The sequence below is a fragment of the Arachis hypogaea genome, chromosome 19, assembly GCF_003086295.3.
Source record: "Arachis hypogaea cultivar Tifrunner chromosome 19, arahy.Tifrunner.gnm2.J5K5, whole genome shotgun sequence".
Classification (NCBI taxonomy): Eukaryota; Viridiplantae; Streptophyta; class Magnoliopsida; order Fabales; family Fabaceae; genus Arachis; species Arachis hypogaea.
This window is the reverse complement of record NC_092054.1, coordinates 128,998,296-129,070,384: the sequence shown is the minus strand read 5'-3', so window position 1 is coordinate 129,070,384 and position 72,089 is coordinate 128,998,296. Positions and strand designations below refer to the sequence as shown.

General features: G+C 31.9%; 4 protein-coding genes and 1 long non-coding RNA gene across 6 annotated transcripts; 3 read left to right on the top strand and 2 right to left on the bottom strand.

The window, feature by feature from the left end:
* The first annotated feature begins 18,658 nt into the window (after window positions 1–18,658).
* Window positions 18,659–24,352, top strand: LOC112777687 (WAT1-related protein At5g07050). Of its 2 annotated transcripts, none has more exons than XM_025822081.3 (7): window positions 18,659–19,112; window positions 19,285–19,347; window positions 19,434–19,550; window positions 19,992–20,229; window positions 22,802–22,963; window positions 23,209–23,338; window positions 23,999–24,352. In XM_025822081.3, the coding sequence occupies exons 1-7, from the start codon at window positions 18,907–18,909 to the stop codon at window positions 24,004–24,006; spliced, it is 924 nt and encodes a 307-aa protein (XP_025677866.1). In that variant the 5' UTR covers window positions 18,659–18,906; the 3' UTR covers window positions 24,007–24,352. The 2 variants fall into 2 exon arrangements, with proteins under 2 accessions (XP_025677866.1, XP_025677865.1); XM_025822080.3 differs by having other exon boundaries at window positions 18,663–19,112; window positions 23,209–23,360.
* A 2,438-nt stretch (window positions 24,353–26,790) lies between these two features.
* LOC112778735 (uncharacterized) lies at window positions 26,791–29,494 on the top strand. Its single transcript, XM_072228515.1, has 5 exons — window positions 26,791–26,936; window positions 27,018–27,085; window positions 27,620–28,013; window positions 28,665–28,714; window positions 29,071–29,494. The coding sequence occupies exons 1-5, from the start codon at window positions 26,791–26,793 to the stop codon at window positions 29,196–29,198; spliced, it is 786 nt and encodes a 261-aa protein (XP_072084616.1). The 3' UTR covers window positions 29,199–29,494.
* An 11,084-nt stretch (window positions 29,495–40,578) lies between these two features.
* Window positions 40,579–44,321, top strand: LOC112775905 (uncharacterized). Its single transcript, XR_003815890.2, has 5 exons — window positions 40,579–40,789; window positions 41,264–41,408; window positions 42,843–43,017; window positions 43,263–43,499; window positions 44,034–44,321. It is a non-coding gene; the product is annotated as an uncharacterized lncRNA (long non-coding RNA).
* Window positions 44,322–44,470: 149 nt separating this feature from the next.
* Window positions 44,471–47,055, bottom strand: LOC112775904 (transcription factor bHLH104). Its single transcript, XM_025819805.3, has 5 exons — window positions 46,774–47,055; window positions 46,287–46,364; window positions 45,761–45,838; window positions 45,106–45,268; window positions 44,471–44,919 (listed from the first exon to the last, which is right to left on the bottom strand). The coding sequence occupies exons 1-5, from the start codon at window positions 46,866–46,868 to the stop codon at window positions 44,671–44,673; spliced, it is 663 nt and encodes a 220-aa protein (XP_025675590.1). The 5' UTR covers window positions 46,869–47,055; the 3' UTR covers window positions 44,471–44,670.
* Window positions 47,056–48,434: 1,379 nt separating this feature from the next.
* Window positions 48,435–52,339, bottom strand: LOC112777153 (electron transfer flavoprotein subunit beta, mitochondrial). The gene is made up of 5 exons (XM_025821448.2): window positions 52,088–52,339; window positions 51,700–51,984; window positions 50,602–50,682; window positions 49,312–49,406; window positions 48,435–48,780 (listed from the first exon to the last, which is right to left on the bottom strand). The coding sequence occupies exons 1-5, from the start codon at window positions 52,154–52,156 to the stop codon at window positions 48,555–48,557; spliced, it is 756 nt and encodes a 251-aa protein (XP_025677233.1). The 5' UTR covers window positions 52,157–52,339; the 3' UTR covers window positions 48,435–48,554.
* Window positions 52,340–72,089: the final 19,750 nt, after the last annotated feature.

Genomic DNA, 72,089 nt, shown 5'->3' with positions numbered 1-72,089 from the left:
TGTTGATGTTGATGTTGATGATGACCACTACTAGAACATGCACTATCACTACTAGAATATAAACTCATGAACATTGGCTTAGAAAAAAGATTGATTTTTTTAGTAAATAAAAAGCACCTTGGGTATCTGCAAGATCATTATATATTGCTTGGTCCTATTGTTAAGATCGCAATAAATAAAAATCAACTTTAAGCTTAATGAATGACGAATTGAGTTGTGACGGCTTGTGTGGAGAGAGAGAGAGAGAGAGAACAGGTAAATATTTTTCTCACCTTTCAAGTGTGCTAAACATGCATCCTTCAACTGCAGGATATCCTTAAACATGCTGGCTGTTTATAGATTTAGTAGTTGTATAGTTGTATTGTTTCTAGGAAATATAATAAAGCGGCCAATTTTCTAGATCAACAATATAATAAGCATAAAAGTATATCAAGCAATTAACCCTGCAAGAGAATCCAAGCATGCAGCTGTTACAAGGCACCCTTCAAAGTTTAGTAAGGAAAGCTTTCGCAATCCTTAAATGAACTAGGACGTCATCGAAAATTAATGAAGCATAGATAATTATAAGTCAGTGTTTTGTGATTAAAAAGATTACTGTAGAAGAAAAAAGTCAGTGAAAAGACACATGGAGAAAGTTGTAAGTCTCCATTTTTGACTTTGTAAAAGAATATCTTGTTATATCATACTTTATTGTACTAAATTTGTTTAGAATAAATTAAACAATAATGCGTATAGTTTGGCCTAAAGTATGGGAGCAAGCATTTTGTATTCTCATTGCCCCCACATCATAAATAATATAAATTAAAATGTAGGAGTTATATTATATATAATATAATATTGCTTGTAGGAATTGTTGACTTTGATTTCAATTGTAAATTTTAATCAATCATGCATGATAAATAATTAAGACCGGCATTCAGATATTGGTGCTCACCTTTAAGACCAAGTCGTAAACCATTTAGCCTTCTCCTCAAGCATTGCTTCGTCAGGCTGAGGCATCGTAAAAGCTGGGATTTGATCCTGCAGTGAGAAAAATAGAAAATATAGATTATAATTGATGGATTTAGAAAGAAATGACAGACAGAGAATTCAAAAGGCATTCATATTCAAAACTAAGAGAAAAATTACCCAAGAACATAGATATTAGCGAGTGGAGAGGTGTGAAGCCAATCTTCAAGGTTCAAATAACTTGGAGGTGACTTCCCTACTACATTCCAAGTGGTAACAAAGATTCTGCATGCAGAAGGAATAAAGAACTCAATAAAACAGAAGATCCTTAGTTGTTGTTGTTAGAAGAAGATAGTTTAGTACAACACAGAGCTACATCAACCATACCTATAATTATACACATCTGTAATCTGAGCTTGATCAAGGTCATTCTTACCTCCATGAATTCTGTCTGAGAATCTTCTGCTTGGTCTATCTGAATTTCAAATGAAGATCAACAAATGAGATTAGTAGGAGACATAGCAGCAAAAAAGTCAACAACAGTGACGGCAACAAAGTCATTGAATCACAGCTATATATTGCATACATCGTTAACTGTATGTATTTTTAAATTAATAAAAGAGGAATATATTATATATTTTCAAAGTCTTCATAGAATATCTTATTCACTACAGTATATATACTTTAAAGCCTTCAAAGCCTTCCAATTCTTTCAACTGAATAAGCCGCAAAATATTCAATTGTGAAAACTCCTCAGCATTGAAGCTCAGTTCCTGCACATTGTATGCACCTTTGCCCAATATGAGCATCTTGAGTTTAGGCAAGCACTGGAGTTTGGCAATTGACTCCTTCTGCAGGTGGGAGTTATGCAGAGTTAGTGACAAACTTATCTATACCAATACTTGCAATGTTAATAGATTAATTTAAGAGCAAAAGATAGATTCAAGTAGGGACAAACCAGCAATATTACAAGATTTTGGTACGTCAATTCGCTTGATTTCAAAAACCATAGCCCGCAAGTTTTCTAAACATGTGTATCTTTACCTTGGGAATCTATGTACACAAGATTAACATTCTTAGAAGAAACTCGAAAAACTAACTGTCAATTGTGATATCAAAAATGCTTTGCAAATCAGAATTTAACACATGCAAGAAATGAAAACAAATCTAATAAGCATCGACATTAATGAAAGACAAGAACCGATGGGAAGAGGAATCAGAAAGAACATAGCAGTAAAATCTACCTTTAACTTTGTAAGAAAGCTCTTCGGAAATGAGGGCGCCAAGTAGTGGAAACAGAGTATATCTTCTTCTTAGCCTCTTCCTCACCACATAGTTAGCATAAAACTCAAAAATCAAAATAGGAGGAAAGAAAAAAGAAGCAAATTAGGCATTGAGATTGAGAAAGAAGGACCTTCCAAGAACTTGAGTTAGTTGTTTCATATGCTATTTATATAAGTTTTCTCTTTATCCGATCTTGAATAATTCTATTAACCATATGAAATGAATAGTTTGATGAGGAAATAATTTTGCTACACTTGATCACCTTCATTTTCCCACACACCATGCCTGAAAAACAGCACATTACTGCATATGAAAATCATGTAAATATTTTAAAGCTCATACCTTCCAAGAAGAACCTCTGAATTTACAGCACCTAGAGTAAGCTGAAACAAAGAACAGAGTTTATTAACATTAACTGATATTTGCCAAAGTAATCATATTTATGAGATGGATTACGATATTGATAGGGCACAAAATTATTACTGTTAATCTCATTCTAATCAGTCACAAAGTAATTTCAATATATGTACTTAGCAGATTGCATTTCATGAACTAGTATTTATAGTTCCTTCAAATGGAAATTCAAACAACAAATCTTCTAATTCCTTTATCCAATTTAAGACTATGGTAATCTCTCCATCTTACCTCAGAAGCAGAACTGTAGAAGGCACAATACATTATCTTCAACGCAAACTTTTAGCCATAACAATTAATGAAGCTACTTTCAAAACCAAATTTGAACCTTGAAGAAGATTCAAGAACAAAAATCTAAACCATAAAACAAAAGTGGAACAGATCGAGTTTTAGATGCAACAATAACGTATGAACATTTGAATTCAACAAAAAAAATATAGATTAATAGCAATTCCAGAATCTAAAATAGATAAAGACGTACATTTAGGTTTCAGATCTGGTGACACGATGACTCGACGAGGCTGTGAACGGCGAGGATGGATGGCGCGAGACAGAGAGAGACATAAGCTGAGAGGCGGCAGAGGGAGCTTGTGCAACGCGAGCAGCAGAGGAGGGAGCTCATGCGAGCGAGCAGCGGCGGAGAGAGCTCGTGCAAGCGAGCAGTGACAGAGGGAGCTCGTGCGACGCGTGCGGCAACAAAGCAGAAGCGATGGAGAAGTCACACTTGCCCTATTTTCAACTCGAATCAGAGAGAGAGAGAGAGAGAGAGAGAGAGAGAGAAAGAGAGAGAGAGAGAGAGAGCTTAAAGGAAGGATCGGAGAAGATGAAGGTGATTTTGTGTTGAATGAAGTTTCATCATGGTATGTTTCATCAGCGCTTAACTTAATTCAAATTTGCGAGGGATTTATTAGATGTTACCGAAGGATTTTGTTATCAATGATAGTTTCAAATTTTAATTTCAATTTTATCAACAAAATTATCGAGGAATGTTAAAATCTGTCGGTATTTTCGATAGTAAAATTCTGTCGGAAAAATCTATCTAATAGTGTTTTTTAATATTTATATATTTTATAAAAAACAATAAAAAGTTGGTTCCTTTAAATTTTTTAAGTGGGGCTATTTTAGTTCCACATTTTTTTTATTAATCCTTGTTAGTCCTTAAACTTGTAAAATGTGGAATTTTAGTCTTTATGTTAAGCCACTAAAACCTGTAAAAGACAACTAATTTTCTTACAATTTAAACATTTAGAAACTAGAATTGAAAAAAAATATTCTATTAAGAATAAAAGTAAAGTGGCCATTAAAAAAATTTAAAGACCAATTTAAAATTTTTGTATATTTCACCTCTTGAAATAATTATCCAGTAGAATCGTAGGATGAGCTATGTGAACATTATTTGTTGCTGTAGAATTCTTTTCTATAGCAAATCAAAATATTTTTCTCATTTCCAAATTAAATCCACTAGTAGAAGAATAATCAATCGGGGCAACATGAGGGTAGGGTAAAAGATTATTATTCGTGGATTATCCATAGATTTCAGCCATTATCGTTGAGTATATGTTTTAGGTCTTTATGGCATGTGTACCTACATGGCTACATATGCATACTATTATGATTTCTATAGCATGAGCTTCTGTATATGTTGAATATTTGAGTACAGATGATTGTTATGGTAGTTAAGAGTGTTTGCTTAATTTATTAAAAAGTTAAAAATTAATATTTAATTTTAAAATTATAAAAATAAATAATTATTAAATATTTAAAATTTATCATAAAAAATAAGTTAAACAAAAAATATGTACTAAATTATAGACATTATAGAATTCACTTTGAGTATACATTTATTTGCTTATATATTATAGTAATTTTTTTTTTTGGAAATATAAAATAGTTATAAAAAATATTAAACTTGCAGTTAAGTAAACTATTTAATAATCGTGTAATTAAATGAGACAAAAATGTTTTCATATTCTTTCAAATTTAATATCATGGTTAGATAATTTCACTTAAAAAGTATTTAATTTAATTTAAATTTTATTTAGATTATAGTTTAATAATTATATTATTGTTTTATTTAAAATATTATAATCTTACATGATACACTTTCTTTTACTTATAGTATCTATCTTTTACAAAATTTTCTTATATTGTATAGGTTATTATTAAGTTCTCCTTTTACATTATTTTGTTACGGCTTTCTTAATAATGTAATGAGTAAAAATAGGCCTGAGATTTAATCAGAATAATTTTATTAGTTAGCGTGATTATTAGAAATAGAGATAGTAGTAGGGTAATTGAAAAAAGTATGAAATTAGTATTTATATTTCTTTCTCTCATTGAAATTTTTTCTATGGAATTATTTCTCTTTTTTTCTTGATATTTTTCTAATTTTCATTCTTTCTTATTTAATTTTTAGCAGTGCTGGTACTAGGATGAAGAAGTTACAAATCCGACAAAAAAAAGTGGACAATTGCTAGGAGTGAACATGGAATGAATAATATCTATTCTATTTATCTATATTTGATTTACAATTTGCGAATATTATCCAATCAGTAGGGTATCGAATCAAATAAGATATGATCCGGATTCTAATAGGATTCGATCGCGGATATCTCAATATCCATAGATCTGATCTGCGAATTCGAAAAATAAATTAATAAATAAAAATATATATACCTATTTTAACATTTAAAAAATCTTAATTTATTTGCTCCTTTGTCTTTGTTGTTGTCACACTTTACTCACTCACTCTCCTCATTTACTACTCTCCTTACTCACATGATCTCACTCACCTCACTCCCTCACCCTTTATCCTGGATGGCTCATCTATAAATTTAGTAAAGATAATTTTATAGAAAAGTAAAAAAAAAAAAAGAAAAAAAAACTAAATAATGAAAGGAGAAAAATATTTCTTGGTAATAGCCATTAAATATGATGGTGGAGGAAAAGGAAGACTAACAACCTCATGTTACAGGTGATTTGCATAATAGAGGTTCGCTTATAAATTAAAAAAATTTTCATATTATTTTTATCAATTCAATCTATAAAAGTAATTGAAACATTTTAGTTTCTTTGAGATTTTTTCTCTTTTTTCTTTGAGAGGTATTCTCCTTTTTATTTAAAGAAGAATGTATTTTTCTTTTGTCAAGAAAGAGTGTTGTTGTAATCTCTTTGTGATAGAGAAAAGTTGTAATTCTCAAAGATAGCTATTCAATTATTTTCATATTTTATATAGATTTTTAATGTTTCATCTCTATACTTTAGTTACGTCATTTGTTTGGTACCTAATAGTGGTATCAGAGTCAAATGTTGCTGATTAATAATTTTATTTTTCTGCTTCGAGTTACTACGTATTAAAAAAATGGCAGTAAAATATGAGATTTAAAAATTTAGTGGGAGTAATTTTTTTTTGTGAAAATTGAAAATAAAAGTAATTATGAGGAAAGAAAATTACGTGGCAGCAATTGAAGATAGACCCAATGGGATTACAAATAAAAATGGAAGGAGATGGATTACAATCCTGTTGCAAACCTACATTTGGCACCAAGTGTTTCAGTTTTGTCAAGTGTAATAAAAAATAAGACAACAAAGAAAATTTGGGATGCTTTCACCAAATTATATGAAGTCAAGTCACTTCACAACAAGATATTCTTAAAAAGAAGACTTTATACTCTTCGAATGAGTGAATCTACATCGGTAACGAATCACATCAATAATCTAAATATGCTATTTTCCCAACTTTCATCATTAGATTACAACATAGAAGAAAACGAATGCACCGATCTTCTATTTCAAAGTCTACTAGATTTATATGACCATCTCATCATTAACTTAACTAATAATATTTTGACCGTTTATCTTTTCTTTGATGAAATGGTTGTTGTGATTCTTGAAGAAGAATCCAGGTGCAAGAATAAGAAAGATAGATTAGAGACCTTAAAGCAAGCAAAGACACTGTTGATGACGAGAGGGAGATTAGTAGAGTGTTGTTCCAGTGGGAGCCAAAATAGACCAAGGTCACGAAGAAAGAAGCAATTTAATGCTACAATTGTGACAAGAGAGAGCACTTGAAAAAATATTATCGGAATAAGAAAGGTATAGAGAAGGTTCTAAAAGGATCAAATTCTTAAGGATGTGTTGTGAGTACCTCTGATGATGGAAAAATCATGTATAGTGAAGCAATCTAAAGGCAGTAAACAGCTCATTGATGTTTGGATTGTTGATTCAAGAATAACCTGTCACATGAATCCTCATCGTGATTGGTTTTGTACATATGAACCTGTCATGGAAGGTTCTGTGTTCATGGGAAACGATCATGCCTTAAAAATTGTTAGAATGGGTACTGTCAAAATAAAAATATTTGATTGTTTTATTTGTTCACTTCAAGGGGTAAGACATGTAAAAGACTTGAAGAAGAATTTATTGTCAATTGGGCAATTAGATGAACTTGGTTGCAAAATCTATATTGAAGGTGAGATCTTAAAAATTGTTAAAGGTATTCTTATGGTAATAAAAGCAGAAAAGATTATAGCGAATATATACATGCTTATGGGAGATACTTTACAAGAGGCAGAGGCATCCGTTGCTTCAGCAAGTCAAGAAGAAATGATGTTGACATGGCATTATAAATTGAACCACATATCAAAACGAGGCTTAAAGATTTTTGTAGAATGTAATCTCATTCCCAGATTCAAATTAGTAAGCTTACCGTTTTGTGAGTACTACGTTACAAGCAAGCAACATAGATTAACGTTTGGTAGATCGACTGCTCGAAGCAAGCAGATACTAAAATTGATTCGTTCTGATATATGAGAGTCACCGAAGATATCCCTAGGAGGAGAAAAATATCTTGTATTATTTATTGATGATTACTCTAGGAGTTTATAGGTGTATCCGATCAAGAAGAAGTCAGACGTGTTTGCAATATTCAAAGAGTTCAAAGCAAAGTTAGAACTTGAATCTGGAAAGAAGTGTTGGGAATAAGTAGTATGACCACAATCCAATCAATCACGTGTCAAATAATTTGTTATTGTTATTATATTAAAATGTTAATATAATAACATCCTTGATTAAATTTAGAGATTTATTATTATGATAGTGATCATAATATTGAGAGATAAATCTTTTATAATTTAATCTAAATTGTTCTTGGTCATAGGATTATTAAAAAGGACATTAATAATCCAGGAAGATCAACATATATATAATGGTCTTCATTGGATGAAGATTAATAGATCTCATTTATTAAATTATATATATATATATATATGGTGCATATAGAGATATGACCATTGAACTCACTCACTTTGATAATTCCTAATGGTTATAATTACCGTATATTTGTCAATAGGATATTCTCAAGATGAACATAGTAATAGAGTTTCCTTTGACCTGCGACTATCATAGTAATTAACAATGTATTTATTATATTGATTCCGGACACCTAATACCCTAGGGTGCTAGTTGAATGGATATTGGGTATAATTTAAATACTTGTAGAATTAATGATTAGTCAATAAGAAATCCGTCAACTCTCGACAAAGGGTTTGAGCTCTATGATTATAATGACTGAGATGAATAAAACCTTGGCCAAGGGATTGAATGAATGAAGAAATGAGTTTCTTAGGTCATTCACAGTTTATTATAATAATGGTAACAAGTTAGAGTTTGACAATTAAACCATACTCTAAGGGTGTGTGTGGTTTAAGTATTACTTTGTTACAAAGATTCCATTCTCATGGGAATTAAAGATACCCAAGGAGAAGGTGGAAATTAAAATGATGGTATTTTGATTCCTTGAAATCAAACTTGCTTAGGAATAGCTTTTTAAACTTTGAACCAAACATGACAATATAATATTCCCATCTTAAAATTCCTAGGAATTATTTTATAATTCCTCAACCACACACACCCTAAGGGTTAACCAAGAGCTGGAAAGATGGAAGGAATTATACTTTGTTCTTCTAAGGTTCTTAGTAAAAATATATTACTTCATACTATCAGATCATTGAGAAGTGTTGCTAGATGCCAACCTTGATTAGTAGATTTAGTATGACTAATTTACTACCTGCTTAGTATTGAACCTACGGGGTCACACACTAACGAGTGTTCTAATCTTTGATGTAAAATTATTTAATTATTATTTTGATTTGATCAAATAAATAATTATATCAATTCAAATGAAATATTATTATATTCTTTTCTAGCACCAAGAATATAATAATAATATGATAATTGAGAAAATTAAATGAGATTTGAGAATAATTAGTTATTCTATTTCTAAATTTGAATTCTAAATTTGGATAAGATCCTCATCGATTCTGTTTCAAATCGAGTTATGATATGATTCATGAATTTGAAAGATTCAAGTTTAAAATAAAAAGATATGTTTTAAATTTGAATTGAGATTCAAATTTAAAATCATTAACAAATCTCATATATATATATATATATATATATATATATATATATATATATATATATATATATATATGTATGTATGCCAAGAGTAGAGGAAAGTGACATAGATGAGAATAAAACACAAGAGTTTTATTCCTTTATCTCTACACACATAAACGTATGTGAGCCTGATTCTTGGAGAAGAATTTTATGGCGTGCAAAGAGTTGCAAGAGGTTTCTCAATTTAGATCAGATATCCATTGGTCAAGGAGTTGATAGCAAAGGTTGGTCTCGGTGTGGATATGCATAGCGCCTTCGTACCATCGAAGGAGAAAAAGATTTTTACTAGCGCACCCAGGTATTTAGATCTGATCTACTATATATTTATTATTAGAATAAAATTTAGGCACAAAAATAGATCTTTAGGATTACCTTCTTTTCTTCCGCTGCGTGTTATGAACACATGGTAATCCTTCAAGAAGATCAAATATTTAAGGATAGATAATAGAGGACAATGTGTTGGTGGTGATTTTCTAACATTTTTCAAGTAAGCAGGTTTTCAATGACAATTCACAGTTGCATATACGCCTCAGCAAAATAAGTAGCAGAGTGAATGAATAGGACTTTCATACAAAAAGCACGAGCTATGTTACGGACTACATGTTTAGCCAAGTCACTTTTTGTTAAAACTTGTTATGTGATAAACTGATCACCATCAACCTCGATTAGGTTGAGGACACCAATAAAGATGTGGTAAGGCAAGTCACATAATTATTCTTCTTCTTTACATTTATTTAGTTGTTCTGTGTACGTGATGTATAATTTTCAGGAAAGAACAGAGCTGGACCTAAAGTCTAGAAAATGTATATTCTTGGGTTATGCTAATAGTGTTAAGGGGTATTGCGTGTGAGATCTCACTGTCCGCAAAGTAGTTATCAGCAGAGATGTGATATTTGTAGAAAATGAATTACAAAGAGAACAAGAAAATTACGGCACTATTAAAGAAATAGTTATTAGAAAATTATTAATTTTCTAATCTATTTATGGGTAATAGATATATCAATCATAATCATAGAATTAAGCTATTTAACATTAAATAACTTATATAATGGTGATCTCATTTATTGTCATAAATGATAAATTGAATAAGTCATTGTTACTTTTGATTTGGAATTAAATAAGATTAAAACCAGATATACTATTTTATTTGGACTTTATGGTTTAATGGATGCCACACTCAAACATAAATAGTAACTTTAGGATTTTGGTCTCCAGCACATCAAAGCCACCTACGTAACTCTTTTCCCAATAGAGGAGTTATCATTCAGCCCTATTAGGAATACAGAAGGCTTTGGTTGAGAAAGATCAAAGAACCAAACTCCTCTAATCATGCTTATGAATTCAGGTACGCTTCTGCTCTCAGTTATATCTTTCTCAATGATTTAACATGGATAGTCTTGGGGTTAAGAAATTCTACGCTTCTGCTCTCAGTTATATCTTTCTCAATGATTTAACATGGATAGTCTTGGGGTTAAGAAATTCTAAGAATTTTCAACAATAGTCACTGTTCAAATCGATGAGAAATGCAGAGAAGGTGATTTTCCTGAAGCAGAATCAGAACACGAAGAACAAGAACCAGAGGTCAATGACATAGAAGTTCATCGATCCACTTGACAAAGAAAAATACCATGATAGCAGTCAAATTATGTTTTGGAAACCTTGATGCATGTTGTCTTTTGATAGAAGAAGGAGAGCCAATAATTTTTATGGAAGCTATGCGCAATCGAAATGCTTCTATATGAATGACAGCAATACAAGAAGAAATCGAGGCATTACATAGGAACCATACTTGGAAACTTGTACTTTCAGCAGGTCGAAAAGCTATTGATAACAAATGGGTTTACAAGATCAAGTGATATAGTAATGATCTGGAGGAACGATATCATGCAAGATTGGTTGTCAAAGGATATGCTTAGAAGGAAGATTTTGACTTCAATGATATATTTTTTCAGTAGTGAAACTAACTACTATCAGAATAATTTTGGTTGTGTGTGCTGTATTTGTTTTACATCTAGAGCAATTAGATGTAAAAACTATTTTTCTTCATGGAAAACTTGAAGAAGAGATATATATGCTCCAATCGAAAAATTTTAAAGAACAAGAAAATGAAAATTTGATTTGCAAGTTAATTAAATCTTTGTACGGTCTAAAATAGGCTCCAAGGTGTTGCTACAAAAAATTTGATTCTTTCATTATTAGCCTTGGATATAAGAGACTTAGTTCAGATCATTTTACTTATTACAAGAGGTTTGGTTATAGTGATTTCATCATTTTGCTATTGTATGTGGATGACATATTGGTGGTAGACTCCAACAAAGATCAAATCCAATCATTGAAGACACAATTGGCTAGGGAGTTTAATATGAAGGACTTAAGACTAGCAAACAAGATTTTAGGGATGCAAATTCATCAAGAAAAAAATGATAGGAAGATTTAGCTATCTCAAAAAAATTATTTGAGGAAGATCTTGCAACACTTCAACATGCAAGAATTTAAGACAATTTCAATCCCACTTCCTATCAATTTTAAAGTATCCTCAGGTATGTCCCTTAGTAGTGAAGCAGAGAGAATGAAAATGGCTTGAGTACCGTATGCATCAACGGTGGGAAGCCTTATGTATGTCATAATCTGTACAAGGCCAGATATTGATCAAGCAGTTGCAGTGGTAAGTCAATTTATGACAAATCCCAATAAAGAGTATTGAAATATTGCTAAGAAGATCCTAAGATACATCAAATGGATCTCAAATATTGCATTATATTTTGGAAGATCAAAACTCATTGTCAATAAATATGTTGATTCAGACTTTACAGGTGATCTTGACAAACAAAAATCTACTACAGGCTATATGTTTGTACTTGCAAGAGTCGCTGTGAGTTGGCTATCTAAGTTACAAACTGTTGTAGCTCTATCTACTACAAAAGTTAAATATATAACAGCTACACAAGCATGCAAGGAAGCTATTTAGATCCAAAAGTTAATGGAAGAACTCGGGCATAAACAACAAAATATTCTTGTATATTGTGACAGTTCGAGTGCCTTGCACATTGCAAGGAATCTTGTCTTTCATTCAAGGACAAAATATATTGGAGTACAATATTACTTTGTTCGAGAAGTAGTAGAAGAAGGGAGTGTGAATATGTAAAAAATTCATACTAAAGATAACCTAGCAGATGCTATGACAAAACCAATCAACACTAATAAGTTTGAATGGTGTAGATCCTACTATGATCTACTGGATACATGAGTAATATATATAGATTTATAAAATTTACCAAAATTAACTTTAAGTGGGAGATTGTAAATTTAGTAATAATTTTATAGAAAAGCAAAAAAAAAAGGAAAGAAAACTAAATAATGAAAGGAGAAAAATACTCTTTGGTAATAAATATCAAATTTTGATGGTGGAATGAGAGAAAGACTAGCAACCTCATGTTATGGGTTATTTACGTATCATAGATTTGCTTATAAATTAAAAACTTCCTCATATTATTTTTATCAAATCCATCCGATAAGAGCAATAGAAACATCTTAGTTTCTTTGAGATTTTTCTCTTTTTTTTAAGTGATATTCTCCTATCTATTTAGAGATAAGTGTATTCTCCTTTTGTCAAGAGGGAGTGTTATTGTAATCTCTTTGTGATAAAAAGAAATTATAATTCCCAAAAATAGCTATTCAGTTATTTTCATATTTTATACAAATTTCTAATTTTTCATCTCTATACTTTAGCTGCGTCATATGTCTGGTACCTAAGATCATCTCACCTCACTTCACTCCTCCTCGTTGCACCATTGTTCTACTTCTCTCTTTCTCGGTCTATCGTCGTTCGTCATTCATTGTGCTCACCACTGCTCCTCGCTAACCGCTTCTCTTTGCTCGTTGCTACTCCTTGCCGCTTATCCCTGCTCCATGCTTACATCCTCACCGTTTTGTAGTGTCTTTCTTCTGTTTATGTTTTTCCAATACAGATTTTCTTCTGTTTCATTTCACTTTTGCGTCATTGTTTCTGTTTTTACTATTAAAAATATTTATTTTTAATTTTTGGAATGTATACTTGTGTTAGTATTGTGGTGGGTGCAATAAATATATTTTAGTATAAATATTGATGTTAAATTAGTGTTTTTATTTTGTTGTATTTTTTTATTTTGTTGATTCTCTAGCTTTTGTAATGCAGATCTATTTTTGGCTACTTTTATTTTCTTTGACTTTTTTTATTTTTTATTTTTTAACCGATATATCCAATACCTGATTCGATATGTAACCTTATGGATTGGAACTGAGCCTAAAAAATGCAGTTATTAGATTTGATCTGATCGAATAATTTTAATGTGAATCTAATCAAAATTATAGTCAAATCCGATGTGCGAAAACCCCTAACAGTGGCAGTGCAAGTTGACGGGTTCCGTTGTATTCTCTCAATCGCGGCTAGGCTACCACAGACCCCTCCTAGCGTGGTGTTCTCTTGAGACCACAAAACAAGTTCGATAATGATGCAAGATCTGAAACATTGGAAGAAACCATCGCACGCAAAGGGAGCTAATGTGACGTTGGTTGGGTGAGAATGAAATGACAAGTATGGGAGCAGAATTCAAAAGTAAGCAGAATGGAAAAGGAAGGTGTGGAGTTGGGTGACTCACCCTGGGCTTAGTTCAATCTTCAATCTGAGATTGGCACTTTAATGAGCCTTCTACATGTGCTTTAAATTTTAGATCTAATTTTTTTGTTTGATTTTGGTCTGTGGGCTTCAGTTTCATCAATGGTATTCGAGTGACAATTTTATTTTGGATAATAAACTAAGATTAAAAAAAATATTTTAGGATTAATTGTTATTTTTATTAATTATAATTAAGATTTATATTTTTTTTCATAAAAACTGTTTTACATCCAAGTCTTTTTGGCAACTAAATTCAACCAAGTTGGCGCGACCCAACAAAAAATTAATTTTATTAGTGGAGCGTGAATACATGCTCCAACTACGTAAATATTCCCGCGTTTCTCTCATCCTCCTTCTTTTTCTACTTCTTCGTGTTTCTCCTCCTCCTTCTTCATATTCCTCTTCCTTCTTCTTCGTGTTCCTCCTCCTTCTTCTTCGCGCTCCTTCTTCTTGGTTTTATTCCTCTCAAGAGAGTAAATCAAGAACAATTTTGAGAAAATGAAATAAGAAGGAGAAGATGAAGAAAAAAATATGAAAAAGAAGAAGAAAACAAAGCGAAAGATGAGGAGGAGAAATTCAAATGAAACAAAACCAAATGAACCTAAATTAAACTAAGAAATGAACCAAAATTTTTTAAGGAATAAACAATTTGGTCAATACTTAACAGCAGCATCAAGTGAACCTCAGTTAATTCACAAAAAATAAACCAAAATTAGTTCAGATTTGAACAAAAACTAACTAAACAATCACACATGAACAAGTTCAGCAAATTCAAGTGAAACAAATTAAATGAACCTAAATTAAACTAAGAAATGAACTGAAATTTATTAAGGAATAAAAAATTTGGTCAATACTTAACAGCAGCATCAAGTGAACCTCAATTAATTCACAAATGAATTAAAATTAGTTCAGATTTGAACAAGCAGTCAAAAAGACTCAATCATCAATAAAAACACATCGAATTCATTTCTGGATTCAAATGAAGCTTAATTAAACTAAGAAATAAACGAAAATTACTTAAGGAATAAAAAATCTGGTCAATACTTATCAGTAGCATCAAGTGAACCTCAATTAATACACAATTTGAACCGAAATTAGTTCAGATTTGAACAAGCAGTCAAAAATACTCAATCATCAATAAAAACACATCGAATTCATTTATGGATCCAAATGAACCTTAATTAAACTAAGAAATGAACCAAAATTACTTAAAAAATAAAAAATTTGGTCAATACTTATCAGCAGCATCAAGTAAACCTCAATTAACACACAAATAAACCAAAATATTAGTTCAGATTTAAACAAGCAGTCAAAAAGAATCAATCACTAACAAAAATACATCCAATTCATTTTTGGATCTAAATTAACCTCAAATAAACTAAGAAATGAACCAAAATTATTTAATAATGGCACCAGAGAAATTCAGAACCATTAAAGATATTAGCAAAATGTTGGTGTTGTTAGTGATGACGATAACGAAAGAGAAAAATAACAAAAAAGGAAAAGAAGAAGAAGACGACACAGCATCAGGATCCAAATGAATCTCAAATAAACTAAGAAATAAACCGAAATTATTTAATAATGTCACTAGAAAAAATCAGAACCAATAAAGATATTAGTAAAATATTAGTGTTGTTGGTGATGATGATAACGAAAGAGAAATATAATAAAGAAGGAGAAGGAGAAGCGATGGCAGTGAACATGCACACACAAATTTAAAATATTTGATTGGACTTAGTTAGGGTTATGACTTGGATGTAGATATTTATTCTTTTTCATAATTTTAAAGATAAGATTGTTGTTAAAGGAAAGACAATGTAATGAGTAAAAGTATGCTTAAAATCTAATTAACATAATTTTATTAATTAGTGTGATTAAAGAAAGATAATGTAATGAATAAAGTAGGTTTGAAATCTAATTAACATAATTTTATTAATTAGTGTGATTATTATAAATAGAGATAAACAACAACAACAAAGCTTTGTTCCACTAGGTGGGGTCAGCTATATGAATCAAATGACGTTATTGAGCTCTATCATATATCATGTTTACAGCGAAATCGTTTACATATAGATCTCGTTTGACCACTTCATGGATGGTCTTTTTAGGTCTTCCTCTACCTTTCACCCATTGTCTATCCTCCATCTCATCCACCCTCTTGACTGGGTGCTCTGTCGGTCTTCTTCTCACATGTCCGAACTACCTGAGACGCGATTCTACCATCTTTTTCACAATGTGTGCTACTCCAACTCTCTTCCTTCTATCTTCGTTCCTTATTTTATCCAATCGCGTATAACTGCTCATCCATCTCAACATCTTCATTTCTGTCATACTTAACTTATGTTCGTACTCCCCTTTGACCGTCCAACACTCTGTACCATAAAATATAACCGGTCTCATAACAGTACGATAGAACAATAGTATAATTAAAAAAAGCATGAAATTAATAATTGATATGTATCCTTCTTTAGAATTTCATTAAAGAAATTATTTTCTCCTCCTCTCTCATTTAAATTGATTCTCCCCTGACTCCCTCGTATAACCATTAATTATTACCTATTTCAGACATCCTTCCCTTTACACTTAGCTTATAGTTGAACCAAGACTTGTTGATTGTTATAATGTTGTCGTTGATAATTAAATTAAAATATTTTTTTTTTGGGATAAAAATTTGAATAGTTAAAGTTTGCTATTAATTAGACAAGTGTACATGACTAGTAGCAGCATTGATGACGAATAAGATGCTAAAAATTGAAGATTGCTAACATATGTCTGAAATGTCATAATTATAAGCAAGTTTTATTCTCATGATGAGACCACCTCATCTTTTTTTTCTTTTTTGTTGCAATGTCAATCTTACACCACTTATATGTGTAATGTGTGCAATGAAAAAAGAAAAATGTTAACGAAAAAAAGAGTTCGAGTAGTCTTCCATTTCGTATGTCATGAGAGTTTGAAAGAAAATTTATTTTAAACTTATATCGAGTTATCTATATGTGAGTAAATAAACTTGAGACAAATTAATTGGGAACTTAAATTTACGAATTTAGATTTTGTAAAACAGAGTATACTTTCAAATAAATTTGAGCAATACTAGGAATTAAAAGGGTATTAGTCAAAAATCAGTCAAATACTTTTGGTGAATCTAAAATCTCTACGAGTTAATATATATAGACGTTTTTTCTGCTAAGTATCAGAATGTTTTTTTTTATACTAAATGGATGTTCTTTTATATATTTATCGAATTTTTTTTGTATTGCAAATGTGAATGTCTCTATTTTTTTAAGAATTTTATATTTTTTTTTAAATTTTATAGATATTTAATTATTTTTGCTAAAATATAATTGGATGTTTCTTTTATTAAGTATTAGGATTTTTTTTTAAATGAATGTTTTTTTTATAACTGTAATTGTGTAGTTTGCAGTCTCTTTAATCATCAAAACAGCACCCTAATATCGCAAAACGCAGAGAGCAACATCTGCAACAAAAAAAACATGAAATAAAATTTTATTATTTTCACTTTTTTTTTTATAAAATTTAAAAATGAAAAACACTAAAAATAAAATAAAAATAAAAAAAAAAGCGCATCCTTAAATTACTATCAATTTAACTCTACAAATCAAAGTCAACATTTTTCCTGTACACTTGCTACTTGGATTGAACACAGAACACCTAATCAAGTGTTTAAAGATCAATGAAACTCAATTGTTTCATCTTTCTTCAATCTTCATTGATTCAATTGAAGCATGGCGGCAACTGTGTCGAAGGATGGTGGCTCCTCCTCAGAATCGGCATTGATATTCATGGGGACAGGCTGCTCCAGCGCCATTCCCTATCCGAGGTGCCTCATCTCTCCCTCCCATCCTCCCTGTCACATTTGCTTCCAATCGCTCTCTCTTCCTCCCAACCAAAACGTGGAGCGCGTCATCGACGCGCTGGAGCTTGCAGAGGCGCGTGATAAGGGAATCGAACGCATTCTTGCGAGTGACGCCGCGGTTGAGGGTGGATAAGGTTTGAAGGAGGTGGTTGAGGAGGGAAGAGGAGAAGGTTTCGTCGGTGACGAAGTCGAAAGTGGACTTCGTGTTGAAGCAGTTGTCTGGATGCGCTTGTTGAGGGTGTCGCGGAGAGCATGAAAGTCGCCGGCGCTTTCAGCAGCATTGGTGAGAGAGAGGTCTGTGTGTGATTGTTGGAGGTGGGTAGGTTAACGTGAGAGAGAAGAGGAAGGCTTTTATAAGTTTTAATTAGGTTTATTTAATTAATTTTAAATTTTTTAAATTCAAAAATTAATTATTAATATAAATTAATGTGATTTTGTTTAGTTTTTTGTTGATAACCTCTTGGTTCCGTATACTTTTCTAATAAATTTTAAAGAAATTTTGTATAAGAATGTTTTCGTCTACAAAAAATATTATGTTGAAGTTTTTGAATTTTATAAAAATAAGATATATAAATTTTTATTTTACACTTTTAAGAATTTATTTGTCCAAATAAAAATAACAATCTAATTAAAATAAAAATTTATATATTTTATTTTTGTAAAATTTAAAGACCTCAATATAATAAAAAAAAATTTTAAAAATTTATTTGGACATATATTTATAAAAAAAATTAGTAAAATAATAAAATGAAAGATTAAACGCCATTAAATTTATAATTTCTGTTATATATGAATCCTACTATATTAATTCAATGACGATTAAATATTTACTTTCTAACTTTATAAATTTTCACATTTAGAGAATCTTGATCCAAACTTACAGTTATTGTCACAAATGGTATATCCAGCCAATGGATTTGGCATTGTGCGTGGCTCTACCTGTAATGTCACTGTAAATTCATGACCCACACAACAAACCACTTAATTAATTAAAGAAAGAAATTGCCTTATTATAATCTTGCATTGGTTATGTCATCTAATATCATGCATATAGCAATTTTGGCAGAAAATGAGTCATACAACATAAACTTTATAGTATTCTCCACATACATGTCCTACTACTCTCAGGTCCTACTCAAGAACAGGATTTCCAAAAACATGCATTAAGAATCACATATTCACATTCAAATTCAATAATCCTCCTCCACCAAGTTCTATCAAAACTATAGTCAAGAATCAAGAGATCATATAGTAATAGGTCCCTTTTATAATGGAACAAAAGAAATCTTCTATTGTTCTTGTGTTCAGAGAATTCAAGCCACACTTTCTGATGGTGTTAGCCCAAGTTGGCTATGCATTCTTGTATTTCATCACTGAAGCTTCCTTCAATCATGGGATGAGTCCTTTCTTGTATGTAACTTACCGCCATATTGTCGCGGCGGTTGTCATGTTCCCATTTGCATTCTTTCTAGAGAGGTACTATATATACATGTATTGATGCTATGCTTGTTCAAATCATTGATTATTTTACATTATTGAATTCAATCTGTTTCAAGATTCAATGAAGCCTGTGATATGATTAATCATAGGAGAGAATCTATCATAAATTAAATCTGAAAATAACATATAAACTTTGTTATTCAAACAGAAATGAGAGACCAAAGCTCACATTTGCTCTGTTCATGGAAATTTTTGTGCTTTCCTTGGTTGGGTAAGTAGAAACAACAAAATGCATGCTTATACATTGAAACTTATTATTATGTCTAAATATAACATTTTGAATTTACAAAATTTCAGGATTTGTGTACCAATCAATATGTACTTTGCAAGCCTGCGGTACACTTCTCCAACCTTTGTTGCTTCCATTGTCAACGTCATAGCTTCCCTTACCTTCATCATTGCCGTAGTACTAAGGTTGGCCAATTAGTTTTGAGCTTCATCCTTGTATCTTCTCTTTTACAATAAGACCTAAATATTTAGATTGGGTTTTAATTTCGTTTTTAGTATTTAAAATATTTTATTTTATTTTTTATTTCAAATATCTTGTTCTATTATATTTTAGTTCTTTGGCTAAAATCAAATTTTTTTTAAGTAATGACAAAAATTATAATTATGGTAATCATACGGATTGTTATTGTGATTTAAAAACAAAAGTAACATAATAATAAAAAGATATAAAATATTTTTAGACAAAAAAATTTAATTGAGTAAAAATAAAAACAAGATAAAATAAAATATTTAGAATAAAAATATAACGTTTTATATGTTGACTAATTTAGCACTCGGTCACTAAAACAGCATTTTATTATTTTTATTTGTTATATTACAATGACTTGAAGTGAGTTAAATTATCAGGTATGAGGCTCTTGATGTTCGAGATCCCCGGGGAATAGCGAAAGTTATAGGGACAATGTTGTCCTTAAGCGGGGTAATGACAATGACACTATACAAAGGACCGACCATGAGAAATTTGTGGCGTCCCGTAATTCATATTCCAGGAAAGAGTTCTGCTGCAGCACATGAGAACTGGCTCAAGGGTTCTCTTCTTGCAGTTATAAGCTGTGTTTCATGGTCTGTCTGGTATATCATGCAGGTTTTCATTTTAATCCATAATACTAAGCGTATTAGTCTTAATCATCATACAGGTACCTGTCTCACTCACTTTCTAGTCATCACCGGGGGATGAAGGGGAGGGGAATAGACGTGTTGGTCTCCCACACATACTTTTTTATACTATTACTATCTAATATAAAGAAGAGGAATGCTTCAGGGTTTGTTTTTTTTGTTATATTTTTAATCATCGATCCAATTTTTTTAATTTAATAATATATTTTTAGTTTATATTTTTTAATATTAATAATTAAATGATGACAAAAAATAATAAATTTTATTAGTCTTTTAATATTTTTTTATACAAAAATATAACATGTCAAAATTTTGAGACAGCCAATATTTTTTTGTACTAATAGATTTAGAATTTTAAAATTTATAATTTATTATTTAGCGTTGAGTTCAGGGCTTAGAATGTATAAAAATATCTTTATTAATCAAGTAATGATAAATAAATAAATAAATAAATAAATTTTGTTGTACATGTAAACATTGTTCAAGTTCTGTATTTTGCACCCTTTAATAAGTTATGGCTTTGTCACAGTGATCAATAAAATGTAAATTAGGAAATCAATTTCTTTTAGAAGAATATTATATGTATTATTTTTGGGGCAAATCATCGAAATAAGTCAAAAGGATAAAAAAATTACACGAATAAGTCAAATCAAAAATTGGTTCATGAATTAATCAGTTCACATTTTTATATAGTTCGAATAAGCCTAATTCGAACTTCATCTACATGTAATTCGAATCATACTGATTCGAATTACCTACACACGCACACACCCACTAATTCGAATCAACCTGATTCAAATTACACCCACACTAATTCGAATCAGGTGATTCAAATTACACACAGACACGTGCACATATTAATTCGAATTGGACAGATTTGAATTACTCAATTTAAAAAAAATTAAAAATTTAAAAATATATATTTCTCGAGTAATAATTTAAAAATTAAAAAATATCTATTTTATTTCATACATTAAAAAAAGCTAACAAAATATTTAATTACGAGACTTCTTTAAAATATTAATGAGCTATCAATTCGAATTCCACACAATACTCTGTTGCCCATTTTTAATAGCTCATGAATATTTTTTAATAAAATTTTTAAATAAATTTATTTCAATTATACTACAAAAAATATTTTATTCTATGCAAAATAATTTTTAAAAAATAGCTTAAAAAATGTTAGGAGTACTATAAAAATTTGTAATGTTCTAATAACTTAGTAAATACATGTATGTACTCAAATTTTAAATAAAATACTCCACATAGTCAATAATAATTTAGAAATTAAAGAAAATATTTTATTCCATACAAAATAATTAAAAAATATTTTTTATTTCATACAAAACAATTTAAAATATATATGTTATTCCATACAAAATAATTTAAAAAAAATGGCTTAAAAAATATTGTGAGTACTATAAAAATTTGTAATATTCTAGTGATTTAGGTAAATACATGATAAAAATATATTTTCTTTAATTTTTAAATTATTATTGACTATATAGAGTATTTCTTTAATGTCCTAAGTTATTAGAATATTACAAATTTTTATAGTACTCCTAACATCTTTTAAGCCATTTTTTAATTATTTTGTATAGAATAAAATATTTTTTTGTGATATAATTTAAATAAATTTATTAAAAAATATTCATGAGCTATCAAGAATGAGCAGAAGAGTATTGTATAGAATTTAAATTGTTCATCATATAATTCGAATCGGAGTGATTCGAACTTCCCCATGCGTAATTCGAATTATATAATATCTCACCATATAATTTAAATAAATTTATTAAAAAAATATATTAAAAAATATTCATGAACTATTAAAAATGGGCAACGTAATATTGTATGAAATTCGAATTGATAGCTCATTAATATTTTAAAGAAGTCTCGTAATTAAATATTTTGTTAGCTTTTTTTAATGTATGAAATAAAAAATATATTTTTTAATTTTTAAATTATAAATTTTTTTAATAAATTTTTTTAAGTTATTACTCGAGAAATATATATTTTTAAATTTTTATAATAAATTTTTTTAAATCGAGTAATTCGAATCTCCCTAATTCGAATTACTATGTGCACGTGTCTGTGTGTAATTCGAATCACCTTGATTCGAATTAGTGTGGGTGTAATTCGAATCAGGTTGATTAGAATTAGTGTGTGCATGTGTGTAAGTAATTCGAATCAGTATGATTCGAATTACAAGTAGATGAAGTTTGAATTAGGGTGATTCAAACTATATAGAAATGTGAACTGGTTGATTCAAGAACCAATTTTTGATTTGGCTTATTCGTGTAATTTTTTGATCCCCTTGACTTAAATAAGTGATTTGCCCTTATTTTTGTGTATATTCTTTTTGGTATATCTTATCTTTTTTGAATATTAAAAATGATTGATAAAAAGTAAAAAAAATTGTCTTTTATACCATAAAAGAAATGTGTGTATAAGTTTTTCTTCGGTTATAGTTGTTTATAATCTCATTGTAATTACTAGAGTTTTTGTCAATTCTGACATGATGTAATTGATGAAATTTGAAGGCAGCCACTTTGAAAAGATATCCAGCACAGTTGTCCCTTACTACATGGATGTGCTTTGTTGGAGCAGCACAATCAGCTGTTTTCACAGTCTTAATTATAGGGCATAAACCTTCAGCTTGGACTATAGGGTTCAACATTGACCTGTGGTCCACATTATATGGTGTAAGTAAGATATAATTAGTTGTATTTTAGGAGTACAAAACCTTTGCCTTAAAAAATAAATAAATATAGAGAATAGAAAAATTCTTTGGTGCCTATGAAAGTTGTATCGAATTTGCCTAAAAGTAGACATAGAATAAGGTGGAACTCATCTTTTTAATTTTAAATTCTATAAACAAAATTTAGGTACCATAGAAGACATTCTAATAGTGTTTCTAAATTCTAACAGTATCATTCACAAATGGCAGGGAATTGTGATAGCTGGTTTGATAATATACATTCAGCTGTGGTGCACTGAGAAAAAGGGGCCAGTCTTCGTTACAATGACTACCCCCCTTTGTACCATTCTTGCTGCAATTTTAGCATACTTTGTCTTTGGTGAGAAACTTTACCTCGGCAGGTAATATAAATAAATAAATTGTAGACAAATCTAGTAAAACTAAACAAATAAAAGTATGTAATTAGTGGGTAAAAATATTCAATTTTTTAAATGAAAAATGGGTGTAATTCATTATATCTTGATTGTTCACCAAATTAGCATGATTGTTCACCAAATTAACATGCACTTCTTTGTCTTGATGGCGTTATGAAACCCATCTAATGTAGATCCCACACTTATAAAAGTGTTGTTGTTAAGAATGTAAATATAAAACATCTGTTTTCAGAACATCTTCCCTCAAAAAACTTATCTTCAAAAAAAAAAGAAAAAATGTGCAGAAGTTGGTATTATATATCTAATTATGTATTATCATGGTAACTTGCCTATTAAGTATCTTACTATCTCTTGCATAAAAAAAGGTAAAACACACTAATTTACTCTAAAATTTGCCCTTATTTACATCAAATATTCCTCTAGTTGAGCAACATACAAATATTTCCCCTAGTTTACCATTTTTATACCCTAAAATAAGTTACTAATGTGAGCATCACAACCCTTTGAAAATATAAGGATTTCTTTATAGCTTCATTTTCACACACACATATCTGTAGAATGACGGGTTATAGTTCTGAAAATTGATTACTCAATGTGTTCTGCAGCATCATAGGCGCAACTTTTGTCATCATTGGTCTATACTTGCTATTGTGGGGCAAAGAAGGTGACCAAGAGATTCATATCAACACCAAACCGTGCAGTGGTGAAGATCCAGAATGCAGACTACAATCAGTACCTTAGACTTGAAAGGGAGAAATGCAAATCCAAGTGGAAGAAAAGTAAAAGGAATAAGTCATTAAGACATTTAGTTTGTGTAATATATACAGCTTAAGATTTCCAATTTTTACTATCAATTCAGCATCAAGTTAATCTTATTATAAAATTTGTATAATATCCATTTTTACATTGTAGACAATTAAAATATGTAATATGAAGGCATCATCCTAAAATTTTGAGAATATCCTTTTCAAAATTCAAAAGGAATTTGTGACAACAAAACTAAAATAGGCAATAGGAAGGAAGAAACCAATAGGGAAATTTGACATGAACATCAATAGTTTTCATGTCATTACCATCAAAGAATACTTTTAGGTAATTTTAGTAAGTTGGCATGGTAGCTAAGGTAAATAGACAGGAAATTAGAAGCAATGACAATATCTACATGTCAATACTTCTCAAGAAAAAATTGAAGCATTCATGAATAAATGAACTTGTGTAAGACATAGTACATTGAAATATTCAAGTTATTATAAACTGTTGAAAAAATACTAACCTTAAAACATTTTATTTCTTCTAGCAATTTTTCATCATTTTGTTTGAGTTCTTCGGCTTCAGTTTTTAATTGTTTCAAAACTCTGATAGCATCATCAAATATAGTCATTTTATCGGCTTTCGCAGGTCTCCCAGGACCTAAAACAACACTCAAGTCACAAAACCTGAAATAAAGCAAAACAAGTTATTGCCCATTATCATTAGAGGACGTCGCAAAAGTAAACAAAAACACCGACCATGTGTTTGGTACATTGGTGTCCGACCAAACAAAGATTCTAATGTTCATATGTATCTTAGCTCCTCATAATTGTTAAAAAGAATTAAAAGTTGCCAAAGAAAAGATAACATTGATCATTAAGTTGATATAAAATTTTTCTCAAAGATGCTAAATTCCAGGCCTCCATGGCAGTTATGAAATATTTTACAATAAACAAATCGAGCCTAAAAAGTGTTGAAACTTATAAACCAGTGTACCAAACATAAATAGATCAATGTAAAAAACCTAATAGTTAAGTAAGTATATACAAAAACCACAGAAAGATGTGCAGAGAGGATGTTCTTTACGCAGAAGTTGAAAAACGTCAGCATAGATTACATCAGCTTGTTTAAAGACTGACTCAGACATGAAATTAACAAATTCAGTATTTAGAAGCATGCTTGCCTTTCATTGAGTCTCTCCCTCCGCAACTTTTCACGGCCAGCCTCTGTCCCTGCCTTGCAACATGAACTAGCATGTCTCCTTTACAATATTTGCAACAAATTTAGCACCCAAAATATAATGTAAAAGATTCAAATTAAGAGATCTAAGCGTAAATGGACAAAGTTGACATGATTCGTGACGAGGCAATGGCATTGTTTGGTCCATGTAGTCATCTCTACTTAGTGGGACAAAATTTTATTGTTGTTGATATTGTTCTTGTTAATAAAACAACTGGGAATTAACCTATTAGAAATAAACTGCGACCAAATCTGGTGAGAGAGTACATCACTACAAAGTTACTGTGCCCTAATCATGCATGCTTTTAAGTTCAGGGCTTTCTTGTCAATGAATTGAAATCACAGATTCTTTGATTTCTAGCTAACCAAAATCATATTTTCAACCAGTTTCAGAAAATTTATTTTAAACTTATATCGAGTTATCTATATGTGAGTAAATAAACTTGAGACAAATTAATTGGGAGTATAAAATTTACGAATTTAGATTTTGTAAAACAGAGTATATTCCAAAATAAATTCTTAAGAAATTTTGTATCAGAATATTTTCGTCTACAAAAAATATTATGTTGAAGTTTTTTAATTTTATAAAAATAAGATATATAAATTTTTATTAAAGATTTATTTGTTTAAGTAAAAACAACGGATCTAATTAAAATTGGAACTTATATATTTTATTTTTGTAAAATTTAAAGATTTTAATATAATAAAAAAATTTTAAAAATTTATTTGGGCATATACTTATAAAAAAATTTAATAAAATAATAAAGTAAAAGATTAAAGGTCATTAAATTTATAATTTCTACTATATATGAATCCTACTATATTAATTCAATGACGATAAAATATTTACTTTCTAACCTTATAAAATTCCACATTTTACAGAATCTTGATCCAAACTTACAGTTATTGTTACAAATGGTATATCCAGCCAATGGATTTGTCATTGTGCGTGGCTCTACGTGTAATGTCGCTATAAATTCATGACCCACACAACAAACCACTTAATTAATTAAAGAAAGAAATTGCCTTATTATAATTTTTTTTTTTATTAAAGATAGAAGACTCGAATCCGCAACCTATTAATTGAGTATAGAGAGACTATGCCATATGAACTATTATCTAATATCATGCATATAACAATTTTGGCAGAAAATGAGTCATACAACATAAACTTTATAGTATTCTCCTATACATGTCCTACTACTCTCAGGTCCTATTCAAGAACAGGATTTCCAAACAACATGCATTAAGAATCACATATTCACATTCAAATTCAATAATCCTCCTCCACCAAGTTCTATCAAAACTATAGTCAAGAATCAAGAGATCATATAGTAATAGGTCTATTTTATAATGGAACAAAAGAAATCTTGTTCTTGTGTTCAGAGAGTTCGAGCCACACTTTCTGATGGTGTTAGCCCAAGTTGGCTATGCATTCTTGTATTTCATCACTGAAACTTCCTTCAACCATGGGATGAGTCCTTTCTTGTATGTAACCTACCGCCATATCGTAGCGGCTGTTATCATGTTCCCATTTGCATTCTTTCTAGAGAGGTACTATATATACATGTATTGATGCTATGCTTGTTCAAATCATTGATATATTTTACATTATTGAATTCAATCTGTTTCAAGGTTCAATGAAGCCTGTAATATGATGGGAGTGGATCCTTTCCGCTGGAAAAAAAACTGGATGCTGTCAAGTATTTAATATAACCTTTCATTGGTTTTTCTCTCTTATTTAATTTTGATCCTATTTATAGAATTAAAGATGAGAGATCACACTTTATTCTCTCAAGTATTTTTTCCACTGGAGAGAATCTATTTCCTAATTTATAGGAGAGAATCTATTATAAATTAAATCTGACAATAACATATATAAACTTTGTGTTATTCAAACAGAAATGAGAGACCAAAGCTCACATTTGCTCTGTTCATGGAAATTTTTGTGCTTTCCTTGGTTGGGTAAGTACTAAGTAAAAACAAACAAAGGCGAATACTCCCATCAAGACGTCCCAAAAGTCTTTTTCTAAAAGATGCCGATGTGTCACGTATTGATTGGCCTATTTATAATATCGGTTAATTTATTTTTTAAGTTTGATTCGACCCGGCCGGTTTACATAGCCCGGACCGGGTCAATTTTTTTTCTTTTACTTTAGTAAACGACATCGTTCAAAACCCTATCCCTCACCCCTCACCATCTCCTCCCTCAACGTTATTTTCTCGCTAAAGCTGAGCTCTCTCATCTCTGTCACCGTGGTTCAGTTGCTCTCGCACAAGCTCTCTCCCTCTCTCGGCTCCGGTCTCTCTACTGTCTCAGGTATCCCACTCAAGCTCGTCGTCTCTCTTTGTGTCGTCACTCATCACCATCTCGCATCAGTCGCGCTCACGCGCCTTTCCTGCCCTCGTCGTCGTCAACAGCAGAAGCAGCAGGTCCCGGGACTGGTCGTCGTCGTCGCTCCCTATCTCGTCACCGTCTCACACTCAATCCCGCGCCTTTGTTGCCATTGTTGTGCTCGTCGCCGCGCCGGCAGAAGCAGCAGGTCCTGGGGCTGATTTTCGTTGTTGTCTTCTTGCTTCGACTTTCGCCATCAGCTTCCTTCGCACAACCAGAAGCTGGTCTCCAATTTGGTTAGTTCCAACAAATTCCCCTGTTCCTTCTTTTTCAATTTTGTTGCTGTAATTCATCACTGCACTTTGATTTTGTTGCTGAGAATATCACTGAACTAGATTTTCTATTGCTAAAAATCATCACTGAACCTTGAATAATTTGTTATTGAGCTGGAATTTTCTATTTACATTATGTTTTGATTGAATCTACTTAGTTGTGACCATATGTATACTTCAGTCTAGAAGTTGGATTAATAGTTTATTTAGATAGATATGTCTTGGGGATACTGAACAGTACTTGTAAAAGTTGTTGCTGCAAGCATAAAATTTAATATTAATTTGTTACTCGTTTATATTCTTATATAAAAAATTACAATGGTAGAATTAGTATGTGTGAGCATACTATGTATTGTGAGATATTTTGGTGATTAGCTAACATATTATTTGGAGTCTATCTAAAGGTAGACGAGGCAGGATAATTGTTTTTTGGAACTTTATCTATGATGACATTAGAGTTCTGTCCATTAAGCTCTAATGGATTTTTATTTTTAATGGTTTACTATTTTGGTATACAATTAATTTTAACATTATGTCAACATTTTCAAGAAATTAATTGCCTTTATTTTAAATAATGTGTTATGCTTTTGTTATCCTGAATACACTAAGGGACAGTACAAAGGCAACAGAGCATAGGAGTGCATTCAACAAATACAATATAAAGGGTCTGTCTCGATGCCTAAATTGGTTGAATTTGTTATTGATTATCGTCACTAAACCTTGAATTTGTTGCTGTTTTACTCAAATAATTACTTAGGTAAATCTTTTTGTTGCTGAAAGTCATCACTGAATTGAATTTGTTAGTGATTAAACTTTAAATTTGTGGTTGTTTTGCTGAATAATCACTGAGTTAATTTTTTTTGTTGTTAAAAATCATCTGAGTTGAATTTGTTATTGATTATCATGACTGGACTTTGAATTTGTTACTGTCTTTGGACAAATAATCACCTAGCTCCTTTAAATATTTACAACATGACTTTGCAGTTAATGTATTTTGTACTGTGTTCCTTCATCATTGTAGCTTGTGCCTTTGAATCAAATGAAAAGATTTGTCAACAAAATCTCCCTGCAAAAGTGAAGGTGGCAAAAGCTCCAAAGAGATTGAAGATCCCTCACGTTCATTGCTGCAACAAAGGCAAGCAGCTTTGAATAGAGTGAAAGGCTCACTTGATTGCTCTCAATTGGAGATTAACTGGTATTTAGATCCGTCGTGATTCTATCATTCAATGTATTTTAATGAATTAATAACAAAATATTGAAAAAATTGGCAAAACATAGGCCAAATATTTAATATCAACTGTACTATAGGCATTGATTCATTGTTGTAGTAGAAGTTACCTATAATGTGTAATCTTGAGGAAGCTTATCCTCTTATAGCAAATATTAAATTCATACATGTAATTAAAGTATGATCTTTGTCAAATACATTTGAACTTTTCCGTCAATTTTCATTAGTTTTAATCAAAACTCTAGTATATAAATTGATTCATTTGCAAAATATAAAAACAGAATCATATGAAGCATGTAACATTATTAGTTCAATTCAAAATGATACATGATTCTCGTTCATGGTGTTAGCTTGTCATTTAGTTGGAGAAGAAGTGAAGAACTATAAAAACTCTTTTTTGTTTTGAGGTTCCAACAATGCTCATCATCAAATAGAAACTCAATAAATTATATTAAGAATCAGGATAATATATATTCTCTTCTCTTTATCAATTATAACAACAATATTAGTACTAGTCTTTTTTAAAAAAAACCAACTAAAAAAGAAAATATAACATAATTAAAATAAAGATATTAAAATGAGTCAAGGCAACACCAAATTATATGAATTGCTGCAAGTTCTTCTTTAATATCTACATTGCATACACAAAACTTCAAGATATAACTATGCATGACAATGATAAATTCAAATTCTAACAATGGCACAAGATTAGTTGTTTAATTACACAGAAATTCACTAATTTTGTACTTCAAATTCAACAATGGCAAAAGAGGCACACCCACCCACCCAGTGAGCCATTTCGTTCAATCATCCATAACTCTGTTTGAAAACAATAACACAAGTAATAGAGCTTCTTCAGCAACAACACCCACAATCATCTCATCATCATCATTAATCACTAAAACTAATCAGCACCTCAACAATATTCTTGCTATAATAATGGTTCCAATCTTCTTCATCAGCATTCCTTTGTCTTCAAGTACCACAATCCATCAAGATCAAAAGACACATACTAAATAAAATCACAGAAGACTTACCGAAAGGAAGAGCGGCGAACGGCGAAGAGGCTCACGGACGAGCTGCGACGAAGACCGGCGAAAATGCTGCTGCAATGGCGATGAAGACAGGGCTGGAGGCGGCGACATTCAGGCTACGGCGAGGGAAGGCGACGATTCTGCCTCATCCCTCAGGCGGAGACGACTTTGCGATGAGGCCGTGAGAGTGAGAGACCGCGGCAGTAAGAAGGGAGGACCGGCAAGAGGAAAAACCCAAAATGAACCGTTTATAACCACAAATAAAAAAGAAAAAAACCATTAAAGATGAACCGAATTTTGATTTAATCAATGTTACGTGTCGTACATTAATTGATAGAAGTAATGTATCTTTAAAAAAAATGTTTTTTTGTATATTTATCTAAGTGGCACCCAACAAGGCAATGCATGCTTATACATTGAAACTTATTATTATGTCTAAATATAACATTTTGAATTTACAAAATTTCAGGATTTGTGTACCAATCAATATGTACTTTGCAAGCCTGCGGTACACTTCTCCAACCTTTGTTGCTTCCATTGTCAACGTCATAGCTTCCCTTACCTTCATCATTGCCGTAGTACTAAGGTTGGCCAATTAGTTTTGGGCTTCATCCTTGTATCTTCTCTTCTACAATAAGACCTAAATATTTGGATTGCGTTTTAATTTTGTTTTTAATATTTGAAATATTTTATTTTATTTTTTATTTCAAATGTCTTGTTTTATTATATTTTAGTTCTTTGGCTAAAATCAAAATTTTTTGAAGTAATGACAAAAACTGTAATTATGATAATCATACCGGTTGTTATTGTGATTTAAAAACAAGGTGAAAATTCATTTGGAGTCGATGTCACATGAGGTTTTTTTTGGATGAATGACACGTGTTATCATTTGGTTTAAAAAATGGTTTATTTTATACAAATAATTTAATTAAAAAACCAATTGATACAGCTATGATGTTAGATTTTTTACCGTATTTTATTTTAAAAATAAATTGACTAATTTAAATTGAGAAATTGTAGTTAATTGTTTACTATATAATTTTTTTTAACCAAAATTATAATTAAAAATTATTAAAAAATAAAATTATCTAGAAGTGTCACACTCAGGATGGTCGACCAAGACTGCCTCCTTAGCAGCCGTCAATTAAAGGCTTCGGTACTAAGCTCACTGCTTCGGGAACCCTCTTCCATTCGGAGCACGCATCGTAATCGTACCGCTAGAAAACGGGAGAAAAACAATCCTCTGTTGTAATAAATTATTTTAATAACCCAGATCACCCATATTGAATCACCAAAAATATATATATCATAATGCGGAAGCGTACCTGAATTCATAAACATGAATTATGATTGGAAGAGTTTGGATCTTGTGGTTCTTTCGATCTTCCTCAATCAAAGCCTTCTGTATTTCTAGGAGGCTGAACTGCAACTCTTTTGATGGGGAAAGAGTAACAAAGGCGGCTTTGGTATATTGGGAACCGAAACCCTGAAGGTCTATTTATATTTGAGCATGGCACCCATTAAACCCTTAAGCCCAAATAAAATAGTATCTAAAGCCCAAAAGATAATATATCTAAAATCCAAAAAGATAATTATCTAAGGAACAAAAGATAATATCCGGTTTTATTCTCATTTAATTCCAAATCAAAAGTAATAATGACTTATTCAATTTAGCATTTATAACAATAAATGAGATCACCATTATATAAGTCATTTAATTTAAAATAGCATAATTTGTGATTATAATTAATATATGTATTGCCCACAAATAAGTTAGGAAATCAAATAATTTCCTAACAATCTCCCACTTGGGCTATACATATATTATTTCTTGACATAATCACATATTTATAAACTTTATGCGCGCATCTGAATGATATTTCTCTCATTACTTTAACAATCTGGTCCGTCTCATACATTAGATATGGAACTACCGCAGCTTTTATCACATTAAATGCCGTGACTAAACCACGCCAATCACCATCCTAATATACTCAACGACATAGATCAAATTTGGATGAGTAATATGGAAATTACATGCCAAGTGATCTCATGCATGTCTATTTCCAGCTGGTCCAACTTTATTGAGATCAAACACAATACAAATATTGCAAAATGAACATTTCACATAACATGAAATAAACCATCAACTTAATTTTGCAGAAAAATAACTCAATATCTGTCATAGGACATATAGCATAAACTCCCACTAAACCAAGACATCACAACTATTGACACACATCCGAGCAGTGTGCTCATGAAAGACTTTAGGGATCAATTCCTTGGTAAATGAGTCTGCTAGCATATACTCTGTTCCTATATGTCCTATGGAAATCTGTTTTTTCTTAAACTTTCTCCTTGACAACTAAGAACTTGATGTCTGTATGCTTTGATTTTGTCAAGCTCTTATTGTTATTGGAGTATAGTACTGCTGACTTTTTGTCACAAAATATCTTTAATGGCCTTTCAATGTCATCTACTATATGAAGCTTAGTGACAAAGTTTCGCAACCATATGCCATGAAATCGGAATCAGAGTACCTAATGATCTCCAAATTTTCTGATCTCCGATAAATAAGCATGTAATCCTTTGTTCTCTTTAAACAACGCATTACGCGTTTAACAGCTATCCAGTGATCCATATCCGGATTGCTCAAGTATCTATCCAACACTCCCACTATAAATGATATATCGGGATGTATGTAGACTTGAGCATACATTAAATTCCCTAGTGCTGATGCATAAGGTTTATCATGGATTGTTGTCTTCTTAAGATCATTTTGGGGCATTGCTTGAGACTAAACTTGTCTCCTTTAACTACGGGTGTGTCCATTGGTCTACAACTTTTCATTCCATATCTACTTAAAATCTTTTCGATATAGTTCTTTTGTGATAATCTAAGAATACCTTGAGAGCGATTTCTTAGTATCTCGATTCCTAATACAAAAGAGGCATCATCAAGATCTTTCATTTCGAATTTGTTCGATAGAAATTTCTTAGTTTCATGCAACAAGCCTATATCGCTACTGGCAAGTAGAATGTCATCAACATGTAAGACCAAAAAAAAGTATTTACTCCCACTAAACTTGCGGTATACACATTCATCTATAATATTTACCTCAAAACCATGAGGTAATGACTTGATGAACATGTGATACCATTGACGGGAAGCTTGTTTGAGATCATAGATGTATTTTCTCCTTTCTCTATTAGATCTCCTTAATGACACTTCTTGAGGTTGTTGAGCTTGCTGTATGGATTGGAATTGAGGAGGATTCTCATTATTTTCCTTTACTATAGCAGTATCTTGAGCAACAACAATATTCTCATTGTTCTCTTGTACTGTAATTGGATCTGCAGTAGGATTCTCATTATACTCTTGTACTATAACTGTATCTTGAACAATAATAGGCACAAAGACCTAATCATTGTCAGTTACAGAATCCTCATCAAAAGCAACATTTCTAATATTTCCTTCCCCCCAAACTCAACATCCTCAAGAAATCTCGCATTTCCCGTCTCAAAAATAGATCTTGATGCAGGATTGTAAAACTTGTACCCCTGTGAACGCTCAGCGTAACCAACAAAGTAGCAACTAATTGTCCTTGAGTCCAATTTTCTTTCATGCGGCCTATAAGGTTGCGCCTCAGCTGGACATCCCCAAATATGCAAATACTTTATACTGGGCCTTTTCCCAGTCCAAATTTCATATGGGGTTTTGTTAACTGCTTTGCTTGGCACCCTATTAAGGATGTACACTGCGGTCTTTAAGGCTTCTCCCCAGAGTGATTCAGGCAAGGAAGAATGACTAATCATACTTCTCACTATGTCTTTAAGAGTTCGGTTCCTTCGCTCTGCAACACCATTCATGCTAGGTTTGCCTGGCATGGTGTATTGCGGAACAATACCACACTCCTCTAGGAAAAGAGAAAAAGGCCCGGGACGTTGCTCACCTGAACCGTCATATCTTCCGTAGTATTCACCACCACGATCAGATTTGACAGCTTTAGTTTTCTTTCCAAGTTGAAGTTCAACTTCATCTTTGAAGGACTTGAAAACATCCAAGGCTTGGGACTTTTCATGAATTAAATATAGATGCCCGTAACGAGAGTAATCATCTATGAACGTAATAAAGTACCGTTGTCCATTCCAAGAGACAGTAGGGAATGGGCCACATATATCGGTATGTATCAGTTCTAAGACATCTTTAGCTCTCTCGGCACCTAATTTCCTTTCGTTTGTCCTTTTCCCCTTTATGCACTCAATGCAGACTTCAAAGTCCGCCAAATTTAGGGGTCCGAGAATTTCATCCGACACGAGCCTCTGAATTTTCTGTTTAGAGATGTGGCCTAGGCGTTTGTGCCATAATGATGCCGAATTCTCATTCAGTTTTTGTTTTGTACCCGTTTGCAGTATTTCATTATTATAGGAATTTAAAGTCGAGCCTATATAGATTATCCACCAAATGACCAGAGCAAATATTATTCGAATTATAGAAGAGACTGACTTTATTGTCTCCGAACGAACAAAAATAACCTGATTTGTCCAAACGAAAAACAGAATCCAAATTCCATCTAAATGACGGTACATAAAATGTCTCTAATAAATCCAAGTAAAATCCACTCGTGGAACATAATCTAAAGGTTCCTATAGCTTCGACTGCAACTATATTGCCGTCTGCCACGTAGATGTATCTTTCAGCATCACTTGGCGGTCGGCTCCACAGGCAACCCTGCATAGTGACACTTACATGAGTAGTAGCAGCAGAATCTACCCACCAAGTATCAACAGGTGCATAACTTAAACTAGCCTCAGAATAAACGAAAGTAAGAATTATACCCTTCTTTACACGCCAAGTGGCATATTTGGTACAATCCTTCTTCATGTGTCCCACCTTCTTACAGAAGAAACAGGTTGAAACTTGATCCTGTTTCTTAGCCTTTTTTTGCTGAGAAGGCGCATCCGCAGTAGTATCACGCTTTCTTTTATACTGAGAAGATAAAGCCATGTGAGCACTGAATTTTTTAGTAAAGAATTTCTCAACATCCTTTAGGAACTGTTTGGCATCTTTATCCTCAGTAATTGAGTCCCGAAACGCCTCAGGAATTGAGCGTTTCATGATCATAATGCTCATTCGATTGGATCTCTCTCACTTCTCTATTTTAACCTCATTGAGATTTTCCAGAGTGGAAGTGGGTTTCTCCTCTCGAAGAGCTATATCCAGATCCATACAACCGAGGACAATCTCCACGGTATCCTTCCAAACTTTAAAGTTTGAACCATTCAGCATAGGAATACTGCTAATTTGTGCAGAAATATTGGTAGCTAAAGCCATAGTTTCTGGATTAGAACAAAAAAAGAACATGCAGTAAATATTAGTTAATTAATGGGTAAAAAATCCATATTGAGATATCCAGCACAACATTAATTTTCAATCTTTGGATAGAAAAATTAACTGTAAGAGATACTCTCATTGCAGTAATCAAATATTGTCAAAATTCCTGTCACACATTAAGCCTTTCTTTGGACCGACTTAATGCGCACATGGAAACTTAAACTTCGCAACCTATTTATTACCGCATATATTTTCTATTAATTGGCCAAACAATAATCTTCCTTTGGGCCGATTATTGACCGCATAATTAATAGAAAATAAACAGAAGTGTGCAATACTTATTATTTGGCCAAACAATAAACTTCCTTTGGGCCGATTATTGTTCGCATAAATAATAAGTATTACTTTATTCTTAATCAGTTACCCAAATATGTATTTACCATCAATATGTGTATGTAATTCGGCCAAATATAGACCTTCCTTTGGGCCGATCAATATTCGCATGAATTACATGACACCATATTCCTAATGTTTTAAATAAATCAATTTTCACAAAAGAGGCTACTTTGACAGCATAATGTTCAATCAATTTATTCCAAAACCAAATCTTTATAAAATAAATGGGTATACTTATCCAAATTGTTACTAGTTTCTTTATGTAACAATTAAATAATATTTTCTATTATTCAAATATTATTAATATGTATACATAACTTGGCCAAATATAAATCTTCTTTTAGATCAATTAATATTCGCATAAGTTACATATACATAATAATCCTTATATCCTAAAAGGATAATCAATTAACTTTACACCAAATTAATGGCATACATAATTAAATTCAAAACAATTATAATAACACTCCATATTAATGTTTCAGAATAATCAATTATTAATATATCAAATTAAAATTTTGATACCGCGATATGTACGTATATATATTTTAAAACCAAATGCGTTATAAGCCACAACTTATATGAATGGCGATGAGCGACAATACACATATATATAGCTTGATCATGTGTTAAGAATGCAATACATTTACATATATGAAATATATTACTGGATGATCAAATAAATTAATATATATAAAGTCTGTATGCTCGTTAAAACAAATAATAAATTCACCGGATCCAGTCGCACGTATATGATACATATATATATATATATTCCTTTACTCAATATCATAATGTAACAAGAACGTACATATATATATTAATCCAGTAAAAGAAAAATAAAACTGAATATTTTCGATGACCAAATTATGGATGGCTCTGATACCACTTGTTGTAATAAATTATTTTAATAACCCAGATCACCCATATTGAATCACCAAAAATATATATATCATAATGCGGAAGCGTACCTGAATTCATAAACATGAATTATGATTGGAAGAGTTTGGATCTTGTGGTTCTTTCGATCTTCCTCAACCAAAGCCTTCTGTATTCCTAGGAGGCTGAACTGCAACTCTTTTGATGGGGAAAAAGTAACAAAGGCGGCTTTGGTATATTGGGAACCGAAACCCTGAAGGTCTATTTATATTTGAGCATGGCACCCATTAAACCCTTAAGCCCAAATAAAATAGTATCTAAAGCCCAAAAGATAATATATCTAAAATCCAAAAAGATAATTATCTAAAGAACAAAAGATAATATCCGGTTTTATTCTCATTTAATTCCAAATCAAAAGTAATAATGACTTATTCAATTTAGCATTTATAACAATAAATGAGATCACCATTATATAAGTCATTTAATTTAAAATAGCATAATTTGTGATTATAATTAATATATGTATTGCCCACAAATAAGTTAGGAAATCAAATAATTTCCTAACATCCTCTACTGCCCATTCCATGAATGAGCAGGCCTTGGTGAGTCCGGTTTTCTGTGCTACCTACCGCTAATTCCTTAAACAATCACTCTTATACCTCTTACAGAGAGTGAAGTGACCAATAGGTATTGGGCACGAACGCTTTAAGATAGGTTGCTTTCCGTTAACAACAAGCCTGCCTGGCCTTCAATAGAATTGGGAGCAGATGTGGCATTTATTTCTTCTATGTACAAAAACAAAGGCAGGTTCACTTGAATAGGAAGTGGAATCAATCCCGTTTGCTACAGGATTCTTTCGATCTGGTAAACCCCTTTTTACTAGAAAGTCAAATCTCAGTTTGAAATCCCAATACTTGCTACTTCAGCAGAGGCATCTTCCTGGCTTAGAAAAGATCCGCTAGAGATTCCCTCTGACTCCTAGTCGAGATCTTCTCTTTCTCCTATCCCGGTAGACGGGCGAGCATCTCCGAACCTTAAGAAGTTAGTTTTAAAGAGAAGGAGTACCGCTCAAGCTTCAACTCCGCTCCCTTCCTCAGTTCAGGAGAATGAATATTCTGTATTCTCGACCAAAGAGGGTATATGTAAAAATATAGAGCGATCGGGTGAGGGAATAAGGAGTAACTCGACCAAAAAAGAAGGGTTCAGAAGTGAAAATAGATAATAAGTGAAGAAAGGAAGTTTTATTTTGAACCAGCTCAATGTTAATCAGATTTTTTATTTCTATTATAAAATATAAAAAAAATTAATTCTAAAAAAAATCATGTTATTTTTTAGGATTTAATTTTTTTTATTGTGTTTTCATAAAGTTTGCACAAAATTTTCTTATCACATTGATTAAACTTATTATTTACGTAAAGTTTGTTTTTGAACTTAACAAACTTGTTTATGTTTTAATACGATTTAAATTGTATTAGTATATTTTTATTTTTTAATCAATTTAATTTTATTTAAATAATTAGAATTTAAATTATAAAATTTGTATTAGTTTGTAATTTAATATTTAAATAGATATAATTTAAATTAATATTTTATAAAATTATATGTATTCGTATTATTGTACTCATATGATTAATTATATTTATTCGATTTTAAAAAAAATAACAGTGGTTAATTTTTAACAATTTTTTTTTTTTAAAAAATTTAAATCATAATAACAACCGGTATGATTATCATAATTACAATTTTTGTCATTACTTAAAGAAATTTGATTTTAGCAAAAAAACAAAAAAAGCATGTTCTATTTATTTGTTAGTTAAAAATTAATAACCGTTATTTTTTTTAAATTGAATAAATATAATTAATCATATGAGTCCAATAATACGAATACATACAATTTTATTTGATTAAACTCTGTTTCTTTATAATTTATGTAATTTTACAAAAATTAAATTTGGAATTAATTTAACAACCATCCAATTATATTCATCGTTTAAATAACTTTTTAGTTTTTAATTAATAAATTTAACTTTTAGTTACTTTTGATGTCTTCCTATAATATAAAATTAGTTTTACTTTTAATATACTATCAACATATAAATTCTTATTTTATTAATCATTAAAAATACTAGATCTATATCATGTATAATTTTTTAAGTAATTATCATAAAAGATAAAAGTATATTAAGAGTACCTTAAATTTCTTTTATTTAATAAAAAATCATATTAAAATTTTTTGAAAGAGAATTTATTTATTTATACTATAAACATGCATTAAAAAACTATAGTATAACATTTTTATTATTTTTCTATAAATAAATACTCCCATATAATTATATTCATGAAAATAAATTTAATAATTAAAATTATGACTATATTACTTCTATATTAAAGTTAATTATTAAAATTAATTATTAATATAAAATATATATTAAAATATAAAAATATATTAAAAATAAATAAAATTATACATATATTTATGTTAATGATTGATTTTAGTGCGTAATTTTAATATAATTTTTGCTATTGTAATTTTAATATAATTTTTGTTAAAATTAATAGCAAAAAATCATTCTTGTCAAATTATTGGAGGATTCTCACCGAAAGTATGTTAAAATGAGGGTTATCTCACCCTTGTTTATTTTTTTTATAAAGGAGAAAAGTGGATCAAAATCATGATTCTGATTCTGAGAGTGACATAGTTGTATGCTTTGTTCTCTGCAAAATCATCAACCACCTTAGCGTTCTTTTGCTGAAAAACATTTCTAATCGCAGATGGATTTCAATTCGCTCGACGATTTCTTCGATTTCGATGACTTCATCCACCATTCTCCCCTTCCGCCCTCCGATTTCCTGCGGTCCAATCCAATGTTTCTTGTTTTTTTGGGATTTTATTTTTTTTAATTTTGCTTCTTTTTCCCCCTTTCCTCCTAGCTTCATTTGTTGTATATCATGATTTATTTATGGTGCTGCTTTTTGAAGCAATTATGCTGTTGCTTTTGTAATTTGATGGTGTTTTGTATTCATAATCATGCTTCATCTTCATCCATATCTAAAATTCAATTGAATATTGAAATTTGCTAATTGCATTGTATTCATTTTTATTACTCATTTAAAATTGTTGTTTTTTCCCTTTACTTGTTTATTATGGTGATCAATGCAACTTTAAATTGATGGTTTCATTTTCATTTGTTATTGTGTGTGTTTAATTTTGTTATTGGTTTGGCATGCATGGATAGCTGACATAACATAACCCCCTCTGTTTTTTAATTTCGCAGTGTGAGCTCTGAAATTGACTTTTCAGGAGGTGGAGGTGGAGGTGGAGGTGGTAGTGATGTCTGTCAAGAGAAAACCAGAAAGAAGTATTTTGTTTTGTTAATTATGAAGTAATGGACTAATTGGTATCCGAGAATGGAATTAGTGTTTCTGAAACTGGTTGAAAATATGATGTTGGTAAGCTAGAAATCATAGAATCTGTGATTTCAATTCATCGACAAGAAAACCCTGAACTTTAAAAGCATGTATGATTAGGGCACAGTAACTCTGCAGTGATGTACTCTCTCACCAGATTTGGTCTTAGTTTATTTCTAATAGGTTAATTCCCAATTGTTTTATTAACAAGAACAATATCAACAACAATAAAGCCTTGACTAGATGGAGATGGCTACATGGACCAAACAATGTCATTGTCTTGTCCCGAATCATGTCAACTTTGTCCATTTGCGCTTAGATCTCTTAATTTGAATCTTTTACAGTATATTTTTGGTGCTAAATTTGTTGCTAATATTTTGAAGGAGACATGCTAGTTCATGTTGTAAGGTAGGGACAAAGGCTGGCTGTGAAAAGTTGCGGAGGGAGAGACTCAATGAAAGGCAAGCATGCTTCTAAATACTGAATTTGTTAATCTCATGTCTGAGTCAGTCTTTAAACAAGCTGTATTAAGCTGATGTAATCTATGCTGAATGACATTTTTCTATTTTGTATATACTTACTTAACTATTAGGTTTTTTACATTGATCTATTTATGCTTGTGTTTGGTACACTGGTTTATAAGTTTCAACACTTTTAGGCTCGATTTGTTGATTGTAAAATATTTCTTAACTGCCAAGGAGGCCTGGAATTAAGCATCTTTGAGTAAAATTTTATATCAACTTAATGATCAATGTTATCTTTTCTTTGGCAACTTTCAATTTTTCTTAACAATAATGAGGAACTAAGATATATATGAATATTAGAATCTTTGTTTGGTCAGACACCAATGTACCAAACACATGGTCGGTGTTTTTGTTTACTTTTGCTACTTCCACTAATGATAATGGGCAATAACTTGGTTTTGCTTATTTCAGGTTTTGTGACTTGAGTTTTGTTTTAGAACCGGAGAGACCTGAGCAAGCCGATAAAATGGCTATACTTGATGATGCTATCAGAGTTTAAGCTGAAGAACTCAAACAAACTAATGAAAAATTGTTAGAAGAAATAAAATGTTCTAATGTTAGTATTCTTTCAACAGTTTATAATAACTTGAATATTTCAATGTACTATGTCTTAGAGAAGTTCATTTATTCATGAATGCTTCAATTTTTTAACTAACAAATAAATTATTTTTAAATTAAAATTTTTTAAATTAATGTACTCTTATTATTTTAATTTTTAAATTTAAATAAAGATATTCGTATTATTTTAAATAAAATTTAAAATTAATATAAGTAGGTTTATTCGAAATTTCAAATTTTAATATTTTAAATAAACATACTCTTATTATTTTAAAATTTTTTAAATTTAAATAAATGTATTCATATTATTTTAAATAAATATATTCTTTTAATTTGAAAATAATAAATAGATTTAAATAAAAAAATTAACAACTTATTTTTTTTTAATCGAATAAATATAATTAATCATATGAGTACAATAATATGAATACATACAATTTTATAAATTATTAATTTAAATTATATCTATTTAAATTTTAAATTATAAATTAATACAAATTTTATAATTTAAAATTTTAATTATTTAAATAAAATTAAATTAATTAAAAAATAAAATATACTCATACAATTCAAATATACTAATTATTTAAGCTGTGTTTCATGGTCTGTCTGGTATATCATTCAGGTTTTCACCTTAATCCATAATACTAATCGTATTAGTCTTAATCATCATACATATACCTGTGTCACTCACTTTTTAGTCATCACCGTGGGATGAAGGGGAGGGGAGTAGACGTGTTGGTCTCCCACACATACTTTTTTATACGTTTACTATCTAATATAAAGAAGAGGAATGCTTTAGGGTTTGTTTTTGGTTATATTTTAAATGATCGGTCCAGTTTCTTTAATCTAATAATCTAATAACATATTTTTAGTCTATATTTTTAAATATTAATAGCTAAATAACGACCAAAAGTAATAAATTTTATTAGTCTTTCAATATTTTTCTATTAAAAAATATAATATGTCAAAATTTTGAGACGCCAATATTTTTTTGAACTATTAGATTTAGAATTTTAGAATTTATAATTTATTATTTTAGCGTTGAATTTAGGATTTAGAATGTATAAAAATATCTTTATTAATCAAGTAATGATGAAAAAAAAAAAAATAAATTTTGTTGTACAAGTAATATTATTCCAATTCTGTAGTTTGCTCCCTTTAATAAGTTATGGCTTTGTCATAGTGGTCAATAAAATGTGAATTAGGAAATCAATTTTTTTTAGAAGAATATTATATGTATTATTTTTGTGTATATTTTTTTTGGTATATCTTATATTTTTTATATTAAAAATATTGATAAGAAGTAAAAAAAAAAAAAAAGTCTTTATACCATAAAAGAAATGTGTGTGTAAATTTTTCTATAGTTATAGTTGTTTCTAACCTCGTTGTAATTACTAGAGTTTTTGTCAATTCTGATATGATGTAATAGATGATATTGTAAGGCAGCCACTTTGAAAAGATATCCAGCACAGTTGTTCCTTACTACATGGATGTGCTTTGTTGGAGCAGCACAATCAGCTGTTTTCACAGTCTTAATTATAGGGCATAAACCTTCAGCTTGGACTATAGGGTTCAACATTGACCTGTGGTCCACATTATATGGTGTAAGTAAGATATAATTAGTTCTATTTTAGGAGTACAAAACCTTTGCCTTAAAAAGTAAATAAATATAGAGAATAGAAAAATTCTTTGGTGCCTATGAAAGTTGTATCTAATTTGTCTAAAAGTAGACATAGAATAAGGTGGGACTCATCTTTTTATTTTTAAATTCTATAAACAAAATTTAGGTACCATAGAAGACATTCTAATAATGTTTCTAAATTCTAACAGTATCATTCACAAATGGCAGGGAATTGTGATAGCCGGTTTGATAATATACATTCAGCTGTGGTGCACTGAGAAAAAGGGGCCAGTCTTCGTTACAATGACTACCCCCGTTTGTACCATTCTTGCTGCAATTTTAGCATACTTTGTCTTTGGTGAGAAACTTGGGGCCAGTCTTCGTTACAATGACTACCCCCGTTTGTACCATTCTTGCTGCAATTTTAGCATACTTTGTCTTTGGTGAGAAACTTTACCTCGGCAGGTAATATAAATAAATAAATTGTAGACAAATCTAGTAAAACTAAACAAATAAAAGTATGTAATTAGTGGGTAAAAATATTCAATTTTTTAAATGAAAAATGGGTGTAATTCATTATATCTTGATTGTTCACCAAATTAGCATGATTGTTCACCATATTAACATGCACTTTGTCTTGATGGGGTATGAAACCCATCTAATGTAGATCCCACACTTATAAAAGTGGTGTTGTTAAGAATGTAAATATTGAGAACATCTTCCCTCAAAAACTTATCTTCAAGAAAAAGAAAAAATGTACAGAAGTTGTATTATATATCTAATTATCTATTATCATGGTAACTTGCCTATTAAGTGTCTTACTATCTCTTACATAAAAAGAAGGTAAAACACACTAATTTACTCTAAAATTTGCTCTTATTTACATCAAATATTCTTCTAGTTGAGAGGATTTCTTTATAGCTTCATTTTCTCGCACACCATATCCTGTGTAATGCTGGGTTATAGTTCTGGAAATTGATTACTCAACATGTTCTCCAGCATTATAGGCGCAACTTTTGTCATCATTGGTCTATACTTGCTGTTGTGGGGCAAAGAAGGCGACCAAAAGATTCATGTCAACACCAAACCGTGCAATGGTGAAGATTCAAAATACATACTACAATCTACAATCAGTACCTTAGACTTGAAAGGGAGAAATGCAAATCCAAGTAGAGGAAAAGTAAAACGAATAAGTCATTAAAACGTTTAGTTTTGTGTAATATATACAGTTTAAGATTTCCAATTTTAACTCTATCAAATCTGCATCAAGTTAACTTTATTATAAAATTTTTATAATCTCCATTTTTACATTTTACACAATTGAAATATGTATTATATAAAGGTATCATCTTAGAATTTTGAGAATATCCTTTTCAAAATTCAAAAGGAATTTGTGACAACAGAACTAAAATAGGCAATATGAAGGAAGAAACCAGTAGAAAAATTTGACATGAACATCAATAGTTTTCATGTCATTACCATCAAAGAATACTTCTAGGTAATTTTAGTAAGTTGGCATGGTAGCTAAGGTAAATAGACAGGAAATTAGAAGCAATGACAATATCTACATGTCAACACTTCTCAAGAAAAAAGGAAGCATTTATGAATAGATCATCCAAACTCCAGTGCAGAGCAATTATGCAGCAGGAGGCCTAAGCTCATGATCATGGGATGTATCACGGGTAGATGGAGGAAGATAATGCCACATTGGCATATAACCGTAGTTCGGATAAACAGCGACTTTGTTGACCCCTGCTTGGAAAGGAGCTAGATTGGGAGGCATATACCCTGCAGGTTGAACAGGCAAATCTTTCAACTGTCTCTCAATCCTTTCTTTATCTGCTTTCAGAACAAGTTTCTCTTCTCGAAGTTCATTTTTCTCGGCCTGTTATAGAACACAAAATCATATCATCTAGTTTTAGGTTTAAACTTCTGCTGGTAATTATGTCAAAATAAAAATCAATTACTTTGCCACCAGAATAGACAGAGGGCAGTATCAAAAATGAACTTGTCTTAAGACATAGTACATTGAAATATTCAAGTTATTATAAACTGTTGAAAGAATACTAACCTTAGAACATTTTATTTCTTCTAACAATTTTTCATTCGTTTGTTTGAGTTCCTCAGCTTCAGTTTTTAGTTGTTTCAAAACTCTGATAGCATCATCAAGTATAGCCATTTTATCAGCTTTCGCAGGTCTCCCAGGTTCCAAAACAGCACTTAAGTCACAGAACCTGAAATAAGCAAAACCAAGTTATTGCCAATTATCATCAGAGGAAGTAGCAAAACTAAACAAAAACATGACCAAACAGATTCTAATGTTCATATGTATCTTATCTTCTCGTAATTGTTAAAAGAATTAAAAGTTGCCAAAGAAAAGATAACATTGATCATTTGTGAAAGTTAATATAAAATTTTGCTCAAAGATGCTAAATTCTAGGCCTCCTTGGCCGTTATGAAATATTTTACAATCAACAAATCGAGCCTATAAAAGTGTTAAAACTTATAAACCAGTGTACCAAACATAAGCATAAAGAGATCAATGTAATAAACCTAACAGTTAAGTATGTATATACAAAAACCACAGAAAGATGTGCAAAGATGATGTTTTTTATGCAGAAGTAGAAAAATGTCATTCAGCATAGATTACATCAGCTTAATGCAGCTTGTTTAAAGACTGACTCAGACATGAGATTAATAAATTCAGTGTTTAGAAGCATGCTTGCCTTTCATTGAGTCTCTCCCTTCGCAACTTTTCACGGCCAGCCTTTGTCCCTGCCTTGCAACATGAACTAGCATGTCTCCTTCAAAATATTTGCAACAAATTTAGCACCAAAAATATACTGTAAAAGGTTCAATTTAAGAGATCTATGCGCAAATGGATAAAGTTGACAGGATGATTCATGACAGGGGACAATGGCATTGTTTGGTCCATGTAGTCAACTCCACCTAGTGGGACAAGGCTTTATTGTTGCTGATGTTGTTCTTGTTAATAAAACAACTGGGAATTAGCCTATTAGAAATAAACTGCAACCAAATCTGGTGAGAGAGTACATCACTACAAAGTTACTGTGCCCTAATCATGCATGCTTTTAAGTTCAGGGCTTTCTTGTCAATGAATTGAAATCACAGATTCTTTGATTTCTAGCTAACCAACATCATATTTCCAACCAGTTTCAGAAACACTAATTCCATTATCAGATTCTCGGATACCAATTAGTCCATTACTTCATAATTAACAAAACAAAATACCTCTTTCTGGTTTTCTCTTGACAGACATCACTACCACCACCACCACCACCTGCTGAAAAGCCAATTTCAGAGCTCACACTGCAAAATTCAGAAGCAGAGGGTTATGTTATGTCAGCTATCCATGCATGCCAAACCAACAATAAAATTAAACACACGCAATAACATATGAAAATGAAACCATCAATTTAAAGTTGCATTGATCACCATAATAAACAAGCAGGGGAAAAAACTTCAATTTTAAATGAGTAATAAAAATGAATACAATGCAATTAGCAAATTTCAATATTCAATTGAATTTCAGATATGGATGAAGATGAAGCATGATTATGAATACAAAACACCATCAAATTACAAAAGCAACAGCATAATTGCTTCAAAAAGCAGCACCATAGATAAATCATGATAAACAATAAATGAAGCTAGGAGGAAAGGGGGAAAAAGAAGCAAAATTGAAAAAAATAAAATCCCAAAAAAAAAAACAAGAAACCTTGGATTGGACCACAGGAAATCGGAAGGCGGATGGGGAGAATGATGGATAAAATCATCGAAATCGAAGAAATCGTCGAGGGAATCGAAATCCATCTGCGATTAGAAAGGTTTTTCAGCAAAAGAACGCTAAGGTGGTTGATGATTTTGCAGAGAACAAAGCATACAACTATGTCACTCTCAGAATCAGAATCATGATTTTGATCCACTTTTCCCCTTTATAAAAAAAATAATAATAAGGGTGAGATATCAGATAACCCTCGTTTTAAGTTTTTAACATGCTGTTAGGATGAGAATTCTCAAATAATTTGATAAAAATAATTTTTAATTATTAATTTTAACAAAAATTATATTAAAATCAGGTTAGTGACTAATTTTAATATATTATTATTGTTCAATATATTTTATATTGATGGCTGATTTTAGTGATTAATTTTAATATATATATATAACATAATTATAATTTTAATTATTAATTTTATGTTCACGAATATAATTATATGTGAGAATTTATTTATAGAAAAATAATAAAAATGGTACACTATAATTTTTTAATGCATGTTTATAGTATAAATAAATAAATAAATTTTTTTTTGAAATTTTAATATGATTTTTTATTAAATAAAAGAAATTTAAGGTATTTTTAATATACTTTTATCTTTTATGATAATTACTTAAAAAATTATACATGATATATATCTAGTATTTTTAAGGATTAATAAAATAAGAATGTATACGTTAATAATATATTAAAATTAAAACTAATTTTATATTATACGAAGATATCAAAAGTAACTAAAAGTTAAATTTATTAATTAAAAATTAAAAAGTTATTTAAATGATGAATATAATTGGATGGTCGTTAAATTAATTCCAAATTTAATTTTTGTAAAATTACATAAATTACAAAGAAACAGAGTTTAAAACTTTAAATACATGAGCCAATAAGACCACTGTCAATAACAATCTCATATTTATTTTATTTGAGAATGCTCAATGTTGTATAGTTGTATCCCTTCTCCTAATTTTCCCGTAAAGAATTAAATAATTTATAACTTCAATTTGTTTTAGCATGAAAAACCTTATTCCATCTAATAAAATTATCTACCTGTTGATTAAAAAAAAAAAAAAGCAACCAAGGAGACAAAAAACTCAAGTGGCAAATGCTGAATAACTCAATCAATCTCTTACCAACCATTCCAACAAGGTCAGATATCGTACATGCTTTTGCTACGCCATTTCTTTGACCCTTGTGACTTCCCTTCAGGTTTTTCAACATGTGACAAAATAAACTATAAATTATCTTTCACATGCTTTGATTCTTTTTGAGCACTTATACATCAACATTCACCAACCAAACTTATGTTGTAATATTTCCTATAAGCCATTTTTGTTTTCAAACGGTGTGATTAGTATAAGTAATTGTTAAATTCCCAAATCACTTAGCACAAAAGTTGTGCAAAGTCACCAATTCAAATGAAGATAAAAACTTTCAATTATTTAAATCCATAGCTGATACCTTCGTAGGAATGATTATTAAAACGCTAGTTATCATTATTTATTATCTTAACGCATGGTATACCAAGTTTATCTTTATGCGAAAAAAACAATTATTCATTGCCAGACATTATACTATGATATCAAATGATATATATTAAGAGCTTATACGAAAAATATTTTATTTATTGTGTGATTTGATCTTGTATGACAATCTTGTTACATAATTAAAAATTTGGTGAGAAGTAAATGATTTGGCAGCAAAGGAAAGAACAATAATAATCATCAAATGACTTTGGCCTCATTTTTGAGTTTCTCAATGAGCTCATCAACAGAAGAGACCATGACCCCTGCTTTCCTTTTGGGGGGTTCAGTGACTTCCACAATTTCCAAATCAGATTTGATTTCCACATTCAACTCTTGAGGAGTGAACTTCTTTATGGGCTTTGATTTTGCTTTCATGATGTTGGGAAGTGTTGCATACCTTGGTTGGTTCAGTCTCAGATCAGTTCTGCATCAAGCAAGAAAAAACAACACACATCCGAAGTTAAATTTCTAGGAAAAATAATGTTATGGATCATATTGTTTGCATGTATTCTCTCTTACATGGCTCACAAAAATTTCATTGTTGAGTATGAATGTTTGATCTAATTTCTCCAAGTGACTTTTTGTGTGAAATATGTCTAACCAAATATTTAGTGAAAGAAAGACTTTGTTGTCATTGTTACATATTTACAAGATATGCCCGAGATGCCATAAGTACAACTTTGATGCATCCATTCTCCCATCATTTTATCAAAAGATACTGGTACTTGAATCTCAAATGCGACACTAATATGTTCCTATGAATGCGGTAATTGTATAATAAAATAATCTTTTGATTACCCTAAAGATTACCCTAACTTTAGTGGAACCTTAAGTTCAATACACAGCTCATTGTTCCAAGGGTGGAAAACGTGACCAAGAGAAAGCAAGTTAAAAATACAAAGCCTTTTAAGAATCTAGAGAGTACATAGCATGCTTAACAGAAGGTGCAACTTACGTTATTACTGCCGGTAATTTCAACTGCACAGTCTCGATTCCATCGTCAACCTCTCTGTCCACTGTAACTTCCTCTTTCTCTTTATCAAGGACAACCTACTGGAAAGCCAGGATTTAGTTATACAATAAGTTAATTAAAACAAATAAGTTAATAATTAAGCATCAAACAGACCCCGAAGAGAAAAGGTGCAAATACTTATACTTTAGCCTAAAACAAATTATTATAACTGAATGGCAGTTTCCAGGGTTTCTTCTCTATGTCTGCCGCATAGCACTACTTAATTAACAGTGAAAATTCAAAAAATCATACTGCAAAATAAAATTGCCCCGGGTTCAGATTTAGCAGATGAAGCATATAACACCTGGACAGCCAAGTGATTCACTCGAGAAGCAGCGACCTAAATCATCAACTAGATCAGTAATTTCCTAGGTCATAGACTCCATCAAACTATGAGTCATAGTTAGATGGAGAAGATGCAGTAATGGCAAAATCTGAAGTCTGAAGTACATTGAAATTTCAAAATAAAAATTGACATGAAATGATGATCGAACATGGTCTTATCTAACAAAGAAAAGTAGCATTAACAATATAGAAAGGATAAACAAGAAGCGTAATCAAATGCAGTAGAATACTTTTCAAAAGAGCAAATTCCTAAAGTCACCATCGTCACACGTATAGCTCAGCAATTACAAACAATTCCCTATGGTATAAAGCATACACACAGACACACACATACACCTATAAGAGATTTCATAGTTCCATGAGTGTATTCTTTCTTTCCAATCTGACTCATGTTTGATTTGTCCTTTGGAAATCCCCACCACATGGTTGGAGCAAATGCTTGATTCTTGAAGCCTAGAAGGTGTTGCCTATAGCTATTTAGGAGACAAGAAAGGTTGCTCCAAAATCTAAACCAAAACTCTAACTACTAAATGTTTTTTCATTTACAAACCAACGTACAAATGTCAAGTTTATCTACCCAGTCTAACGTAAAAAGAACGAACTTTGTCGTTCGACTCATGTTGAATCATTTTCCCAAATGACAAAGTAGTTCCGTCCTGATAAGCCAAAACCAAGGATGCATGCACAATGATATGCAGAGGCAAAATCAGTATAGGCACAAAAAAAAAAGAATCTGCTTTGTGTTTTAGAGAGAACCAAAAGTTAATTGATTTACATCATGCTAACATTGAACCAACATAACCAATACATGTCATAGATAATAATAGTGAAGTGAATGCACAATGACTAAGTTTATAGAAGACCTGGATGATTGGATGACGGACTAACCTTTGAAGCAAAAGTCCCTTGAGGCCAGTTGAGGAGTCCTGCTACCATCTGCCCTGTTTGGTTGCAATCATCATCAATGGCCTGTGACCATCACAAATATTCTCATTATATCAGTTTCAAATGTGTACAAAAACATATCCATTTTTTTTCCGTTATAGCTTCCTAGGGGAGAAGCCCCAATTTCTTCTCAAACAGAAAATATTCTACTTCTGCTGCCAATGAAAAGTAATTCTATACTTTAGCCAAGCACTCTAGAACAAAAACTCAATAAAAGTGCTTCTTGATACACAAAAGGGGGAAGAAAAACCTTCTATTCATTACTTAACACAGCTAACATCTTAATTTGCTTTTAGATCATGAAAGATAACAGTAACACCCTTCATTTTAAGCACTAAACATCAAATCCACTTTGATTTGTCATCAACAAAACCAAAATATCAAATCACCTCGTGAATCACTACAAAACTCATCACTACTTGGAGAAAAAAACATAACAAACAATGTAATAGACTAAAGAAGCCAAATTGGCAAACCACCCAATTAAAATTCACCAACAAAATACATAAAGCACCAACTTAGCTCCAGAAAAATAGAAAATTGAAAGGCTTTCTTTTTTTTGTGACTAAAGTTCTAAACTTTCAGCAATTCAATCTTTCAGGGGTTTTCTTCTGTAGCTAAATGAGTAATATCCCAACTCAGTCCCTAAGAAAAAGTTTTAGTCGAACACTTTAATCCTCAACAAATTTTAATCATCAAATCGGTCCTCAAACTTTTATTTCTTTAGATAAATTAGTCTCCATATGAGATTGCCAGTTCATATGAAGGAACTGATATGAGAATTTTAAATTTTTTTAAGGATGGTTATATTTTTAATTAAATAATGACAGGAATTGAATTGTCTAACGTTTTAGCAAGATTTGACATGAGAATTGGATTGATATGTCCGACAAAATAAAAGGTTAGGGACGGAATTGGTGATTAAAATTTATTGAGGATTAAAATTTGGATATTACTGGTAGCTAAATTGTGAGGTCCTTAATCATTTTACTGGATTAGTGAAATTGCAGAGGAAAAGCTACTGAGAAAAAAGAGAAGTACCTGTTTGCCAAGAATGATAAGGGAAGGTTTCTCAATCTGCACAAGGTTCCTCAAGATCTTGGCAACATGGAGAGGGTGAAGAGCAGAAGTAGAGTCCACGTGGATGCCCCTATCAGCTCCCATGGCGAGACCAGTTCTGAGAGTGTCAAGGCACTGAGAGGGTCCCATGGTCACTGCCACAACCTCAGACGCCAACCCACTCTCTCTGATTCGCAGCGCCTCTTCCAGCGCTATCTCGCAGAATGGGTTCATCGACATCTTCACGTTCTGCGTCACCACCCCACTCTGCCAAAAACGGTGTCGTTTTTAGATCAACTTCATGACTTTGGAAGCTCCAGAAAAAGGGTGGTCGTATATATAAAAGGATCGAGGTTGGTTTCGTGGTTACCTTGTCGGGTTTGACTCTGATCTTGACGGCGTAATCGATTACGCGTTTTATGGCTACCATTATCTTCATGGTGATGATGATTACAGTTCAGAGAAGAGTGTGCATGTATTTGAAATTGTAGTCTCGAAGTAAAGAAGAAGAAGAAGAAGCAGCTGCTGCAGATGACGATTCAAAAGGCACACTCCAGATTAACTACTTCGCCCTGTTTCATATTAGAATTTAGAAGTATAGAAATTTATTTTTCAATTAATTATATTAGACAATTTTTTATTATGGTTTTCTTCTTTTTTTACTTTTTCTCTTAAATTTTTTTAAATAACTGAGATTTATGATGAGGATTCCAAGTTAAAATGTAGGATTTAGAATTTGTGATTAAAAAATAATTTCAAAAACTAGTTTAAAAAAGTTGACTTCTTATTTAAGTTTATTTATTTATATTTGTGTGAAAATAATTAATCATTATATTCAAAGATGAATATTCTCTTTATAATCTGTAATTTTTATTTTTTGTTGTAAAATAAAAAAATAAATGAGAGATAATAAATATAAAATAAAAAAAATGTAAATAAGAGATTTTAGTATTAATATTTATCAATATAATTATTTTAATATAATAGAGATGGTTCGTATACTTATTTAATATATATAGTAACGTAGAGAGAGAGAGGAGGAATATTAGCCGTGTATAAAGATGCATAAAAGTATTGGTATTGTTGTGTATATTATCTCATATCATGCCCCTATTTATACATGCATGGAGTTCTTATTTTCAACCTTCATTTAATGTAATTTCTCTTGATAACATGAGCATTCTACTATGAAAAAGTTGAGTCATCCATAAATATCTATGTCCATTTAGGATTATACTTTATTAAAACCTTATTAAAGAAAAATCCAATAAAAAAAATTTTAGTGAAAAAAAAAAGAGTACAATATCCTTTATAATGTGGACTGCTTCATTAAAAACCTTATCAAAAAAAATCTAATAGGGAGAAAAACCTGACCAAAGAAAAAAGAATAAAGTCTCCCCCTCTTGCCGACATTATTTTATATCTCAAAATCAGCGCATCCCAATATGATGTACTAATCTTTTAAAAGAGGATTTTGCAAGTGACTTTTGTAAATGAATCTGCCAGATTATCGCTTGAGCGGATCTGTTGGATATCGATTGTTCCTTCATTTTGAAGGTCATGAGTGAAGAAGAATTTGGGAGAAATATGGTTTGTTCTATCACCTTTGATGTATCCACCTTTAAGTTGAGCAATGCATGTTGTATTATCTTCAAACAGAACAGTTGGAGCTATCTTATGATCGATCAATCCACATGATGACAGAATATATTGGATCAAACTCTTGAGCCAAAAACACTCGTGACTAGCTTCATATATCGCTAGTATTTCATCATGATTAGAGGATGTTGCTACAATCTTCTGTTTCGTGGATCTCCATGATATAGTTGTACCACCATATGTGAATAGGTATCCTATTTGAGATCTTATTCTGTGTGGATCAGACATGTATCCTGCATCTGTATAGCCAACTAGTTGTAACTTGGATCCATATGGATAAAACAATCCCATATCAACCGTTCCATGAAGATATCGAAAAATTTGTTTGATTTCATTCTAATGTCTTCTGGTTGGAGAGCAATTATACCTTACTAGTAAATTCACAACAAATGATATATTGGATCGTGTATTATTAGCAAGATACATTAGTGCTCAAATAGCACTGAGATATGATACGTCAAGGCCAATGATATCTTCATTTTCTTTTTTAGGACGGAATTGATCCTTTTTCACATCCAAAGATCTTACAATCATTGAGGTACTTAATGGATGACTTATCCATATAAAATATCTTCAAGATCTTTTCTGTGTATGTTATTTGATGAATAAAAATCCCATTTTTTGTATGCTCGATCTGCAGGCCGAGACAAAATTTAGTCTTTCCAAAATCTTTCATCTGAAACTCTTTTTTTAGAACTTTTATAATGGTTAGAATCTCTTCAGGGGTTCCAATGATATTTAAATCATCAACATGCACAGTAATTATAATGAATCTAGATGCAGATTTCTTTATGAAAACACAGATATCATCATTCTTAAATCCGATATAAGATGATTATACCACATTCGTCCATATTGTTTTAGACCATATAAAGATCTTTGCAATTTTATTGAATATAACTCCTGCGAATATTCATTAGATGGCTTAGATATCTTTAGTCCTTCAAGGACTTTCATATAGATATCACGATCTAATGATCCGTATAAATAAGTTATTACCACATCTATTAGATGAATATATAGTTTATGGTATGCGAATAAACTAACCAAATAACGCGTTATTACATCTACTACAGGGGAGTATGTTTTTTCATAATCTATACGGGGTCTTTGTAAAAAATCTTACGCCACAAGTCGAGTTTTGTAGCGTACAACTTCCTTTTTTCTCATTTTGTTTTCTCACAAATACCCATCTGTATCCAACATGTTTTACATATTCTGGTGTATAGACTACAGGTCCAAAGACTTTACGTTTTACAAGTGAGTTTAACTCAGCCTTCATAGCTTCTTTCCATTTCAGCCAATCATTCTTTTGTCGATATTCTTCGATTGTTCTTGGCTCAAGATCCTTACTTTCATGCATGATGTGTAATGCTACATTATATGCAAATATTTCATTGACAGTTCTTTTATTTTGGTTCTATTTTTCTCCTGTAAAGACATAATTTATCGGGATCTCATCATTTTCATAATTTTCAGAATTTTCAGGTACCTGAATGTTTTCTGGTGTCAAAACTATATTAGAATTTTGGATAACTACAGGTGTCTTTACTATGTCTTTATCTTTTTCAATAGGAATAGTATTTACCTCTTTTCTTTTTCGAAGACTTTTGTCTTTGGAATTGACAGGCCTACCACGCTTCTAACGTAAATTTGTTTCGGTGGTCATTTGCCCGATTTGGACATCAATTCAAATTGGAGCATTTTCAACTGGTATATAGAATTTAGTAATCATTTTCATATCAGAAAATGCATCAGGAAATTCATTTGCTATTCTTTATAAATGTATAATCTTTTGAACTTCTAGTTCACATTGCCCTAATCGAGTATCTAAATGTATCAACGATGATGCATTTCAATTAAGTTCTTTTTTAAGAAGCTTATTCTCTCCCGCTAATGTTGGAAATTTTAATTCATCAAAATGACAATCTGCCAATCAAACTTTAAACACATCTCCTGTTTGTATCTCATGATACTTCACTATAGAAGGAGAATCATATCCCACATAAATTCTCAATTTTCTTTGGGGTTCCATTTTGGTGCGAGAAGGTGGAGCAATTGGAACATATATCGTACACCTAAATATCTTTAAATGGGAAACATTCGACTGCTGGCCAAAAGCTAATTGCAGAGGAGAGAATTGATGGTAACTTGTTGGTCTCAAACGAATAAATATTGCAGCATGTAAAATTACATGCCCCAAACACAGGTTGGAAGATTTGTTCTCATAAGTAAGGGTCTAACAATTAATTGGAGGCATTTAATAAGTGATTCTGCTAACCCATTTTGTGTGTGGACATGAGCAACTGGATGTTCAACACTTATTCCATTAGCTATACAATAAGCATCAAAGGCTTGGAAAGTGAACTCACCAGCATTATCAAGACGAATTATTTTGATTGGATTTTCTGGAAGTTGTGCTTTTAATCGAATAATTTAAGCAAGTAATCTCGCAAATGACAGGTTGCGAGAAGACAATAAGCACACATGTGACCATATTGAAGATGCATCTATTAGAACCATAAAATATCTAAAAGATCCATATGGTGGATGAATAGGTCCACATATATCGCCTTGAATTCTTTCTAGAAATTCAGGAGACTCAAATCCAATCTTTACTGCTGATAGCCTTAAAATTAACTTTTCTATGAGAACATGCAGCACAATAAAATTCACTGGATTTAAGAATCTTCTGGTTTTTTAGTGAATGTCCATAGGAATTTTCAATAATTCTCCGCATCATAGTTGTTTTAGGATGTCCCACTCAATCATGCCAAATTATGAATTTATTTGGGCTAGTAAACTTATGGTTCACAATGGCATGTGATTCAATTGCACTAATTTTAGTATAATATAACCCAGAAGAAAGTGAGGACAACTTTTCTAATATAACTTTTCTATTTGAATCATGAGTTGTGACATAAATACTTATGATTTTCCTCATTCATTGTTTCAATATGATATCCATTTCGGCAAATATCTTTAAAACTCAACAAGTTTTTTAGAGACTTGGTAGACAATAGTGCATTATTTATTATGAATTTTGTTCCTCCAAAAAATAAAATTATAGCTCTTCTGGAGCCAATAATAGTATTAACATATTCTTCTTTTGGTACAAGATGAGTAAAATATATATTACTTTTGAGAATGGTATGCGAACTTGTACTATCCACAAGACAAACATCTTCATTATATATCCTTACCATTTTCTTCAAAGACAAATAATAATGATAAAAATGAGTAGCAGTACATGCACAGTAAAATTGTATTCCTAATTGGAATTGTTTTTCTAAGAAGCATTGTACATAAAAATAATGTCATATACTAAAATATTATTATTATTATTTTAAAACTTGACACATTTTAGTGATTTTAAAATTCATAAACATAAATATTTTATTAAACATTATTTACATACATCATAATTAAAATTCAAATATATTGGGAATAAAACTTAATAAGAAAATTTTTATATTATTTATTTACATGAATACTTTAACAAACCCACATATTAAACTTTTCCATCATTGATCAAATGGCTAATATTTTCTTCAGGATCCTCAAAGAAATCGGGTACTTCATAATGAGTGATGTAATTTTCAGCAACATCATTTGAAACAAAATTTGTCTCATTTCCTTTTGTTATCCTTTTTCAAGGATGCTTGATAAATATCAATTAGGTACTCCGGGGTACGACAGGTACGCGACCAATGGCCCTTTCCACCACAACGGAAATATTTATCTTTTATTGATTTATTTTTCCCATTATTTCTTTCTTTATCCCACTTCTGGTGAGATCATTTCTTGTGAACATAATTTTTTTCCTTCCATAATTTTTTTTGTTACCAAAAATCTTGTCATTCACCTCTTCTGGGATTATAGTTTGCCGCATTTGTTTCAAGAAATGGGGCGGTGCTAGCAGGGCGTGCTTCATGATTTCTTAAAAGTAATTCATTGTTACGTTCAACAAAAAGAAGGAAAGAAATTAACTAACTCAGAATATTTTTTAAATTCTTTTTCTTAATATTGCTGCTGCAGGAGCACATTTGAGGCATGGAAGGTCGAGAAATTTTTCTCTAACATATCATTATCAGTTATATTTTTCCCACATAATTTCATTCATGAGATAATTCGGAACATTGCTGAATTATATTCATTTATGGATTTAAAATTCTATAAACGCAAGTGTGTCCACTCATATTGGGTCAAGATGATGGTAGAAGCTTGAATCTAGTTAACTGGAAGGTGTTGGTCACCCCTAAGAAGTTTGGGGTCTAGAAATTAGAGATCATTTTTGTGCTAATATTGCTCTTCTTGGAAATCTAGTTTGGAATAACGAGATCTTTCATCCTCACGAGCATTGGACCACAGACAAGGTGACTGGTATGGCTTTGTCCTTGGAAAAAGAGCTCCGAAATATTTTTGAGTTGCAATGACTGTCTATCCCCTCTACCATTAGTGGCTCTTGGATTCCCCCCCCTCAGTGGGTACCTTTAAGATAATTGTGATGCTAGCTATCCTGAAAATGGTGCTCGGGTTGGTTTTTCTTGTGTTAGAAAAGATTGGAAGGGAAGGTGACAACGAGGCTGTTTGGGAACAATTGAAAGTCGTAGCATTTTGCAAGGAAAGTTGTTTGCTATTTGGAGAGACTTTCTTTTAGCATAAGACTCGGGACAAAGAGACATTATATGTGAGACAGACTGTGTGGAGGCCTTTACTATTGTCAATAATTTACAGGATTGCTCTGGTTTTATTGATCCTTTGGTGTAAAAAATCCGAGATATCATGTATTGAAAATGGCGTGTTGATCTCCCGTTGATCTTGAGAGATGCAAACACAGTAGCAGACATCATGGCAAAGACTGCAATGAGGACCCTTTCTCCTCCAGTGGAGCTTCCATTGCATTGGAAGGAGTTTGAGAGTAATATTCAGCAGGACTGTCTTTCTTAAGCAGTTTCTTGTTTTTTTTTTTTCTTTCTTTGTTGTTGTTTGATTTCTTTTAAGTCACAAAAAAATATTGGGATTGTGGAAGTATCACCGTCTTTTGATGATTATATCTTTCTTCAAGGTTCTTCCATAGATCTGCAGGATTTTTTAGTGTGAGATATTCATTTTTTAATTCTTTGTCAAGATGACAACGAAGGAAGATCATGACTTTGGTTTTATCCTTTTGGGATACATTATTTTCAGCCTTAATGGTATCTCCAAAATCTATTGAATCAAAATGAATTTTGGCATCTAGTATCTATGATAAGCAGTTATTTTCAAATATATTAAGAGTATTAAATTCAAGATGAGAGAGCTTTAACATAATGAAAATTAATTACTTGAGTCTTCCTAAATTTTTATCAGAGTCTTGTGCTGATAATGTGTTGGAAAATAAATAAATAAGGGAGAGGTAATAAATATAAAATAAAAGAAGTGTAAATAAAAAACTCTAGTATTAATATTCACCAATATAATTATGTCAATATAATAGAGATGATTCATATATTTATTTAATATAAGGTTAATTACAATTTTGGTCCCTAACGTAGAGGCCGAAAATTTATTTCGTCCCCGGCTTTTTTTTTCGCTACAAAATGGTCCCGAAGGTTTAAGTTTGTTTTAAAATCGTCCTTTTTACCAAATTTTTTATTTTTATTACCAAGTTACCCTTAATAAAAAAATAAAAAAGAAAGAAAACGCGTAAAGGGGAAAGGGGGAGGGGAAAATACGAAGCGAGAAGGGTGGGAGGATTTGGGAAGAAGAGGGAGAAGGGAAGGGGAAGGGTCCTCGTCACCGCCGCTGCTTCTCATCGTTCGGTCCTTGTCGTTTCTGCTGGATCTCACCGCCAGATCTCGCCACTGCTACTCTTCCTGGCTCGACGTCGACGGCAGCAGATCCGCGAAGGTGGACGTCGCGCGCCGCTCGTCGTTTCTGCTCTTCCTCCTCGCTCAGTCGCCGGGCATCGCTGCTCCTCGCCGGTTTCTGATTTCTTCTGGTTTTGCTGCTTCTGCTTCTGATTATCAATTCTTCTGGTTTCTGTTCTTTTGTTGTTGTTCTTTTGATTCCATTATCCATTGTTTCTTCTAAGTTCTGAGTTCTGGGTTCTGAAGTTCTGAGTTTTGATGATGATGATGATGATGATTTTCTGAGTTCTAGGTTTTTGTTGTTCTTTTGTTGTTGTTCTTTTGCTTGTAGCTGCTTTTGTTGTTGTTGTTCTTTTGATTCCATTGTTGTTCTTTGCTTCTGGTCATTGGTATTGCTTCTGTTCTACTTCTGCTTCTGTTCTGCTTCAGCTTCTGGTTCAACTTCTGATTTGGTTTATTTTGAGGAAGAAGGGGGAATGATATTTTTGTCTGAATGACGATTTTAAAACAAACTGAAACTTTCGGGACCATTTTATAGAGAAAAAAAAGGCCAGGGACAGAATAAATTTTCGGATTTTACGTTAGGGACCAAAATCATACTTAACCCTTTAATATATGTAGTAACGTAAAGAGAGAAAAAGAGAATGTTAGTAGTGTATAAAGAAGGAGAAAAGTATTGTTATTGTTATGTATATTACTTCAGATCATGCTCCTATTTATACATGCTTGGAGTACTTATTTTCAGTCTTCATTTAATGTAATTTCTCTCGGTAACATAAGCATTCTACCATGAAAAAGTTGAGCTATTCATATAGACATTCATATCACAACACTTTTAACATTTTTCTATTTTTGAATTTTATAAAAAAATAATTTTAATTTTTTTAAATTTAATTCTTATTTTATTTTTTGTATTTTTTTAATGGAATAGAAAATTAAATATAAAACAATCAGGTTTATTAGTAATTCAACAATATTATAGAAAATTTTAATCAAGGCCGTGTAAGAATAGAATAGGGTTTTATTCAAGTAAAATGAATAGATGAAGTCCAAAAATACAAGGTTAAATGAATAGATTTTATCATAGGTTATTAGATTGAAGTTAAATTTTAATTTTTTTGAAAAAATATTAAGTGATTAATATTTTTTTGGGTAAAATATCTTTTTTTATTTCTAACATTTGTAATTTTTAAAAAATATTTTTAACGTTTAATTGTATCTAATTTTGTCTCTAATATTTTTTATTTGTATCAAAATTATTTCTGGATGTTAATTCTATTTGAGATATTGGAGACAAAATTAAAAACGTTTAGGGATAATTTTGAAATAAATTAAAAAGGTTAAGGATAAAATTGAATAAATTAACGTTAGAAACAAAATTGAATAAAATTAAACGTTAAAGAATATTTTTTAAAAAAATTGCAAACTTTAGAAAAAGAAAGTATATTTTTTACCCATATTTTTTTTTATATTTATCTTGTATTTAAATCTATTAACTAACTTCCTATTCTTAGTATTTTCTCAAATATTATATAAACAATTATAAAAAAGGAGGGCAACTATAATGATTAATGAAGGTACTTGTTTGGTTGATTTATTTTATCTCTACCCTAAATGATGATATTCTTGGTTGATTTCGCTCTACTAAATTAGCATAGATTTCTATTATTCACATTGTGGCATTTTTTAAGTAAGAAACTGGTACAAGAAAGAACTGGTTGGCATGTGATCTTATCTTAAATCCGAGTTAGGTGTTGGTTCTTAACTTCTTATCATATACGGTACGTCACATAATCTCAGGCATAAAAAGTGCATATCATCCATCTTTATCCCATCTATTGCATCGCCCAATTTTATATTTTTAGAAAACCTTAGTTTGTCTTCAAAATAATAAGAAATAATAAGGGTAAAGTATTAAATTGGTCTTCTATGTTTGGGCATAATTCTGTTTTGATCCTTAAGGTTTAAAGTGTCCTATTTGAATCCAAAAAAGTTTCATCTAGCATCAATTTAGTCCCACAATGAGGTCAAAATTAAATAATTAACGGAATGTCCTACATAACAATAGTACAAGAACAAAATCGATAATCTGGAGAACAAGTACAAGCTCCAGAGACACAAAATCAACCGTCGATACATCAATACATTTATTTATCATTCTCTTTAGTTCTATAGAAAATATTTTATTTATATTATAAGAAAAATAATAAATAAATGTATTGATGTATCAACGGTTGATTTTGTGCCTCTGGAGCTTGTACTTATTCTCCAGATTATCGATTTTATTCTTGTACTGTTGTTATGTTGGACATTCCGTTAATTATTTAAATTTGACTTTACTGTGGGACTAAATTGATGCTAAATGAAACTTTTTTGGATTCAAATAGCACACTTTAAACTTTAAAGACTAAAACAGAATTACGCCCAAACATAGGAGACCAATTTAATACTTTACCCAAATAAAATAATGTATACCCTAAGTTGATAAATCAAATCAAAGCTGTTTCAGGAATGTTAGTTGAGTGAATGGTCAATTTTTTACCATCAAAGATTTAATCACTAATAAAACATAAAAAAAATTAAATTAACATCAAACTCATAAAAAATTAGTATCGTTTGATAAAAATGTCCTATCGTTAAAATTAAAATTGATTCTATTAAAAATTTTATAAAACTTTTAAAATATTTTTTTAGTGATTGCTTTAGTACGATTGATATTTTATACGTATTGGTACGATATAAAAGGTGGACAAATAAAAATTTGCCATATAAATTATATTTATCTGCATTGACATTTATTTTTATTTAAATTTTAAAAAATATTATGTTATTACATATACAAAAATACTCTCACAAATAATCATGAAATGAAAAGACAAATATATCTTTTTTATAATTATTTGTGTTAAATAATTAAATAATTATTTTTATTTTTATAAAAAAGTCAAAAATACCCTTTTACAATCAAAATTAAATTAAAATCATGAATAAATTACAATTTGTATCAATGAATTTTGTAAACGCTGACAAAAGTACCCATTAAATAAAAAAAATTAATCTTGTACCAATCAAAGATGGGTTTCATGTGACAACAGTACCCAAGTCCTAATTTTTGTTAGTTTTTTAATAAAAATCCCAAATTACCCCTGCCCTTTACCTTCTTCCCCAAATTTTAAATTTTTACAACTCTAATTCTTCTTCTTCCTCTGCCGCCGCTGCCAGCCTGATGAGAGCAACTTTGCGTGGTCTAGAAATTTGCGGATAAATCCTCGTTGCAAGTATAGTTTCTAAACCTTCAAAAGTCCTTTCATACAAACGTTTTGGTTGTCACAAGTAACAAACCCCTAAATAAATTGATAACCGAAGTATTCAAACCTCGGGTCGTCTTCTCAAGGAGCTGCAGGGAAGTATGTTCTTATTATTGGCTATGGAGATTGTAAATTGGGGTTTTGAGAATGAGGAGCAAGTAATTTAAGTGGCAATTAAAGTAAATGAAGAACGAATAATTTAAATAGCAAGTGAAATAAATAAATGACTGTAAATAAATTTTTGGTAAGGTATGAGAAATTAGAGGTCCTATCCTGGCTATCCTTATCAATGATGATAATAATTGGATCTTAATTCCACTTTGTTAGCCTTTACTAAGATAAAGGAAGGTCAAGGGATTAATTGGATTGATCTTCGGATCCTATTTTATTTTCTAAGAAAAGATTGGGATTCTTGAAGCTCAATTCAATTAACAAAGATAACAATTATCAAGCATGTTTGAGTTTGATAACTCATGAGTTACTGATTTCTTAACCAAAACCAAAAGGAGAAAAGTAAATCTACTGGAATAAGAATGTCTTCAGATTGGGAATAATTGTAACTAATAAATAAAAGAAAGCAATATTAACTGAAATACCTCAAATAACATTAATCCAAAATAATAATCTGTAACATGGAAGAATTCATAAATTAAATTGCAAAAGTAAATAATCAACTAAAGTAATGAATAAAAGTAAAAGAGAAGCTTAAAGTAAAGGAACATTAAACCTGGGATCGAGAGTCACTCCCAAACTAAGAGAAATCCTAAATCCTAATCCTAAAAGAGAGAGAGAATCTCTCTCTAAACTAAATCTAAATCATGAAAACTAAAACTAAAGTCGTCTCCCTATGAATGGATGCATTTCCTCACTTCATAACCTCTGGTCTATGCCTTTTGGACTTGGATTTGGGACAAAAAGGGCTTCAGAAATTGCTGGGAGCGTTTTCTGCAATTTCTGGTGCGTGGCCTCTGTCACGCGTCCGCGTAGGTCACGCGGTCGCGTCATTCGGAGCTTTTCTTGTCACGCGATCGCATCAGTCATGCGGCTGCGTCACATGTGTTTTACTTAAGGCGCGCAGTCGCGTCAGTCATGCGGCCGCGTCGCTGTTGATTCGCGCTTTGGCATGCGTCCGCGTCGCCCATGCGATCGCGTGGATGCCAGTTTCTTTAGAAACTTCGTTTTGTGCTTTCTTTCCATTTTTGTATGTTTTCTTTCCATCCTTTAAGTCATTTCTGCCTTAGAAGATCTGAAACTACTCAACACACTAGTCACGGCATCGAATGGAATTAAAGGTAATTAAAATAATTAGTTTTAAAGCATAGGAAACATGTTTTTCACATACATCACATAATGAGGAAGGGAAAGTAAAACTATGCAATTAATATGAATAAGTGTGTGAAGGATTGAATAAATCACTCAAACTAAGCACAAAATATTTTCATAAAATATGGGTTTATCAACCTCCCCACACTTAAACAATAGCATGTCCTCATGCTAAATCCAAGGTGAAAAGTAAGGTTAAAGTGATGGAATGTCATGTAATGCAATCTAATCTAAATGCAACTACCTAAATGAATGATGCATCATGCAATTCTAATTTTTATTCACTTGTATATAAAGCTTGCATGTAGTTGAATTAACTCACATTCTCAAGGAATCATATATATATATATATATATAGCCAAGCCTTAGATAGTGATAAAGTGCCTTTACAATTGAAATGGGAGAGAAAAGCTTTTTATAAACTTGTAAGACAATTAATAGTTTAAACAGAGATAAATGTTAATGAGCTATTGAACCCTCACTAGATTTTGTGTTTACTCTCTAATCCCTCAGTGTTTATTGGGTTAATCACTCTATTCTTCTTTTTATTCTTACTTTCTATAACTTTGTTCTTCATCTAACCAATCAACAATCATAGAATATAGTCATACCATAAATCATGAGGTCTTTAAGTAAGGTTGTAATGGGGCCAAGGTAAAGGTAAGGGTATATGTATAAGGCTAAGTGAGCTAATAAGTGAATCCTTAATTAGACTAAGATCTCACCTAACATACATACTTTCTAAATCAAAGCTTCTTTACCTATTTTCCATATTTTCTCGCTTTTGATGTTACATGCTCATATCTCAATATTTATTTTTATCCCATGTGCATTGCTTTATTTCACAATTGGAAAATTCTTTTTGTGTCCCCTTTATTCATAACACTTTTTTTTAATGCACATGGTAATTCAATTATTTTGATTTTACATGAGCATGCTTCCCAAAACTTTTATTTTGAGTTATTTTATTCTTTTCAACTTTTCTACCTTTTGTTTTTATCATCCATGTTCCCAATAGGTTTTTCCACATTTAAACCATACATACTTCCTATCTTAAGCTAACCAAGGATTCAACTTGGGATTTTTATTTTGTCTTTCTGCTTAAGGCTAGTAATGTGGTTGATAGAATAAAAGGGGATTTAAAGGCTCAAGGGGGCTAACAAGGGTGATGTAAAGGGTAGGCTATTTTGGGATAAGTGAGCTAAAATCAAATAATGGCCTCAATCACTCTCTTGGTATGTATTTCTATTCTATAATCGGACATATAGATTAAAACAAAGTAAAGAACACCAGAATAAACAAGAAGGGCGGAACACATGGGAATAAAATATTATGGTTTGAATGTAACCATACAATTAAGCTCAAAACTCACAGGCTGTGTGTTCTCTAGCTCAAAAATTATTTATCAGTTATGTATGTCATCCATGTTTAGTTAAAAATTCCCATTATTCTCAATGTAAAACTTATATTGAATGGCTTTAAAGTTCTAGTGTTTCTCCTTGATGAGATGTTGTTAACTAACTAACATGTAATGCTATATATACAAGGTGTGTGGATTGTTTCTATTGTGTTCAAGTTCCTAGTTTACTTTCTTTTTATATTTTTCAATTTAAACTAAGCTATCTTATGCTAAAAAGGGTAAACTATACTAATTAATCCACAATTTCTATAACTAATAAGTTAGAATTATAACTAAAACTAAATGGCTAAAATATGACAAAAATGCAATATAGAATAAATACATAAAAATGTCAATATATATAAGTACTGAGAAAAATAAAAATAAAAATAAAAAGAAAAAAATACAGAAAAGTAGCAAAATAAATAAAAAGAGTATGTAGTGGTTCACCAAAAAAAAGAACGCCAGAGATGGCGACCTCTCTACACTTAAAATGTAGCATCGTCCCCGATGCTCACTCAAGCAGGGTGTGAAGGGGTGTCATCACTGGAAGGGTGGGTGGTGCACGAAATTGTGATCCCTGGTAATGGCTCCAAAAACTTGGTGCTCTAATCTTAATTCATAATTTGTCACAACTTCGATACAACTAACCAGCAAGTGCACTGGGTCGTCCAAGTAATAAAATCTTACGTGAGTAAGGGTCGATCCCACGGAGATTGTTGGTATGAAGCAAGCTATGGTCAACTTGTAAATCTCAGTCAGGCGGATATTAAATGGTTATGGAGTTTTTGAATAATAATAGTAAATAAACAGAAAATAAAGATAGAAATACTTATGTAATTCATTGGTGAGAATTTCAGATAAGCGTATAGAGATGCTTTCGTTCCTCTGAACCTCTGCTTTCCTGCTGTCTTCATCCAACCAGTCCTACTCCTTTCCATGGTAAGCTTTATATAGAGCATCACCGTTGTCAATGGCTACATCCCATCCTCTCTGTGAAAAAGGTCCAAATGCTCTGTCACGGCACGGCTAATCATCTGAGGTTCTCGATCATACTGGAATAGGATTCACCCTCCTTTTGCGTCTGTCACTACGCCCAGCACTCGCGAGTTTGAAGTTCGTCACAGCCATCCCTTCCCAGATCCTACTCGAAATACCACAGACAAGGTTTAGACTTTCCGGATCTCAAGAATGGCCATCCATAGGTTCTAACTTATACCACGAAGATTCTAATATCTCGGACTCGGTCCTCTGTATTAGATATCTAAGAGATACTCATTCTAGCTTGTTTGCATGTAGAACGGAAGTGTTTGTCAGGCACGCGTTCATAAGTGAGAATGATGATGAGCATCACATAATCATCACATTCATCATGTTCTTGGGTGCGAATGGATATCTTAGAAGCGGAATAAGTTGAATTGAATATAAAACAGTAGTACTTTGCATTAAATCATGATTGTGAATATATGGAGTGCAGAAACTCTACCGTTAATCTATGGAGTGCAGAAACTCTACCGTTAAAAATACATAAGTGATAATAGAGTTCATTGGTCTCGGCCCCAGAGGGGCACCGGAGTAACCATGATTGTGAATACAATGATAAAAAGTTCTATATATACTAGACTAGCTACTAGGGTTTACAGAAGTAAGTAATTGATGCATAAATCTACTTTCGGGGCCCACTTGGTGTGTGCTTGGGCTGAGCTTGAAGTTTACACGTGTAGAGGCTTCTTTTGGGGTTGAACGCCAAGTTGTAACGTGTTTTTGGCGTTCAACTCTGGTTTGTGACGTGTTTCTGGCGTTTAACTCCAGACTACAGCGTAGAACTGGCGTTCAATGCCCTTTTGCATCGACTAAACTTGGGAAAAGTATGGACTATTATATATTGCTGGAAAGTCCTGGATGTCTACTTTCCAACGCCGTTGAGAGTGCGCCATTTGAAGTTCTGTAGCTCCAGAAAATCCACTTTGAGTGCAGGGAGGTCAGAATCCAACAGCATCAGCAGTCCTTCTTCAACCTCTGAATCTGATTTTTGCTCAAGTCCCTCAATTTCAGCCAGAAAATACCTGAAATCACAGAAAAACACACAAACTCATAGTAAAGTCTAGAAATGTGAATTTAACATAAAAACTAATAAAAACATCCCTAAAAGTAACTAGATCCTACTAAAAACATACTAAAAACAATGCCAAAAAGCGTATAAATTATCCGCTCATCAGTGGGTAGCTGGGATCTCTGTGGTGGTGGTCTGAGGATCAGTCTGCTACAGAGGAGGTGCTGACTGGATAGGGATCTCGGGGTCCACAGCCTGAATCTGAGGCGGAGCCTCCTAATGTGATGCTGCCTGTTGGGTGCCTGCCTGCTCTGCCTCGCTCTGTGGATGGGTCTCTGCCTCGGGATCATCCGCCTCCTCCTCAGATGCCTCGGATGGTGTGTCAGGCTTGGAGGGGATGTCGCCAGAGCGTATCATCAGCTTCAGGTGCTCATAGCATCGCTTGTTGCGATGCTCCATCTGGTCAAGTGGTGCGCAGAAATTGTGATTACACTTTAATTATGTAAAATTCATCGCTCTTTCTTTCCCTGGTAATGGCGCCAACAACATGATGCCAATACCATGGTTCACAACTTCGCACAACTAACCAGCAAGTGCACTGGGTCGTCCAAGTAATATCTTACGTGAGTAAGGGTCGAATCCCACGGAGATTGTTGGTATGAAGCAAGCTATGGTCACCTTGCAAATCTCAGTCAGGTAGGGTTAAATGTGATTGGATTAGATAATTAAAAGATAAATAATAAAGGATAGAAATACTTATGTAATTCATTGGTGAGAATTTCAGATAAGCGAATAGAGATGCTTTCGTTCCTCTGAACCTCTGCTTTCCTGCTATCTTCATCCAATCAGTCTTACTCCTTTCCATGGCTGGCTTTATGTGATACATCACCATTGTCAATGGCTACTTTCGGTCTTCTCTCGGGAAAATGATCCAAATGCCCTGTCACGGCACGGCTAATCGTCTGGAGGCATCATCCTTGTCAATGGTTTCATCTTATCCTCTCAGTGAAAATGGTCAACGCACCCTGTCACGGCACGGCTATTCATCTATCGGTTCTCGATCATGCTGGAATAGGATTTACTATCCTTTTGCGTCTGTCACTACGCCCAGCAATCGCGAGTTTGGAGCTCGTCACAATCATTCAATCATTGAATCCTACTCGGAATACCACAGACAAGGTTTAGACTTTCTGGATTCTCTTGAATGCCGCCATCATTCTAGCTTACACCACAAAGATTCTGATTAAGAGATCTAAGAGATACTCATTCAGTCGAAGGTAGAACGGAAGTGGTTGTCAGGCACGCGTTCATAGGGAATGATGATGATTGTCACGTTCATCACATTCAGGTTGAAGTGCAAATGAATATCTTGGAAGCGAAATAAGATGAATTGAATAGAAAACAGTAGTACTTTGCATTAATCTTTGAGGAACAGCAGAGCTCTACACCTTAATCTATGGAGTGTAGAAACTCTACCGTTAAAATTACATAAGTGAAAGGTTCAGGCATGGCCGAGATGGCCAGACCCCAAAACGTGATCAATAGATCAAAATATAATCCAAAGATGTCTAATACAATAGTAAGAGGTCCTATTTATAATAAACTAGCTACTAGGGTTTACAGAAGTAAGTAATTGATGCATAAATCCACTTCCGGGGCCCACTTGGTGTGTGCTTGGGCTGAGCTTTAACTTTCCACGTGTAGAGGTCCTTCTTGGAGTTGAACGCCAGTTTTTGTACCAGTTTGGGCGTTCAACTCTGGTTTTGGATCCTTTTCTGACGTTGGACGCCAGATTTGGGCAGAGAGCTGGCGTTGAACGCCAGTTTGCGTCGTCTAAAAGTGGCCAAAGTATGGACTATTAACTATTGCTGGAAAGCCCTGGATGTCTACTTTCCAATGCAATTGGAAGCGCGCCATTTCGAGTTCTGTAGCTCCAGAAAATTCACTTTGAGTGCAGGGAGGTCAGAATCCAACAGCATCAGCAGTCATTCTTCAACCTCTGAATCTGATTTTTGCTCAAGTCCCTCAATTTCAGCCAGAAAATACCTGAAATCACAGAAAAACACACAAACTCATAGTAAAGTCCAAAAATGTGAATTTAACATGAAAACTAATGAAAACATCCCTAAAAGTAACTAGATCCTACTAAAAACATACTAAAAACAATGTCAAAAAGCGTATAAATTATCCGCTCATCACAACACCAAAATTAAATTGTTGCTTGTCCCCAAGCAACTGAAAATCAAGTAGGATAAAAAGAAGAGAATATACTATAAATTCCAAACTATCAATGAAACATAGCTCCAATCAATTGAGCGAGACTTATAGCTTTTTGCCTCTTGAATAGTTTTGGCATCTCACTTTATCCATTGAGGTTCAGAATGATTGGCATCTATAGGAACTCAGAGTTCAGATAGTGTTATTGATTCTCCTAGTTCAGTATGATGATTCTTGAACACATCTATTTTATGAGTCCTGGCCGTGGCCCTAAGCACTTTGTTTTCCAGTATTACCACCGGATACATAAATGCCACAGACACATAATTGGGTGAACCTTTTCAGATTATGACTCAGCTTTGCTAAAGTCCCCAATTAGAGGTGTCCAGGGTTCTTAAGCACACTCTTTTTTTGCTTTGGACCTTGACTTTAACCGCTCAGTCTCAAGTTTTCACTTGACACCTACACGCCACAAGCACATGGTTAGGGACAACTTGGTTTAGCCGCTTAGACCAGGATTTTATTCCTTTAGGCCCTCCTATCCACTGATGCTCAAAGCCTTGGGATCCTTTTTAATTACCCTTGCCTTTTGGTTTTAAGGGTTATTGGCTTTTTGCTCTTGCCTCTTGGTTTTAAGAGCTTTTGGCTTTTTCTGCTTGCTTTTTCTTTTTCTTTCTATTTTTTTTCGCTATTTTTTTTTCTGCAAGCTTTGTTCTTTGCTGCTTTTTCTTGCTTCCAGAATCATTTTTATGATTTTTCTGATTATCAATTAACATGTCTCCTAGTCATCATTCTTTCAAGAGCCAACATATTTAACATTCTTAAACAACAACTTCAAAAGACATATGCACTGTTCAAGCATTCATTCAGAAAACAAGAAGCATTGTCACCACATCAATATAATTAAGCTAAGTTCAAGGATAAATTCAAAACTCATGTACTTCTTGTTCTTTTGAATTAAAACATTTTTCATTTAAGAGAGGTGATGGATTCATAGGACATTCATAACTTTAAGACAAAGTTACTAACTACTAATGATCATGTAACACAAACATAGATAAGCACATAACATAGAAAATGAAAAACAGAAGAAATAAGAACAAGGAATGAATCCACCTTAGTGATGGTGGCGTTTCCTTCTTGAGGAACCAATGATGTCCTTGAGCTCTTCTATGTCTCTTCCTTGTCTTTGTTGCTCCTCCATCATTGCTTTTTGATCTTCTCTTATTTCATGAAGCATGATGGAGTACTCTTGATGTTTCACCCTTAGTTGTCCCATGTTGGAACTTAATTCTTCTAGGGAGGTGTTGATTTGCTCCCAAAAATTTTGTGAAGGAAATTGCATTTGAGGCATCTCCGGGATCTCATGGTAATGAGCTTCTTGCGCCTCTTGAGCTCCATGAATGAGCTCTCTTGCTTGCTCCATCTTCTTCTTAGTGATGGGCTTCTCTTCCTTAATAGGAGTGTCTCCTTCTATGAAAGCTCCAGCTGAGTAACATAGATGGCAGATAAGATGAGGAAAAGCTAGCCTTGCCATGGGGGATGACTTTTCGGCTATTTTGTAGAGTTCATTAGAGATGACTTCATGAACCTCTATTTCCTCTTCAATCATGATGCTATGAATCATGATGGCCCGATCCACAGTAACTTCAGATCGGTTGCTAGTGGGAATGATTGAGCATTGAATGAACTCCAACCATCCTCTAGCCACAGGCTTGAGGTCCAATCTTCTTAGTTGAACCGGCTTGCCCTTGGAGTCAATCTTCCATTGAGCTCCTTCCACACATATGTCCATAAGGACTTGGTCCAACCTTTGATTAAAGTTGACCCTTCTAGTGTAGGGGCGTTCATCTCCTTGCATCATGGGCAAGTTGAACACCAACCTCACATTTTCCGGACTAAAATCTAAGTATTTCCCCCGAACCATTGTAACATAGTTCTTTGGATCCGGGTTCTTACTTTGATCATGGTTCTTGGTGATCCATGCATTGGCATAGAACTCTTGAACCATTAGGATGCCGACTTGTTGGATGGGGTTTGTTAGAACTTCCCAACCTCTTCTTTGAATTTCGTGTCGGATCTCCGGATACTCATTTCTTTTGAGTTTGAAAGGGACCTCAGGGATCACCTTCTTCTTGGCCACAACATCATAGAAGTGGTCTTGATGGGCTTTGGAGATGAACCTTTCCATCTCCCATGACTCAGAGGTGGAAGTTTTTGTCTTCCCTTTTCCCTTTCTAGAGGATTCTCCGGTCTTAGGTGCCATCAATGGTAATGGAAAAACAAAAAGCTTATGCTTTTACCACACCAAACTTAGAATATTGCTCGTCCTCGAGCAATAAAAGAAAGAATAGATGAAGAAGAAGAAGAAAATATGGAGAAGAGGGCTGAAGTGTGTTTCGGCCAAGTAGAGAGGAGAGGGTTGTGTTGTGTGAAAATGAGGAAGAATGGAGGGCTATATATAGGGGAGGGAGGGGAGTTAAGGTTCGGCCATTTAGGGTGGGTTTGGGTGGAAAATTGGTTTTGAATTTTGAAGGTAGGTGGAGTTTATGAGGTAGGTT

What these genes read in the sequence shown, in the direction of transcription:
- LOC112778735 (XM_072228515.1), top strand. Translation starts at nt 26,791, where the DNA reads ATGGTGTTAGCCCAAGTTGGCTATGCATTCTTGTATTTCATCACTGAA. An exon ending in AAAAAACTGGATGCTGTCAA is followed by an intron (nt 27,086 to 27,619) that starts GTATTTAATATA and finishes GCTAAAGCTGAG; the next exon opens with CTCTCTCATCTCTGTCACCG. An exon ending in AGAAGCTGGTCTCCAATTTG is followed by an intron (nt 28,014 to 28,664) that starts GTTAGTTCCAAC and finishes ACTAAGGGACAG; the next exon opens with TACAAAGGCAACAGAGCATA.
- LOC112777153 (XM_025821448.2), bottom strand. Translation starts at nt 52,156, where the DNA reads ATGAAGATAATGGTAGCCATAAAACGCGTAATCGATTACGCCGTCAAG. An exon ending in TCAGAGTCAAACCCGACAAG is followed by an intron (nt 51,985 to 52,087) that starts GTAACCACGAAA and finishes CGTTTTTGGCAG; the next exon opens with AGTGGGGTGGTGACGCAGAA. An exon ending in TTATCATTCTTGGCAAACAG is followed by an intron (nt 50,683 to 51,699) that starts GTACTTCTCTTT and finishes TGATGGTCACAG; the next exon opens with GCCATTGATGATGATTGCAA.
- LOC112775904 (XM_025819805.3), bottom strand. Translation starts at nt 46,868, where the DNA reads ATGGATTTCGATTCCCTCGACGATTTCTTCGATTTCGATGATTTTATC. An exon ending in TTCCTGTGGTCCAATCCAAG is followed by an intron (nt 46,365 to 46,773) that starts GTTTCTTGTTTT and finishes TGAATTTTGCAG; the next exon opens with TGTGAGCTCTGAAATTGGCT. An exon ending in CAAGAGAAAACCAGAAAGAG is followed by an intron (nt 45,839 to 46,286) that starts GTATTTTGTTTT and finishes AATATTTTGAAG; the next exon opens with GAGACATGCTAGTTCATGTT.
- LOC112777687 (XM_025822080.3), top strand. Translation starts at nt 18,907, where the DNA reads ATGGAACAAAAGAAATCTTCTATTGTTCTTGTGTTCAGAGAATTCAAG. An exon ending in ATCATTGCCGTAGTACTAAG is followed by an intron (nt 19,551 to 19,991) that starts GTTGGCCAATTA and finishes TTAAATTATCAG; the next exon opens with GTATGAGGCTCTTGATGTTC. An exon ending in CTGTCTGGTATATCATGCAG is followed by an intron (nt 20,230 to 22,801) that starts GTTTTCATTTTA and finishes TGAAATTTGAAG; the next exon opens with GCAGCCACTTTGAAAAGATA.